A 72,089-nucleotide genomic window follows, 5' to 3' on the forward strand; every position below is an offset into this window, starting at 1 on the left:
GTTGGATTAAAGTGATAAAACATTTTTTTTTATCAATGGATAATTGCAAAATAACTATGTACTTTACTAAACTAAATCGCAGATTATTATATATTATAATTTTGAAGTTTCTGTTCTCCTCTCTACTTCACTGTTCATTCAAATTGATGCATAAGATGTGGTACGTTATGCTTCATCTGTTGTAGTTTTCCACCGCCAACACTCTCCAATAACTTTTGTCCACCGCTCTGCCACATCTCATTACCTTTCCTCCACCACGTCCCACACCTCATGACACTTCTTCATATGAGCTTATCACTTTCTCTCTCTGTATTACCTATCATCTCAGCGATTTCTCTTTATTACTTATAACTCTGATGTTCTATGATGTGTATCCGATTCGTCTATTGTCGGGTTCCATTTTGGAACCCTTGGTGAGGGCGATGATGAGGCTGTTGCCGGGTTCTATTTTGTAACCCTAGGCGACGGCGGCTGCGGCTATGGTTGTGCCTGAGGTTATCCGTTGATGTTGTCCACCGTCCCATTATGATTGTTGTCGGGTTCCAATTTGGAACCCTAGACAGCGGCGGTGGCAGTATTATTATTATTATTATTATTATTATTATTATTATTATTATTATTATTCTTGGCATACAAAGTATATAATTTTCTATACTGTCCATTTTAATGTCTACATAAGATGTTGTACGCCTTTCGGTTGTTCCAGATGTATGATGGTGTCCACCGCTTGTGCTTCAACTACGACCATTGACGGGTTCTTATACGGCAGTGGCGGAAACTGGCAGTGCCTTATGTTAACTGTGACGTTAGAGGCGGTGCACATGAGGTGTTCGATGAAATGCATGTGTTCGCGTTTCGGTTTTAGAAAGGCTATGATGGTTTTCTGAGCCTAGGTATGGTGCACATGATGTGTTTGACAGAATGCTTTGATGACTGTGCTACATCTTTTGGGTTTACATAGGGCGGCGATGATGGCAGAACTTGGCGTGGCAACCGCCTTACTTGGAAACAAGCAACCAGAATTGCAGCCATGAGTATGATCTGAGCCTAAAGTATTTGTTTAACTATTACTAAACTTATTGGTGTAAATAATATGCAACACATTAATGATGGTCACCGGAAGGTAATATGATCTATTATATATATATATATATATATATATATATATATATATATACACTTTTGAGAAACTATGATTTCTAAACTTCTGCCTTGCTTTCACATAGATAGGGAAATTGGCAGATAGAGGGTAAACGCGTTAAGCAATCCCTATGAGAACCATTGATATCGAGACCACCGACTTCGTTTGCCGTTTGCGATTTTCTCCTTTTCCCTTTCTCATACTGTGATTTAACTCTATCAGGCTCCCCTTGATTAAAGGTAACCCTCCTTACTTTGGATGCTTCTTACGATTATATATCAAGAAGATAGGCTTAATTAGGGCTCTATTACTGATTCATTTAATTTATCATATACAATATGAAAGATTGCTGCTTTTATTTTTTTGTCTATGTGATTATTATGATCAACATAACTTTCATGTTTTGGTTTCTTAGCTCAACACAGAAAGCTCCCCTTTATTGCTCATTCACTGATTTATGGCTCATTATATAAAAGATCCAGTCATCTATTCCAGGTTATTTCAGTCATCTCGCGGTTCGGTCGGTTAGTATACCATCCCAACCTTTTATATATCAAGTGAGTTATTTTATATATTTGATGCGCAAAAACACTATGTGTTGGTGCATGATGTCAGTAGTTCAGTGTCTAGTGTCTGTAATCGAGTTAGTTGGATTTGTGTTTTGTATGTAAGCGAAGTTCTCACAAGTTCGCTGATATAGGCGAACTTGTGGAACAAGCGAAGTTAGGAACAACTTCGCCTGAACATGCCAGGCGAAGTTGTCGACTGTTAAATAGTCTAGGTTACGGCTGTGTTTCATAAGTGAGTTAATCGAGTTGTAACGAGTCAGAGAGTTTACGAGTTTGGGTGTTAGAGTATCACGTGTTTCCAGTTGCAATACAACGTGTCTTTGTTTATTGTAACGTGTGTTTGATTGTGTTAGCTCGTATCGTCTTCTACGCTCGTAACGTCTTACGTAGGGATTCCGCACCTATGTAGAACGAGATATTCCGTGTAGATCCGGCTGGGAACCTTCAATTGGTATCAGAGCTTTTGCTCGTGATTGTGTGGTTCGGGATTATCACGCGGGTGTAGAAATCGTTCCGTTCGACTATTCGCGGGACGAGTTTACCGAGTTTTTGTGTCCTACTCACCTCCCACCATCAAAAACAACCCATTACACCTTCACATACCTCGCAAAATCCAGAAATCAAACCTGTAAAATCATCGTGTTCATCAGGCGAAGTTGCCGTCACTGTTAGTAGGGTTTCAGCGAAGATATAAGGTTAAGCGAAGTTATCCACAACTTCGCCTACCTCACAAGTTCGCTTATCTCAAGCGAAGTTACACACAACTTCGCCTACCTCCCAAGTTCGCTTAACTTAAGCGAAGTTATTCTCAACTTCGCCAAATCAGGCGAATTTAAAAAGGAAGCGAAGTTAAGAATTCCAGCGAAGTTAAGACTTAAGCGAAGTTATCCACAACTTCGCCAACAGTACTGTTAAGAATAAAATTTTTGTTTTTCGAGTTTCTTTGTGTTTCGTGAAAGATGACTTCAATAAACATTACGGAACTGGTGAAGATGGAAGTGGAAGCGGGTTCAGCTACTAAGGCACCGAAGATGCTGAAAGGAACCGATTTCGTGGCTTGGAAGGATCGGTTTGAGTAATATGTCAAATACCAAGATGCTAAGATGTGGGTGTGCATTCAAGACGGTTACATTCCACCAACTGCTTTGTATGAGGGTCGTGAACAGATAAAGAAATATAATAAGATGGAAGAAGAAGAAAAGAAAATGTATGAGGCTGAAAGCAAAGCTCATGCAGCGATAACAATGTCTCTTCCACAAGAGATTCTTCACACCTTCAGGAAGTATAAAACTGCTAGAGAACTTTGGGAAGCGCTTGAAAACCGATTTGAGGGTAATGTGGGGATTCGTGCATCAAAGATTAAACTACTTAAAACCCAATTCCCGGTGTTCAAGTACTTGAAGAATGAATCACTTGATGATATCATCACGAGATATTATCACCTGATGACAGAACTCAGCAATTATTCAATTGCTTACAAAGAAGATGAGATCGTGGAAAAGCTTCTTGATGCTCTCCCACCGAAATGGGAGATGTACACTGTTTTAATGAGAGAAGATAAAGAGTTTGCCGACTATGACTTGGAAACAGCAGTCAACAAACTACGAACGTTTGAACTTAACATGGTTCGAAAAGAGACACCAACTGATCAGGTTCAAGATCCGGGAATGTATGGTGCAAAAGTCAATTCAAGTTCAAGTTCGAAGTCTGAATCATCTGCTTACTACTCAAAGGGAGAGTCGGGTGCTAACTCAACACATGAAGTACATGTATCTCTCAACATGAATGGTGATGTGTGTTTTGTAGCTGGTGGAACTAATGCTTCTAAACCTCAAGCAACCAAGGGTAGTTTTTCCCCAAGTGTTTCGAACAACAACTACTCGAAGATGCCCATGAGTGTTAAATCTGCTGAACAGCAGTTTGCTCTCTATGCATCTTTCATTGCTTCGTATGAAAATTACATTAAGGGTAAGATTGTTGACCCTGCAACCCTAGACGAAGACTATGATCAGATCGATGCTGATGATCTGGAAGAGATGGATCTGCAGTGGCAGATGACGATGATTGTGAGAAGGGTTAAACGGTTTATGAAGAAGACTGGTAGGAAGTTTGTTGGTGAAAGACCAGGTTTTGACAAGTCAAAGGTTCGGTGTTACAACTGTCAACAGAATGGCCACTTTGCGAAGGAGTGTACAAATGAACGTGTAGAACGCAGTCAGACCAGGTCTACATAACAGAGTGGTGGAAGTAATGAGAATAGAGCCATGATATCCAGACAGAACGGGGAGTACAACTGGAATCTGCATGTTGAAGAAGTGTTTGAACAGGCCAATTTGGCGAACATCGAAACTGCAGGAAGTGAGAAAGTGATTGGAGAAAATGAAGCTTACATGGCAGAAGTGACAGACCAGCTCTCCGAGGTAAGTACCAAACTCTCTTGTACTAAATGTGAAAATCTGTCTGAACAATTGACAACTATAACTGATCAGTTTGTTAGTTTGGATGCTCAATTTAAAACATTAAAAGAAGATCATCATTTCACTAAAGCTAGAGAAAACAATTATAAGGTAAAAATAAAAGCTAGTGAGAAAGATATTAGAAGTCTTAAAGCCAGTCTAGCTGAGAAAATACAAGTAATTGATCTTAGCTATGAAGTGTTAGAAGAGAAAACCAAACTAATAGCTGAAAGGGATAAACAGATAGCTGATCACCAGGTGAAAGTGGTGGAACTTAACAGAAAACTTGAGCAATTCAGAAATTCCTCTGCTATACTTGATCACCTCGTTAGTGATCAAAGTTCCCCATTTAAAAGGGGAGGAATTGGATATCATGAAGTTCCACCACCTTACAATCATAATTACACTTATGATCCTAGTAATCAGAAATCTGTTGATGTTGATATTGGTCAGACAGTTCCGGTTAAGGTAACGATTAAAGATCCAGAAGTTAGTAAAGGCGAAACCAGTAAGCCTGTTTCGAGTGTTAAGATTTCTGTTCCTAGTCCTGTCTCATCAAACTCGGACAAGTCATCCGAGTCGAGTGAGACAAAAGAAGTGGCAGTGTTACCAAAAAGTGGAGAGAAAAATAAAACAACTGAAAGGAATTCTCCACTAAACCCGTATGTCCCACCATATGTGAGACAAACGGGCAGTAATGCAGCCTCAACATCTAAAACAACTATTGATAAGAAAGTTGAACACAGGAGTTGTTTCAGATGCAATTAATTAGGACACCTGATTGCTGATTGTCCTCTGAAGCAGAGATTCAGAGGTATGAGGCCTTCAAAAACTGAGAATAGAACTAACAGTAATCACTATAATGGTAAAAATGAAAACTCATCAAAGCTCAGACATTGGACTAATCCAGGTTTTCAAAGAAATTGATCTCAGTTTTTCACTGCTAACAACCAAACCATAAGTAATAATTCATTTAATTCACGAAGGTTTGGATGGCCTCATAGTCAATCTACTAGAAGGTATCCTTTTAGGACTTACAGAAATTATTCTGATACTAACTTTGGACAGCCAAAGTACGGGATGTATCGACCCAAGACCAATAGGTCTTGGGTCCCCAGATTTTAATCCTCTGCTTTAATCGTGCAGGTGCAGTTGAACATGGCTGCAAACAATCTATGGGTTGTGGATAGCGGCTGTTCCCGGCACATGACGGGTAACAAGAATTTGTTACACGAATGGAAACCTGTTCAGGGAGGAAGAGTGAGTTTTGCTGGAGAGAGCGGTGGAAGGATTACAGGAATTGGGACGGTGACTAATGGAAAAATGACTTTAGAGAAAGTGAATTTTGTTGAAGAACTGAAGCATAATCTGCTGAGTGTATCGCAGATCTGTGACAAAGAGTACACCGTGCACTTTACCATGAATGAGGCGATCGTGCTGTATCCTGGTTTCAAGATACCAGAGGATTGGATTGTAATGAAGGCTCCAAGAGAAAAGAATACGTATGTTATGGACATGAGGTCGACTGAGATGGCCACAGAAGAATTGTGTCTTCTGTCAAAAGCAACTGAATCGGAGTCCGAGTTATGGCATAGGAGAATGGGGCATATTCATCTTCGGAAAATGAACTACATTGTCAAGAATGGGCTGGTGCTGGGTGTTCCCTTGAAGAATTTCAACTTTGAAGACCAATGCTTATCGTGCAAAAAGGGAAAGCAACACAAGAAATCCCATCACACCAAGAAGGTTAATTCTATAGTCAGTACCCTAGACCTACTTCACATGGATCTCTTCGGTCCCGTGAATGTAAAAAGCCTAGGAGGAACATCATACTGCTTGGTGATAACTGATGATTTCTCTCGATATTCTTGGGTATATTTCCTGAAGTCAAATGATGAAACGGTTCAGATGGTAAAAAATTTGATTACCAAGGTTGAGAATATCATGGGGAAAAGGGTTAAATACATCAGGAGTGACAATGGGACAAAGTTCAAAAACTATGAGATGGAGATCTTCTGCTTACAGAAAGGGATAGAACACCAGTACAGTGCTCCGTATACTCCGCAACAAAATGGGGTGGCTGAGAGGAAGAACAGAACGTTAATTGAAGGAGCCAGAACCATGCTGGCTGATTCGAAACAAACTGTGGTGTTCTGGGCTGAAGCTGTTGCAACAGCCTGTTATATCCTTAATAGAGTGTTAGCTGTTAAAAGATTGAATAAAACATGTTATGAACTTATGCATGGGAGAAAGCCCAACTTGAGTGGTCTCGAACCATTCGGGTCCCCGTGTTCGATATTAAAGACTAACTCAAAATTTGGTGAAATAGCCGACGAAGGTATTTTAGTCGGATATGTTGTTGGGACTCCCAACAGACGAGTCTTTAATACATCGACCAGCAAGGTTGAGGTGGTGTGTAACACTGATATCACAAGTTACAAATCACCAAAACCAAGCACGGGACCCGCTGGGGTTTTCGACTATGATAGGCTTTTTAAATCTTTTAACATACCTTAATTGGATTGTGCAGAAGTTGATGAGAGAATTGCTACGAAGATGATTTACGATGAGGAAGACACTTTGGTGCAACGACCGCAGTATGATGAATGTCAGCCTTCCTCGTCAAATGCTGTCGATACCCCTGCTGCCTCTACTGAAGAGGAATTCTTCAATCCGTTTCACTCTCAACAACAACAATCACCCATTGATGAGATACCTTCGAACCTGGAAGACAATCTACAAGTCAGTTCGGTTCCGACTACGAGAGTTCACAAAAATCACCCTTTGGAGAACGTGATAGGTGATCTGTCCGACGGTGTACAAACAAGACAAAGCTTGAATCAGCACACCTGTGTTTACACAAGCATTAAAGATACAGGCATAATTAACGAATGCTTGTACACCTGCTTCATCAGCCAGATTGAACCAAAGAACTATCAAATGGCTCTCAAGGACAGCTCATGGGTCGAAGCCATGCAAGAAGAGTTAGCCCAGTTCAAGAAGATGGAGGTATGGAATTTGGTTGCAAAACCGAAGGATGTACATGCGATTGGCACAAAATGGGTTTTCAAATGCAAGAGATATGAGAAAGGGATTATTATTAGGAACAAGGCGAGGCTGGTTGTAAAAGGTTTTAATCAGCAAGAGGGGATTGACTACAATGAGGTGTTTGCTCCTGTGGCGAGATTAGAAGCAATCCGATTGTTTTTGGCATTTGCTGCACACAAGGAGATGAAGGTTTTTCAGTTAGACGTGAAGAGTGCGTTCCTTAACGGTAAAGTCGATGAGATTGTGTACGTTGAGCAACCTCCGGGTTTTCCTGACCCAGACTTTCCTGATCACGTGTACAAGCTAAGTAAAGCGCTATACGGGCTACATCAGGCACCTCGTGCCTGGTACTCAACACTATCCGATTACTTGCTTGAGAATGAGTTTGAAAGGGGAAAGATTGATAGCACACTGTTCTTTAAGAGAAAAGGAAGCGACTTTCTTCTGGTGCAAGTCTACGTGGACGACATCATCTTTGCTGCATCAAAAGTCGCCATGTGTCAGGAATTTGAGGCCGTCATGAAAAAGAGGTTTGAAATGAGTGCTATGGGTGAACTAACTTTCTTTTTAGGACTGCAGATAGATCAGAAGAAAGATGGGATGTTCATTCATCAGACTAAGTATGTCCATGATGTTCTCAAACACTTCAAGATGGAGGACAGCACTCCATTTGATACTCCAGTCTGCGTCAACCATAAATTGGGTGCTGATTCAGACAATGATGCAGACGTGGACCCAACCCAATATCGGGTAATAATAGGTTCTTTAATGTACTTAACTGCTTCTAGGCCTGATATTATGTTTGCAGTTTGTCTTTGTGCACGCTTTCAGGTAAACCCAAAGGAATCTCACTTGAAGGGTGTGAAGAGGATTCTGCGGTATCTCAAAGGCAAGCCTAAGCTGGGGTTGTGGTACACGAGAGGAGGAGACTTGGAGTTGGTCGCCTACACGGATTCTGATTATGGAGGGTGCAATCAGAATCGGAAGTCAACAACAGGTGGATGTCAGTTTCTTGGAGGCAGATTAGTGTCATGGCAATGCAAGAAGCAGACCTCAGTCGCCATTTCAACCTGTGAAGCAGAATACATGGCAGCATCCAACTGCTGCTCCCAGGTTCTTTGGATTCAACAGCAATTGCGCGATTATGGTCTGAATTTCACTCATACTCCTATTTGCATAGATAACACTGCTGCTATCTCAGTAACTAACAATCACGTAAAGCATAGCAAAACTAAACACATTGACATCCGTCATTATTTTATACGGGATTGTGCTGAGAAGAAACTGATTGTGCTCGAAAAGTTTGATACGTTAGATAATTTCGCTGATTTGTTCACTAAAGCGTTTGACAAAACTCGTTTTCAAAACCTTGTTGAGCTGAATGGGATGATCAATCCCGAGTAACCGTGTTTTTCGTTTTTGTTTTAAAAAAAAATGTCACTATCGCTTAGAATTATGTCGGTTGCCTCAGTTTGAAGGACATATCTTCGGATATGTTTGGTCCTTATTTCTACTTGTAGAATATGAGGATAGCCATTAACCAGATGACTGAAAGTGACCGGGGCGGTTTATGATGTGTTTTTATTCTTTCGCTGAAAATTAGTCGTTCATACTTAGTTAGAGGGACACATACTTGTATGTGGTTGGTCCAGCTGATCCATTGGATCTTCAGGATAGCCGTTAACCTGAAGACTTTGACTTGATCGGGGTGATAGAAGTTAAAATTTTTTTTGGGAGATGAATTTTTTTTTCAAGTCTACTACTTCGTAAGAAGTTCCTTTACTATGTTTAACAGAAAATTGATCCAACATTGGAAAGTGATAGATATACTGATTCTGTGTGCTTAACTAGTAAAGTTATTAGGCCTAAAAGACTTTAGAACAGTTATTGTATGTCATGGTAGCTTTTTATGGTGCGTAAAAGTAGAAGTGATACTAACTAAGAGTTGTGCATGTCTTCATATATATCTTTCCGAATGATAGGCAGAAAAGCGATTACCCAGTCATACACGAGCCCGTGAGTGTTCTGATTCCCGTGAAGATAGCGTGTCAAGAAACTGCAGTGATCCAGATTCGGGACTCGTAGTTGTTTACTACTCTGAAGTTGTGTACATACTTAAAAAAAAAAAATGTGTGTGTTATTGAGACATTCTAGAGTTCAAAATATTTATACTTCTCAATCAAGATGTAAGAAAGAGAATGGGAAGAAGAGTCTAAAGATCGAAGAGTACTTACTACTTAATCAGACACTACGGGTCGAGGTCAACTCGGGGTGACTTGGGGAAAGCCAAATACGCTTTGAGAATAGATAGGAGGCATCATAATCTCTGAGTTGTTGCCCACTTAAGTTTTGAGCTTAATTGAACCTAACCCGTATCACAGAAACGATGAAAACCATTTTAAGTTATTTACCTGCTTACAACCTGTTTCTTTATGTCATAATACAGCTGAACACGGATCTGTGTGACAGTCACATAATTAGTATGATTCCTGTTCGGATCTTTTCTAAAACATGGTAGTCCCTGTCGAGACTGAAATTTGATCCCGTGTACTTTAATTTTTAAAATTTTTCCTACTTATGTAGTTGTATTATTTTATACCTGGTTACTTGGTCTTGATCGTATCATTTAATTCTTTAAAAGATGTTTTTAAAACTTAATTGCAAATTGTTCAAATTATAGGGGTTTGTTTTGAAAAGTTTAATACCGGCGAACTTATACATAACTTCGCCTGCAATAGGCGAAGTTATCCATAACTTCGCCTGTATAACCTTGACCCCATATAAAGGATTTTTAAGGTCAGACTGTTCATTATTTTCAAACCGGCGAACTTATCTTTCGTAACCCTAAGCGAACTTAAGTATCGACTCATCTGTGTTAATTTTTCCTTCAATTCTAATCCGATTAAAGGTGTGTATGGTTGTAGTATCTTCTAATCACTGTCTTTGATGATTATCAAAGGTCGTTTCGACCCGAATCTCGACCCCGTTTATTCGAAAACTAAATACCCGATTTTCAAACCTGTTATTACGTGGTCGTAATCTACTTGAACGTCTAGATCGTCTTAAAAACATGTTTTACGAGATCCTCAATCTCCAAATTCACCAACTACACGTCGATTCGAAAACCTAACTGTTGCCGATTCATATTCAGGTGAACTTACAGGTTAGGCGAAGTTATTCTTAACTTCTCCTGATAATTAATTATGTAACAGTATTTGAGGCGATGTTGTGGTTAGGCGAAGTTATCTTTAACTTCGCCTGGACCTTTTTATTTAACATTTATTAGACGAAGTTCAAGTTGAAGCGAAGTTGTTCCCAACTTCGCCCCACCTCTAACTTCGCCTATGCAGAATAAATCATAACTTCGCTCATGGTGACAGGCGAACTTGTGATTTGCCTTGACGTTTATCTAACTTAGCCTGTTTGTTGCAGAAATGGCTGCTGTAGCTGGAGCAGGTGGTGCAGGTGGTGATAACGGTGGAGACAACTAGCGACAGTTTTTCCCGGGACACAACATGTACATCACATTGGACCCGGATGAGAGCGGTGTTGATGATTTCCGCGAGATCATCACATTTCTACTTCGCTCGCGTATATTCCACGCGATTACCACAACTCTGCCGATATCTTTGCCAAACATTGAAGATTTCTGGCAGACCGTGGAATATGACTGTCGAGTCGAGCCCCCGGTTATGCGTGCAACAGTTAATAATCAGATTGTTCAGTTCTCATCTGAACAGATCCGGGTGGCTTTGCAGTTCGGAGATGAAACAAGAGATGATCTGACAGACTTTGTAGCTCCATTCCGAGATGGTGCGTTTTTGAGAATGGGATATTCTGGTCCCTTGGGGGATACTCAGAGACGCAAAGGGTTCTTGTTAGACCAGTGGCGCTTTCTCATGCACGTCATGATCGTGTGCATGTCAGGGAGAAAGGCTGGTATTGATGGTATGGGCGCGACCATGCAGTCGGCGATGACTGCTCTGACTTACAATAAGCGTTACAGCTTTAGTCAGATGGTTTTCTACGAGATAGATCGATAGAGAAGAGCGGTGGCGCGTGAGAGATTTCTCATGTATTCAAGGTTCCTCCAAATGATCTTGAATCATGTTGCTCCCACGTTACCTCAGCGTCGCCCAATTAGATACGTGGAAAGTGTCAGTAAAAGGATCTTCGCTCAGTGCAGATCATCCAGTGCGAGGAGCAAGCCTGAGCTCCGTCCTCGACATACTCCACTATTTGGGTACTTGATCAACCCAGAGTATGTTCCAGCTCGTGGGGACGAGTTTCGGGATCCTCAACCACAACAGGCAGGAGCACCTCAAGCTATACCTGCTACTCCTGTTGTGTCACCGGAGGAGAATGTAGACCTTGATGCAGAGTTTGGTGGTCAAGGCTTCTTTGATATGGAGCGTGTGGATCCTGAAGAAAATGTATAGATCTCGGTTGCACAGGTTTCTAGTGTGAATGTTACTAGGACAGCCACGACGGTAGCTGATACTGATTCGTCAGATGATGATGTGGCTGAAGCGAGACGGATTTTGGTAACACAAGAACGGATTCATGGGAAAAGAAAGAGAACCGATGATGACAGCGAGTCAGATTATGAGGAGGAAGTACATCAGTTGGTTCGAAGATCAAGAAGGGAGAGGACAGGTGCAGGTTCAGGAGCTGGTGAGAGCTCAAGGGTGGTACGTTTCACTCCACCCGCACTGTCCGGTATGACCATGGTTCCTTCATCGTTGCAAGTTACAAGGCCAAGCGCCACGAAAATTCCCGTGGTGGCTACCTCATCTTCATTTGGCCTCCCACCCACTACATTCCAGCTATCGACTCCGGAGATTGTATCTTTGCCACCTCCAACTCTTACTCCAACGGAGGTCGTGGCAAGATTTATTAAGTCGACGGTTGTAGCGACTGCAGGGTTGTCAGTTACGATACCACCTGCGGTTACGTTTACGCCTACTTCTGAGGTCCCGGTTACATTGGAAATCCCTCCTCAGTACACTCAAGATATATCACATCTGAGGTTTGATTTCGATGCAACCTTATCCGACGCAGAACGAATAGCAGCGCTTGAACGGGTCGTGGCAGAACAATCAAGGGTGAATCTTATCCAGACCCATGCTATTCAGCGCCTCGTTGCAGAGAATCAGTTACAGTCGTCCCTGCTAATAGAACATGGTAAAATCATTGATGCTTTCAAGCAGTTCTTGGCATCTCAGGGGGAGACGAGCTGTAAGGGCGATGAGCTGAGGACTAAGAAGCGAAATGATCGAGACGATGATCCCAATGCATCGAAAGGTGCAGGTGGAGAGTTGCCAAGAACTGAACAAGCTCTTGGGACTTCTACATCTCAGGGGGAGTCAACAAGTGCAGCTGGCGGTACAGGTGATGATGTGGTGGTCGTGGATGTTGAGGAGATGGATGATGAGGTTATAGGTGATGATGATGTATTACCAGTGGAAGAGATAGAGAAGATTGGTGCAGAGATTGTTATTGATAATGATATTGAAGAGGGTGAGATTGTAGAGGAAAACGTTGAGCATGAGATTCCGAATGTTGATAAGGCAGATATGAGTAAAGATATGGGAAGCGATGAAACGGAATGGGAAAAGCAGCCAAGATGGAAAGAAGGCTATGCTCAGTGGTTCGTAAAAACGAAGAAACCGGCGGTTCCTACTATGTTTAAGAAGAGTTACAACATCAGAGGTTATGCTGAATCGAAAAGGGGGATAATATGCTGGATATATGATGAGCAGTTGAGGCTCTTTGTGATTAAGAGGTATGATGGTGTTCAGTACTTCAAAAGGATGTTGAGATCGTTGAATACATTGCCAGAATGTGAAGTGAAAGACTTAGCCAGATTGGGGTTAATAAACAGGAGTGATGATAATATGGCTAGAGTCATTGGGAAGATTGTTTGGAAGGAAAGTATAAAAGAAAAGAAGTTCGAGCTGTTGAAACCACAAAAGGGAAAACTTATTGAAGACAAAGATAGAGGATTGAGAGCAGATGGCAAGCCTTGGATGATTATGAAGTATAAGCCGATTCGGTGTCTTAAAGAAGTGCCGATGAAACTAATGCCCAAGGATGTGCTCAAAGATCTGAAGTGGTGGTATGTTGATTGTGAAACAGCTGAAGCAGTAATGGAGGATGAAGATGAACAAGAGCTGCTGAGAGTGTATGATCCGATGCATCTAGTGAACTTGTCTCAAGCTGATCTGCAGGTGCTGAATGAGAAGAATATATTTTATATTCCTGCTTGGAAAGACGAAGCGAGGAAATATCAAAGAGTTGTTTCGGTTTGTGTACGCGAATGAGTTCATACTTGAAGATGAAAGACGCAAGATTGTTGAAGATTACAAGACACGTGCTTGAAGATAGAGATATGAAGCTACTGCCAAGGGGGAGTCTGTTGGTGCATGATGTCAGTAGTTCAGTGTCTAGTGTCTGTAATCGAGTTAGTTGGATTTGTGTTTTGTATGTAAGCGAAGTTCTCACAAGTTCGTTGATATAGGCGAACTTGTGGAACAAGCGAAGTTAGGAACAACTTCGCCTGAACATGCCAGGCGAAGTTGTCGACTGTTAAATAGTCTAGGTTACGGCTGTGTTTCATAAGTGAGTTAATCGAGTTGTAACGAGTCAGAGAGTTTACGAGTTTGGGTGATTAGAGTATCACGTGTTTCCAGTTGCAATACAACGTGTCTTTGTTTATTGTAACGTGTGTTTGATTGTGTTAGCTCGTATCGTCTTCTACGCTCGTAACGTCTTACGTAGGGATTCCGCACCTACGTAGAACGAGATATTCCGTGTAGATCCGGCTGGGAACCTTCACTATGTAATAATAAGATTTAAAAAAAATAGATTTAAGGATTGAAAGACCATTAACTTTGCCCTTATAGTAAACCGGGGGTTTGTTGATAAAAGAAGTTCAATTTTAAGTCGGTTTATTGTACATGAAGCTGAATTGCCAATAACCAATTTCAATGGTGGAGTTAAATAAGAACCCCACCATTTAATCTATTGAGACTTCTAAATCAGGTAGGAACATGTTGACTTTTATAGCCATACAAACTTATTTGAACTTCAGATTTAGTATTCAGGTTTTGACTTTTAACGCGACAACTGGGTCTTACCATTTAACAAGTAGATTCATTAAATACAAGCTTTGAAAAGTCAGCAACTTAGGCCTTTACATGTTATACCTTATTTGCCTTCAGTAAGTGTTTATAATTTTTACGTTTGTTAGCATCAGTTATGTATACTTTTAATTGATTAGATTATTCCACCTGATGAACTATTATATGTCGTGTTTGTGCTTGCATTATGCTTACCTGCTTTCATCATAAGGTTGTGTCACGCTTAATTATGTTCTATAAGTGAAATTTTTAACAAAAGAAATCTAACAAAGCCCGAGAATGAAACGACTATTATCTTCTGACTACCGACTAACACGGGCTGCAAACTCTTTGGTTTTCGAATAGGAGTCAATAGTTACTTACAGTTTGTAAACTACTAAAATAGGCCGAACAAGACTAAACTTCTAGACTTTTTGACTAAATGCAGCTTACAACTGCATTATTGTGTACCCAGATGTTAGCCAAATTTAACTCGTTATGTAAGAACTAAATTACAAATTATAGTGGAATATACATATAGCTAAACATTACCTTCGTCAAAACCCAACGCAACGCGCGGGTCTAAATTCTAGCATGATGGTGATGATGTCTTCGGTGGTGACATGAGCTTTGGCCGGTTATCTGCTTAATTTTCTTCCGTACCGTTACAGGTAACGTGGGATTGATTTTGAGCCATTTTATTGGTATTTATTTCGTTTTGGGACATTACCTTTCATTTGAAAATTACATAGAGCAAATGTAGTTTGGATTTTAATAAAAATAGTTGAAAGAAATTTTTAGATTTTAATAAGCATAGGCGTTTGAATTATTAGTGGTAAAAAGTTAGAGTTGGGCTTCGGTAAGGCGCCAAATAGGGATGATGGGAAAACTCGAAACACGACATCATTAGAACGTGTAATACCCTTCCCATTAGAGGTTTGGATTTGTACTAAATCGGATTACACTACCCGATTACTAGATAATATTGACACATTTACTCCATTACATACCCGATATAACACTTTTGTGTGTGTACATATACCCAATATATTTATTTTCTAAAAATATAATTAATCAACTAAAAAACAGACTATTCATTTGCCATTTCTAGCTGAGTTACAAATTACAAATACGAGTTTTTGTTTCTACAAATTACAAATTAAAAGGTCAATACTTATTTATTTTGTGATTTAATAAGTTACAACCTGCAACTATAAAAGTGTGTATTTTATTTTCTATTACTTATTGTGTGTTTACATCATTTACACACATTTAGGTTTATGTGTATTATGAAAGTGGTTATAAATCATATTTGTAAACCTGGCTCATTTACATCCCTAGCATCAAATGAGTAAGTTATCTTGGCATGTCTAAACAGACCGGGTTGGATTGGCTAGCTGACCAACAAAACAATGTTCAATTCATTTTTTTAATATTATAAACGTATAATTGTTTAAATATGGTTATAAAACTTGATAATTATAGGGGTGTATGCTTTATTTATTTATTTCGTTATATTAGTCAACTTTTGTTTGAGTCGTTAAAGTTTTTAAATAAGTTTTCCAAGTGACTGAAAGTGGGTGTCTATTTGTGTTAAAACTTGAAAGAACATGTTATATTAGGCAAAAGCCTAATATAACATGTTAGGTTATCATGGGTGTCTAGCATGATAACCTAAGCAATCGTGTTAACAATGTTATTTCAGAATTATCAAAACTAGAGAAATTGATCATAGCTTATATCTCATCATTTCTAAGTACAATATAAGGATCCATGTTTTATCTTGAATAAGTTATCAAGGTATTTTTTTTTACCATTTCTAGTCTCCAAGAATATGAATGAATCATGAATGACTATTAATCATCAACGTTGATTTGTTGGATTAAAGTGATAAAACATTTTTTATCAAAGGATAATTGCAAAACAACTATGTGCTTTACTAAAGTAAATCACATATTTAATATAAGCATCAAGTAAAACAAAGCTTCTTCATAGAAATTAGATGGTAAATGGAGTTTAGCTCATAATGAGCATGGTTATGAACATTAAAAGAGATGAAGATAACAAACACATGATCAAACTAGAACAATCTAACCAAATGTAGATGAATCTTCCTTCTTCAATGGTGATGGATGATGGTGATGATAACCTCCAAGCCTTCAAACTCTCCACAAGACCTTCAATATGAGTGTAAAGTGAGTGTTTTTATAAGAGAAACCCGTATAGAAGTTTTCTTCAAGCACACTTGTTGAATGTAATATGCTCCACTATTTATAGGCACTCTGGGTGATCAAGCACGGCCCCGTGTCTCAGGAGGCACGCCCCTTGCGTCCATCTGTCCTCTCGCATTAAATGCTCTGTCATACATGATGACTCACGACGGGGGCGTGCTCCATGAGGCACGACCCCGTGTTTTGTGTCTTTTTATATTTTCTTTTGTCTTTTCTGAAAGGTGACCATGGCCCCATGTCTCCAGAGGTACGGCCCCGTGTCCATCTGTCCAGTATTATGTCTTTTCTTGTAGATTTTTGTCTTTTTATGCACAGGAGAGCATGGGGGCGTGTTCTATGAGGCATGGGGGGGCGTGTTTCACTGTTTTCTTGGGTTTTCTTTGATTTTTCTTTGGCTTTTCGTTCATTTCTTCATTTGAGGCTTGAGTTTACCTGAAAATACATTTTAATATGATAAGTAGCTATTTGAATTATATTATTTGACAGAAGTTGCAAGTTTTAGAGATTATTTGATGCTAATAAAATGTATAATTTATACACATCAGTGATACAATTTTATAATAAAATATATGACTGAGATCACCAATACTCGTCTCACACCTCTCATTGTCATCAATTATTACGAACCTTATGAATCCAACCTCGCCAACGGATCAAAACATAACTTAGCTTTTTAAGAGTCAACTTAACTTGTTAAGTATGGATACACCCTTTCCAGTTGGTGACAAAGGATGACTTGGGCTGAGAGCTAAACAAGATATATAGTTGTAGAGCATAATTTAAAGTGTCACAAATGTAACGAAAGTTAATTACACGTGAGGGCATTTGTTTTACTCATAGAAAACTCATAATCAAGAAGGCGATAATACAACAAACCAGATCATTAGAGAATAAAAGGAGCACTCTCATTCTATATGACCAAAAGAAAATGTGGTGTCATGGTCACAGTCACACATGGACGATTTAAGTATACTGTATATTACAAAACCTTTACTTACCATATAAAAAGCAATGTGCATGCATGTACAATGCATATGGTGAGTAAAAAACCCATATAACCCAACATGTCGATGGTCCAACCACAAGCAACTATAATTAGTCTAATTTGCCGTCTTACGTCGAATTCTCGATTGCAGTACGATCGCGTTCTAAGATTAAAACAACGTTTCATTTCAGTTAAGACTGCAGCCCATTTTTGCATGTCTACTCACGAATCACGTACTTGTGACTTAAACATACAACGCAAGACTGAAAGGGCATGAAGTACTATTGTAAATACACATGATTGTTTTAGGACACTAAAAGTAAGAACATTTAATGAAAGTATTACGTACTTACAAATGTGAAATGTTCATATGTTCACAATCTATCTTTCATATACTATAAGGCTATGCGTAATGGGGCGAGCAAATAGACAATTTTGGGCTACAAGAGGAACACCGCCCTCGGGCTACAAATGAGCGAAATGTGTGTGTGTGTGTGAGGGGGGGGGGGGGTTCTCCCACATTAGTATTTGGATTATTATTATTTATTGGTATGTGTGATATATATATATATATAGATTGGGATCATGTAAGAACTATTTTGAAATTGAGAACTTTAATGAAAGTAATACCATTGTGTGTGTAGGGCAGTGGTACATATACCGAAAGTAAAAATGCTTCCGCTGAGTTTGTCGAGAAAACTATGTTTTTATTGTAATCGTCATTCAAAATATTTTATTGAGTCATACGTGTTCACCAGCACATAGCTGACGTATTTTTCAAACCCATTGCAGGTAATTAAGCATAAGTAGCAATAACAAGGATTGGAGTCTATATTGAAGATATAAGCGCGTAGCGAGATGGCTCCATTTTGAAATATAATCCTTGTAATATGAAACATATATTTTGCAAATCGATACTTGGGTATTTAATTCCCAAGTAAATTTTAAATGTAAATTAATATTATATGCAACCTAAGTCTTCCGCTAAAATTAACCCATAAACTCTGATACATGTACAAAACAAGTACCAAGTTGTGGTCACACGCCTAGGCCCTAAGTCGGGGTGTGACACTCCCCCCCCCCCCCCCCCCCCCCGGTTTGTTTAATTAACATTGTTTATACTTCAACCAATAGCGTCCAAATAAAAAATATACATAAAAAAACAATTAAACAAACAAAGGATATTAGTCTCCAAATAAATATAAAAAATCAAATTCTCCATATATTAAAACATAACAATGAAAACATTCCTTTCTTAGTCAATAAATGTTAATCATATATTGAATTTGAGAATGAAAATAATTTGAAGAAGTCATCAATTACATCATTTGATGATAAACTGAAGAGGAAACTTGTGAATGTGTTTGACGTTGACAATGAGTCTAGCATGCCAGCAATTAAGTGTAAAATATCAAATGTGAAAGAGAAGACTAATGTGTTTAGTGGTGTTGTTAAAGATGAAGTTGATAGAAAAATGATATATAGTGTCAAACTTGTAACTCCTAAGTTGGAGAATGTGTCGAAAAGAATGTTATTTTTACTATTTATTGATTAATAAATAAATAAAATAATATGTTTTTATTGTTATATGTTAAGATTTGGAGACTATTTATTTTTGGAGAATAATTTTCCTTTGTTTGCTTATTGTATTCATGGTATCAGTTATAAAATGTTTTACTTTTCATTTATCTTTGTTAACTTTCGTATATTTTTGAATTTGAATTAAGATACGTTATAATGTCTTTTAATTCATGTAAAGTTATTATTTTATTAACATATAAATACGTCATTTACATTTCATTAAATTTATATGATTTTACATATATATATATTTCGTTTTATATATGTTCCATCACACGGGTAGTATCCTAGTTCAATATTTATGTTTTTCAAAAGAAGCCGTTACTTATCCACAAATTCCATAACTTACCCCCACCTTAACACCTTCACACTTATCCACTGATATAAAAGCCAACACACCCTCTTTCCCATAACACTCATCACATCACCTTCTAAAGTAAAACCACCACCTCGGAATCCTAGGTTCTAGACAGAGAAACCAAACCATGACAAAAGAAATGACCGACATCGGAGAAACACCAAGGAAAGACTACGTGGACCCACCGCCGGCACCGCTGTTTGACACGGCGGAGCTGAAGCTGTGGTCATATTACCGAGCACTCATAGCTGAGTTCATCGCCACCTTACTCTTCCTGTACATCACGTCGCCACCGTCATTGGCCAACAAAACCAAACCGACCCATGTGGCGGCGTTGGTGTTCTCGGCATCGCATGGGCCTTTGGTGGCATGATCTTCATCCTTGTTTACTGCACCGCCGGTATCTCCGGTAAGCAAGTTTTAAAAACCATTTTATAGTTCATGGTTAAAAAAAATACTAATATTATTATCTAAGCAGAACACAATGGTGCTGCAAAAATTTGTGAAATTATTATTAATATTTCTTTGAAGAACACAAAATTAACGGAATTAATAAGTTATTAAGTAAATAACACAAGTTATGTTTTGCAAAGTTAGCCGAATTAACCAAATTTAAAAGTTTTTTTAAATTATTAAGGAAATAACACAAAATTATTATTATGTAAAAATATTTGTTTGAACAACACAAAATTAACCAAATTAATAAGTTTATTAAATTATTAAGTAAGAAAACACAAAGTTATAATTTTTTTGTAATACTTGTTTGAACAGGTGGTCACATTTTCAAAATGAACCGAATTATGTGTTTAAATTATTTTGTAAGCAAACACAAAATTTTTGAAATATTTGTTTGAACAGGTGATGATGTTTTCATGATTAACCGAATAATAACATAAAATTATTATTTCGTTAAAAGTATTTGTTTAAACAAGTGGTCATATTTTGCAAAATTGACCAACTTAACCGAAGTAATAAGTTTATTTAAATTATTAAATGAACTACACAAAATTAATATATTCTATTTGTTTGAGCAGGTGGTCACATAAACCCTGCTGTGACATTTGGATTATTCCTGGCTAGAAAGGTGTCACTTAATAAGGGCCGTGGCATACATCATGGCTCAGTGTTTGGGTGCTATTTGTGGTGTGGGGTTAGTCAAATGGTTCATGAAAACCCCCTACAACCGACTCGGTGGTGGAGCCAACTTGGTTGCACCCGGCTACAACAAGGGTACCTCACTCGGTGCGGAGATCATCGGCACGTTCGTGCTCGTGTACACCGTTTTCTCAGCTACTGACCCTAGGAGGAGCGCACGTGACTCTCACGTGCCGGTATGTATTACTTGTACATTTTGTTTTTGGTGTTTGTGCTTTCGGTTCGGTTTGACAGGTTTGGTTATAGGTGTTGGCTCCGTTGCCGATTGGGTTCGCGGTGTTCATGGTTCACTTAGCCACGATACCGATTACTGGAACCGGGATCAACCCGGCTAGGAGCCTTGGTGCGGCTGTTATCTACAACAATGGGAAAGCTTGGGATGATCATGTAAGTTTCTCATGCTTTGACTACTTGTAACTGGTGCTTTAAAGTGTGTACACTAAATTGAATTTGATTTTTGTTAAATAATTAAATAGCTTCTTTTGAGGTTGGACGTTTTTTCGTCAACCTTGAGCTGACAAGATAAAGTGCAATTTACAACTTTTAATGTATTATATGACCTAAAAAGTTAAAAGTCATGAGTTGAGGTGTTGTTGAAGTGATGTACAATATGCATAAGGTGTTGTACATTGCTTTGATCAATGATGCTTTTATAGCTTTTTGTGGGTGCATATTTTATAAAACCAACGAACTTTTGTTTGGAGGTGGGTCTTTTCTTGAAGCTTTAGAATAGGACAAGTAGTGTGCAGTGTACTAGGTTTGATGCATTAGGCTATGTGTAGTGAGCGTGGGCTCGGACGAATTGTGGGCGCGAAGGGGCGAGAACACCGCCCCTCTGGCGATATGTGAGCGAATTGGGGCGGGGTGGGTTCTGTTGTCGCATGAAGATTATTATTATTATATTATATATTATTATTATATTTTTATTGTGTATATATATGTATATGTATATGTATATATGTTGTGTGTGTTACATATATATATATATATGTGTATATGTATATGTGTTCTGTGTGTGTGTGTATATATGTATTTGTATATGTATATATGTTGTGTGTGATATATATATATATATATATGTATGTATGTATATGTATATATGTTGTGTGTGTGATATATATATATATATGTATATATGTTGTGTGTGTGTGTGTATATATGTATATGCAAAATGAATCCTAGAAACAACCCGAACCAACCGAACCACCCATTCTCTCCTTTCGGTCAACACCATGATTCGCAAAATCAACCGAACGTGAACTTACAATGGAACCCGATGAACCTAAACCAACCGAGCTATCCGTTTCAATTTCTCGACCCAAACCTAAACATGTACGCCAACCGAGCTATATGTTTTTTTTATATTTTTAGTTATGTACTTTTTTTTTAGTTATGTATTTTTTTGTATTTCTTTTTAATTTTAATGCATTTTTATTTAATTATTTGAATAAATTGGTTTTTATTTAATTAGATTAATTATAAAAAGAAAATAATAAAAAAGACACTATGGGCCCAACTTGTAGCCCCTACACCATTACACCCCAAAAACAAATTTCCACTTCATGCTGACTGGGCGTCACGTGTCACAATTCGCCCCCAATTGTAGCCCCTCCACTACACATGGCCTTAGTTACAACCTTACAAGTTACAAGCAGACAGCGGTGGTGATAATACTTTCACATATTTGAACATGCATAACGAGTAAATATTTTATGTATTGATGTCGTATGGTGTGCAATCAATGTTGTGCATTGGGTTTGAATTTAAAAATTCTCCCTTTAAAATTTGAAGAGAAGTAACACTTCTTTTTAACGAACTCACGGATAACTTTCAATTTGAGTAACAATATACCGTACAACTTTTTATTGTCATAAGTACAACTGAATTTTTATTTTATTTTATTGTAATAATTATTTTAGACATCTTTTAGGGATACAACATTGATGCTATATAGAAACAAGATAACAAGATAACGTATCATACAAACCGTAGACCGTAGTATGAGGAAGAAAAATGGTCATACGGTCCTCATACGGTCATATGATTGGTTAGTGTAGACCATACTATAAGGGTTGTATGATACGGCGAGAAACGGTCATACTAGTCGTATGACTGTGTCAGTGACAAAATTAGTCATTTTTCGTCAGTGAAACACATCCTACGAGCTGTATGACATAGCCTTAATGCGATCCATATGACAATTTTCCACCTATCATATGGCCCCCGTTTGATCACTTTTTGTATAGGTTACTAAAATAGTCATTTAAACTTGAACAAGTAGAATTGATTCATTTTTCTTGTTTTTTTTGATGGTATGGAGTTTTCTTGGTTGTGCATTGATTAGTTGTACTTTACATTTTGCATATTGTGTTTGAATGCAGTGGATCTTCTGGGTGGGACCGTTTGTTGGAGCAATGGTTGCAGCAGCATATCACCAGTATATCTTGAGGGCTGCAGCCATCAAGTCTTTGGGTTCATTTAGGAGCAACCCTAGCAACTAAATAAAGATCAGATTAGTTGTGTGTTTTTCTATTTATTTATTTTGTATGTTTGTTTGATTTATATTTTAGTATTTCGTGTCTCTTGTTTGAGACACATGATGAATGTTTTAACTGCTAACGGTTTACTTTTACCTTTTTTTTTAATTATTCTAGTAGTGATTTGTTTGGTTTGTGATACGTTTGATTTGAGTGGTAAATGAATGAGGGTGTCAATATGCCTGTAGCCCATTGGGTAGTCATTTGTTTTAAATTTGAGTAAAGACGTATTTTAGTATGATTAGTGTAAAATAGGAATAGGTGCAACATGTCATTATAAGAAGGGAAAATTCTCAAAATAAGTGTATAAAAACATTTTTCAGGTTTTAGGTGTAATTTGCAAGAAATTCTTAAAATAGGTATTATAATCTAGTCGTGACGAGTAGTTTAAACTAACCATAACGAACTTATTTACTAATCATTTACTTGTCACGACTAAATAAGTTTTATGCCTCGTAATCAATGCCCACGAGTAATTTATATGTTCTTTAGTCGCGACGAGCAGATTGTAAGGTTAAACTAGTCGCGGCGAGTTAACTACTAATAAACTATTCGTGTAGGGAACGTAAACCAGATAAACTAGTCGTCGCGACTAAATGGCTTATGAATTACTCGTGGGCGTTGATTACGAGGCATGAAACTTATTTAGTCGTGACGAGCAAATGATTAGTAAACCTGCTTGTTGCGTTTAGTTTAAGGGCATGTGGCAAATTTTAATTGGTTCTACAAACTACTCGTGTGTAATCATAAACTATTCGTCACGACTAGTTTATAATACCTATTTTGAAAATTTTTTGCAAATGACACTTAAAACCTTAAAACATTTTCATAAACATTTATTTTGTGATTTTTCCCTTAAAAATAATATTAATGAGGGCAATAAAAAATAATTAAATTATGTAAGTAAAAAAATAAAATTAATGAGGGTAATAAAAAATAATTAAATTATGTAAGAAAATCTTTTACAATTGAAGTCAAGCTATTCACATCTATACACATGATTAATAATTAAAAATTGGATAAGTTAATTGATGTGTTAAAAGCAGTCAAATAATTATTACTTAAAATAAGATAATCTAGGCATTAAGTAATAATTATAGACTCTTAACTTGACTAAAACTACTAATCGGCAAATGAACCGGTCGACTCTAGTACAGCTAAGTAAGTCCGGATTTCCAACCTACAAGACTCTTTAAATTACATATGTTAACTAGACGCGACTAACTGACACAACTTTATTTATTTTTATTAAGGGGGGGGGGGGGTAAACTATATTATATTAAACTAATAAAATAAGCTAATTAATAAAAGACAATTAATGAAACACAAGATAAACAAGTTTGACAGATTCAGATAATAAAAACCACCTAGGCTAGAATCCCCAAAGTTTCAGTTATCAAATAGTTGGAAAATAAAAGTTATGGAACTGAGATCGTAAAATAGATACTAAAAAGAAAACCCGAACATGACCTTTGACCCTTCAAGAAGACACCTATGAGTTTCTAACAAGTTTTAAGATACACCGGTTATATTTATTAAAATTCCTTACAGTTATCTAATTAATTTATGAAATAGTACATTTAAAGTGAAATCCTACCTTACAACGCGAAAATCAAAGGTAATTTAATAAACTTAATTGACTCGCTAGGCAAGTTTAATTAATCAAACCTAGATGGACTCCTTACGAAGAACTAAATCTAGCAATCTTAATCAACAAAGATCTAACAATAACCCATCACCTTACAGCTTTCTAGGTTAGCAGCACATTTTTATTCGTTTGACTAATAATATTATTCCTATGGTTTTATTGCAAATCAACCACAAACTAGTCAAGAACACAAAGTAAATGACCTAACAAAATCTTATTATATGACAGACAATCAAGGTTAATGTGGAATAATAAAACTAAAACAACCTAAACCAAGTACACATACGCATCAGTCAAGTAAAATCAAATAGTTTACTGAATCATAAAACCATAACGAAAAGAAACAATCCAACTAAAATCAAAACATCAATGATGGTTCATCATAAGCCTAGGCAGTATATAATATTTTGCCTAGCATCTTAAAATCAACCAAAACAATAAAAGAAATCATGGTGAAAAACAGTAGAAACTAAACTTCTATCATTTCTCTTTTATTATATTAGAATGCCTCCCTTTTGACGCCACACTCGCAAGCCGAACTCCGGTCGTCGGATGGCCGCTATGGTTGCTTAAGAAATCGCTGATGTGATTCCCAGAATAATAACTCAAATTCAAGCCACCCAACCGTTACTCAAAGCACACCTAACCCCGCACCTTTCGCCTTGAAAAGTTTCACCGGTGCTAACCCATCTCAGTTTCATGGCAATAAATGTGCCACTACCTTGTTGCAATGGTTCGAAAAGATGGAAAGCATTTTTAATCTTTGTGAATGCCCCAAACCCAAGAAAACCACGTACGCCTCAAGCATGTTCGAGGGAACCACCCGTACTTGGTGGAATGGCGAAATGTTCGCCAATGGGACGGAAGTAGCTATGGCATACTCATGGACCAATCTCAAGGAAGTTATGATGAAGAAATTTTGCCCAAAACATGAACTCCAAAAACTCGAATCCGAATTTTAGGAACTTAAGCAAGAGAGTGGTGACAACTCTGCCTACTCCAACCGCTTTCATGAGCTTAGTCTTTTGGTTCCTCACTTGGTCACTCCAATCGAACGAGTGATTGACAAGTATGTCGGTGGTTTGCCTATGCAAATTCGAGACTCGGTGATGAGTAGTAAATCGCAAACACTCCATGATGCAATTACCTTAGCCGGTGTTTTTTTTCCGAAAACTATGTTAAAGCCGGTACCCTCACTATCAAAAGCTCCAAGAAACCCAATGAGAAAAGTACACCCGAACCATCAACCCTCACCAAACTTGACCCGCAACCTCAATCCATAAACTACTCCAACTCATCCCACCACTCCAAGAAGAAAAGAAAATCGAACCACCGAAACTATGCCTTCACTCACCCATCTCAACCTCAATCACAATCCCAAGCACCCCAAAACCGAAAACCGTATTCCGGCTCTCATCGCTTGTGTAGCACTTGCCAACGCCATCATCCCGCTTACTCCACTTGCCGCCATTGCACTAAGTGTAACCGCTATGGTCACCTTAGCATCGTGTGTCGGGAAGCCTCTCGTGGGCAACCCGCTCCACCAAGATTCGCTCCATCTAACAAAAATCGTCCCTAGATATTGTTTCAATTGTGGAGATCCGAATCATTTCCGCAATGCCTATTCTCGACTTACGTTTGTTTACCAAGCTCAAGTCATGCCTACACCATACTACCAAACCCAAGCCTAACAAGTTCAAAGCTATCAACCTCAAATCCCGCAACTCTTGGCTCCTCCTGCTCAATCACTCCAAGCCATGCAAGCACATCCTCCTCCGCCAATCCCGCAAGCAATGCAAGCTCTCCCTCCTCCTCCAACTCAACAAGTCAACCACAACAACCAAGGCCGTGCTTTTATGATGAACACCAACCAAGCTCAACTTGCCAACGACGTGGTGAACGGTACATTTTTAGTAAATGAGCATTTAGCTTCAAATTTATTTGATACCGGAGCTGATAGGAGTTTTGTTTCCTGTAAATTTGAATCTATCCTTGCCGTACCTCGTACTAAACTTTCTCGCCCTTTTTCTGTCGAAGTTGCCAATGGTAACTCTATCACCATTGATTCGGTCAATTAAAATTGTATTCTCACTCTTTGCAAGCGCGAATTCTCAATCGACCTCATCCCGATGCAAATGAGAAGTTTCGACATCATAGTAGGCATGGATTGGTTAGCTTTACACCGTGCCGAAGTTGTTTGTTATGACAAATTTATTCGACATCCGCTCGTCAATGACAAAACCCTCAAAGTCTTTGGTAAAACGACTTCTAAGAAACTCAACCTCATGTCGTGCTCTCGATCTCGAAAGGACTTGCGCCAAAAGTACGTTCTATTCCTAGCCCAAGCGGTGGTGAAAGACCTTGAAGAAAAGAAAATTCATGACATCCCCGTTGTTTGTGAATTTCCCGACGTTTTTCCCGAAGACATCTCTGGTCACCCGCCCATTCGTCCGGTTGAATTTCGAATCGACCTCGTGCCCAGCGCGACTCCCGTAGCCAAGGCTCCCACTCGTTTAGCTCCTTCGGAATTGCAAGAGTTATCGAACCAACTTCAAGAACTCTTCGATAAGGGCTTTATTCATCCAAGCTCTTCCTCTTGGGGCGCTCCCGTTCTCTTCGTGAAAAAGAAAGATGGCTCGTTTCGCATGTGTATCGATTACCGTGAACTCAATAAACTCACCATTAAAAATCGTTACCCTTTGCCTCGAATTGACGACCTATTCGATCAAATCCAAGGCGCAACTTGTTTTTCTAAAATCGATCGAAGATCGAGTTATCATTCAGTTGCGTGTTCATGAAGACGACATTCCTAAAACCGCTTTTAAGATGCGAGACAAACCAACTCCCTAATACCTCTTGGTCGCAAGGAAGGTGAACCTATTTATTTTAATAATTAATAGCACTCAAGATTCCTATGGTAGTTTAACCATGACAAGATCAAAAACACCAAGTCTCTGACCTAAACGTAGTACCCTAATCGAACGACACACAATCAATCAATAAAAGTAATACACGGAATCACAAGCAATAATTATATAAAAACAATATTTTAACACATCAAAGATCGAATTATATAAAGTTGTTCAATAATAATACGTCACGTGATAAATCAAAACCAAATAAGCTGTCAAACAAAATCAATATTCATCTCAACCTAGGTACTATAAGTAGTTTAGCTACTCATATCCAAAGCAAAAGAATCAAAATAAATTGTAGCAAAACTCATCTCTAGCAATTCTTGAATGAAGAAAATAATGTCTAAAACTCAAAACCGAACAAATAAAGAACTGAATAGTGTACCAAAACTCTTTGACCAATGCTTCCTGATGACTCCACTTTAAAAAAATAATATTCTTCTCAAAATTTTCTTCGGCTCCTCTTTTGTTGTGCGAGCTACTTTCACAGCCAACTCCCCAAGAATAATAATATTCTTTCTTTTTTTTTTTGTCTCTTGTCTGCCGTCCACCTCCAACATAAAACCTCAAAAGAAAACTTTATTTTTATCCTTTTTTCCCTCTCTCGTTGTAGGGTTTAATAATAACAGCCCACTCCCATTTAATTGTTGTCCAAGCAATACTTCGTGGCCTATAGCCCACCAACAGGCCTTCAAAACTCAAGATTGTTCCTTGTAGCCTATTATAATATATATCTTTTGAAATCCACGTTTCCAGTAGTCCCTAATTTTGTCTCCTGTTACACGAATAAAAATAATTATAATATTTAATATGATTATTAAGAATTCCATTAGTTACATCTATGACAGTCTTTTCCTTGGAATTTTGAAATCATACGACACTTACAATTTATTCAATTAATGACAATTAACTATTTTTAAACAATTAACTTTTTCCATGAACTTTTAGTAAGTGCAATTCACATAACATTTAATAGTTGTTGTGCCAATTTATTCTTTCATATGAAGTTTAAGATAAATACTTATTTATATTATCTTGTAGCCTATTGAAATCTTTAACCATCATATGCCGATCACTTGAGAATAATATTTAACAAAAACTAGCTCATAAGTACTTAATGTGTAGGAAATATTTAAATAATTTATATATAATTTAGACCACATCAGTAAATGCTGAAAATAAGCGGGTCTTAATTGTATAAACCACTGAGTAATATTAATGTTGGATCTTATTTGTCCCGGTAAAGATTAAGGCATGGGTTTAAGTGAACTACAATCTCCGTGATCGTTGTTTTTGTGTTTTTCTGAACTTTGAAGTAATCTATATGTTTTTAAGACTATATTTTTCGATTCTGATTCCACAGCATTAGACTTTTTCAGAGACGGAAAAAGAGTAAGTGTGGGGATATTTGATATAATGCTAAATATATATATGCTTCCTTGTATATTTTATTTAATATTTAATTAGTTTTTGTTCGTTTTTAGTCAAGATTTGTATACTACTAACATTATTATGTTTTGTAGGTTCTAGGAGTTGATTGTGATTGAAAAGGGCGAAAAATGAGAAACCGGTCGAACCCCCCCCCCCTCTATATAGCGTCACGCCGCGCAGCCATGGGGGTCATTCATGGTCGCGCGGCGCCTAGACTTAGTTGTTCCAGAAAGTTTGCCGTTTTTGTCAGGTTTTGGGCATTGTTTCAGTATAAATACACCCTTAACCTTAACCTAAAAAATACCCTACGAACCAGAGCCGAATTTGGAGTTTCTTGGAGCATATTTTGGATTTATTTGGCGGCTTTGAAGGCATTGAATCACCCGGTGAAGTGCTACTTGTTCAAAATCGAAGACTACGAGTTTTATCGCCTTTAATATATAATTATGAGGATGAGGATGTTAGAGAAAACATTTTCTTTTTCTTAGTAATTCAAGTAATAAATAAAATGTTAAATAATTTAAATAGTTGAAGTTTGAAAACAATGTGTTAGGCTTTAATAATTTAAACTTGTATGAACCACCATGACTTGTTGTCTCAATATTAAATCTAATTTTTTTTGTGGTAAAGTGGGGAATTGAACATGTGCACGAAATCACCGTGTTTTATACATTTTGTCCCAAATAGCGTAATAACAACAATAAAAAGTAAACGATGAGGTAATCGGGTTGTTGAAAACATTAGTCCATGTATCACCGTGGCTCTTATGCTTCCAACAAAAATATTATGAGGCAACCGAAACGCTTGCATTCGACAACTTAAAGTATTGACATGTATAAAACGGTTTGTTGGCCTAGAGGAAGAACACTACAATTCAATCATCCCAAGTAAGTAAATCACCTTCGATTATTGAAATCTTTTTGTCAAATGATCGTTTCATAGTGGTTCGCCCTCTATGGTGGCTACAAACCTGTTATATATTCAATCTTTAAAGGATCTTAAATAACGGGATCCAAATTAAGTTTGTGATCCATAAAAACAACATTACAAACCTACTTTTTGCGGTAAGGTATGGATACCCTAGAATACAATGAGAGTGTGTGCATGTGTATATGTTTTGGAGATTAGATGAGATAAATAAGCAAATAAATATATAAGTGTAATGAACAATCAAGTAGGGTAACACGTATAAGGACCCAAAAGCAAAACTACACTAGGCCGTTACGTCTAACCGCCTATCCTATCTTGGCTCTAATACCAATCTGTCACACTCCGACCAAAAGCAGCGGAACATGCCGGGGTGCAACGGATTGCCTGTGAACACAATACACTACTAAAGTGACAATATTTAAACAACTCATTAATTCCATTCAATCACCAGAATTACACATCTTGTTTACACAAATAACACCAAATACAAGAATTTAATTGTTCATTCTTCTAATAACCTAAACGGTCTCAAATAAGATAGCATCTTCAAACTCCAATTAACCAATAATTAAACCTGTAACAATGCATAAAATAATATTTGTCAACATAAATGTTGGTGAGTAATTTCATAGTTTTGAGTATATATAATATGAGGCGAAATCCACAAACGTATATGAGACTATAAATATAAGCAACAATTACGGTATATAAATCATAAGTAAATGAGGATCATTTCTAATCGGTAACAAATGACATACTCGGATAATGAGGCCCTATTCTACTAGCACAAGGCAAAAGTCGTTAGGGGGTGCGTATGGCCATACTTATTCAGGCTCCACAACAACATAAAAATAAACACACAGGCACGCAAAGCATGTGAAACATATAACACAATAGAGCAAGTATTCTAAGTATCATACACCCTAGAGTTTGGGGTTTGAGGATAGAGTGTTATAAATCATTCTTGTTTTGAATAAGTACGCATGTTACCCCAAAATTATAAAACGGAAATGGGGGATGAAATGTATTCATGTGAAATAAGTAACTTGAAGGATAGTTTGTGATAAAACGGAGAAATGTAAGTTCAACAGGCAAGACCTAGATTAAAAAGGGTCTTGAGTTAGTAGATGGTTTTAAAAGCTTTAAAGTAAAATAACTTGACAAGTAAATTAAATAATTAAAGTTTGAGAGTTAACGTGTAAATACATAAGAATTAAAGTAATGGTTTTAAAAAGTAAGTTTACTTGAAATCGGGTCTCGGTATTCTATTCATTAGTTTTACTTAACCTTTGTTAGGTAAATATTTGGGTAAGGTTGCAATATTGCAAGGTCCTTTGTTAGATAGATACCAAAACAAGATTTTACGAGTGTTCGGATTTGTCGGTTCAAGTCTTGATAGTTGGTCAAGTCGAAGCCAAGATTCCAAAGTAATAAATGTTATGAGATAACTTAATGAAATCAAAAGAAACTTAACCAAGTGTGTAGTTCTCTCGATGTCCGTTAAGCGAGTGTTTGGTTTTGTAACGATTCCGACGAAACCAGGCATACCCTAACCGGTAGACAATAGTTACGTTATATTTAATGTCGGGTACATGAATTACCATAGTAATTATACGAGAATACATGGTTCACTGTATTGATTGTACGTGAATATATAATTCATCGTATTGAATATGCGATTAATCGATCGATAGTTATTGAAACCCGAACGAATCGAGGGTTCAATTATAGACGAGATATATGATATTTAGTGATGTTTACGAAGTATTAAAGCTTCGGGATAAGTGAATTAAAGCACAGAAAAAGAATTTTCGATTTAATGATACGTCGGTACATTAAACGAAACCTTCAATACCAAACCGAGCAAGAGACGATCGATCAAGCCGAAAAAGATGCGCAATTATTAATAATATGATGTTTTAAGTTAATAAATGTCATGGTTTAAGTTTTTAAAGTTTTTAAATCGGTTTTATATAAATTTCATTTTTAAGCCGAAAACGACCGTTTTAGCCTCGTTTTAAGCCGAATTAGACATTTAACCGAAAAACGAACTGAACCAGATTATCCAAAACATTATCCGGATTTCGAGAATCCAAACATGTGGCTAGAAATGGAGAGGTGGGTCCCACCCACCCCTCTACTTGGTCCGATCGGAAATGGGGTAAAATCCCCTTATCCCTCATTTCTTTTATAACAACCTTAGCATGATCTTCAATCCTCTCCACATTTTGATCCAAAAATCCAGAATTCTAGCAAGAAAACCGAGGTAAAAACCGAGTTATTTACGTTTCCATCTTTGTTTCTTGAGTTTATTTGCAAGAAAATGAGGTTTCAAAGATGAAAACCGATTCTTGCATGATCAAGTGATGTATACGGGTTATACAAGGGATCTTGGTCCAAGAAAGGAGTTAAACGAACCAAAAACGAATTTTTACGGTTTAAACTTTAATTTTGAAACAATAACCGAAACTATAGTGTAAGAGGCTTGATTGTGAGTGTAACTTGCTTGGTATTGTGGTATGTTGGTTGTAGGTTCTGTATTTAGTGGTAGATAAGGCGGAAAGACGAGTGTGTAGCTTGGCGGAAAACAAAAGGTATATTCGGTTTATGTTCGGTTGTGAGTGTTTTGGACAGATTGTGGTAAGTTTAGAGTTAGGCTACGAAATTTCACAGATATGATCTACACATGAAAATAAGAGTTCTATGAAAATTTGGTAATTTTTGGATAAAGGATGAATATTTGGTGAATTTAATGCTCGGTTTTGGCTAAAAATGGTGAAAAATACTTAAATATCATGATAAATTCTGGAAAATTCCAGATAATCTTTTCATAACATGTATAAGTCACACATAAAATTTTAGGTCAGTTGGAGAAGTCTAAGTAGGCTTTTCGGTTAAACGAGTTCAAGGGTTTTCTAGCTCGGTTTTAGTGAAAATGGCATGTAAAGAGAGATTTTGGTTTTGGAAAGATTACAGGGGACTATGGAGATGTCAAGGGTCATCCAGGAAAGATTTGGGATTTTTCTAAGGTCGTTTGGTATTTACGACATATTTAGTGTTTAAATGGTGTTTAAAAATAGATAAATAAATTTTAAATGTAAAAATTAATTCTGGAAATATTTTTATAAATTTCCCCACTGTCAAAATGTTATTTTTGCAAAATCTTAAGATCCGAGGATGAACGGATATTTATTTGAAATAAAAGTGAACTTTTATAATATAAAACGCGTAAACCAGCAAAGTTCGGGTAGACGAGCTGACTGGTGTATAAAAACCCTAAAAATGAACTATTTTTATATAACTGAGTTAAACAAGTAAAAATAAATCATCCGAAAATAATTCGGATGATTTGGGTAATTTTAAACGATTTAACAGTTTCCGGTGCACTAAAGACGGAAACGGGTCCCGCGGCCAATCGGGGCGTCTAAACCGAGCTCTAATTTCACAACATTAATTAAATTATCAGTCAACAACTATTTTCGGGTCGTGTGTGACCAAACTCATTTTTGAAACGTAAAAACGGATAACCGTGCTAGGCACGCAAAACGGGGAAACGAACTAATATTAATTTTGACTAGTGAACTCTAAACGAAATCACAATCTGAGTCCGGAGAAGTGTTTCTGGGTTAACATTGCCCCGGAATGGGTACAGTACTGGGTTAACAGTGTCCCCAGATGTCCCTAGAAGTGTTTCTGGGTTAACATTGTCCCCGGAACGGGTACAGTACTGGGTTAACAGTGTCCCTAGATGTACCGGTTAACACGGTTAAGACTATAAACAATAATTGTATAATAACGATCGTAGGGATCATATTACAGATTGGACGTGTTAACTGATAATGATTATTGTTACCTGCTTGCATGTGCTAAGGTGAGTTTCACGAGCCCCTTTTTCTGAATTGTTTTTAAATACTTTCTCGGGGCGGAAGCATGTTACTACTGAAATGTTTATGTACATACTGAACGCATGGATTTGCGTGTATTTATATATATTTTATTGTACGGGAATCGTACGGAAATGTACTAAGATGGTAATTGTCTGAGTTGCTAACATTCTAAGGCCCCGGAACACGAGTGATTAACTGAAAGCCGGTAGAGTGTGGATAGTACTATTGGTCTGACAAACCCAACTGGTCCGGCATGGATTTGCTGATGTTTCCCAGCCAGTTGCACATGTCTATTTTGTTGTTATTTATTTTGCTATGTAATGTTAGACATAGCGGTTTGGGGCAGGTCCGTGGGCGGGGGATATGCCACGGGGGTTGTGTGTGATAGTCAGAGGTTTCACTTGTAGGCTCAGCATAATTACATCGATAATAATATTATTTTATGATAATGATTTATCATGGTTTACTCGAATTGTGAAACTCACAAACTATTCGTAGTTGACCCGTTTTCTCATATGTTTTTCAGGTACGATTAAGATGAAGTGATTGCTTACGTGCTAAGTGCTAGATGTGTGTAAGATTTGCGTGCGGGATGTTATGATACATTATATTAAATAGAATTATGTATCGTATTGTATGATGTGTGTATCACCTAGACGGTAATGAAATGTGAGATATTGTAATTTGAAGTATATTAATGTATTCAGTTTTCTTTATAAACAATGTGGTTGATATCAGAGGTGTCTGTGGCGCCTCGGTTACGTTTCCGCTGCGTTTACGGGGTGTTACAGGTTTTGTCGGTCCAAACTTGTTTTCAGATCAAGTTGGATCCGACATGCCAAGTTTTTTGAGAAAACAATTAAAATTAGTTTATAATATAGACTTAGAGAAAGTATGAGTTTCAGTGGCCCAAAACACAACTAATGTGTCTTAAGCGAGTAAACTCAGTTTATTTCGGTCCTAGACTCGGAATAAGACCGAGTATGGTTACCACATATCCAATACCATAGAACTTATTAAAATGAACTTAAAATTTAAAATATACAAATCATACATGTAACATATTATTAAATCATTTTAAATATAAAGCATCTAAACAAGAGTTCGGTCATGGTTCGGTCCTTGACTCGGAATAAGACCGAGGATGGTTACCACATACCCAATACCATAGAACTCATTAGAACAACCTTAGAAATGATAATACTCAAGTCTTACATACAATATGTTAACAATAAAGTATTTAAACAAAAGTTCGGTTTTGGTTCGGCTCTTGACTCGGTATGAAACCGAGAATGGTGGCCACATACCCAATACCATAAAACTCATTAAAATGATTTGAAAAAAAAAAAGTAATTAGACACTAAACAATATTAGTAAGCTTGCATAAATTAAAGCATATATTAAAGTGTTTAACAAGGACAATAATAATCCTCCGTGAAGCCTTGCCTAGTATACTCCTAAACAAACATGGCCGGAGAAGGCAAAGCCAAGGAAACAAGGGGAGTATGTTTTAGACAAGTTATAATAACAAGGTTTAATTAACAAGAATTAGTTAGAAACAAAGATTAGTATAAGTTTGACCTTGAAGAGTCAAACTATCAAGAACTTGAAAAATAGAATACTTGGATCTAAGATTGGGAGAGTTTGGAGAAGAAAGAGCAAATCAAAACGGGTGCATGGGACTTGTTTTGATAGTGAAAAAAGTATAGTTTACTCATAAGGGGTATAATTGCATTTCAATGGTTAAAAATGGTCAAACAATGCACAAAACAACAAGAGGTGTTTGACACAATTAGTCCTTTGAGTTTGTTTTAAGTCATTATTAGCCATAAAGAGGTGTTTTAGCGTACCGAAAAGGATGTTTTCTTGATCCGACATTTGTGTAACATAAACGAACATAAAACCCAACATTTTATTAATAAATAAGGATCCGAAAGACCACTACGGGTCGGGTTTCCTATACAAAAACAATTACAAGTTAAGGCGAAAATGATGAATGCCACACCCGTTATCAAGCAATACCCCGAACCTTTCACCATAGGTGAGTATGCACGAATTCATCTGTAGGGTTTACATGTAATAACCCGGTTTTTCTCGTTTTTGATTTACGAACTAGAATCCGACCCGTTTTGTTATTCGAATTATTTTAAGAAATAAAGTTAGTGCACGTTTATTAGTTAATCGTTATTTATTAAATAAATGTATATTATATTATACCTACTGTTGTTTATATCCAAAACATACCTAAACTTCAAGTTCTAGCTAGACATGATTCCAACCTCAAGTATATGGACCATATATGAAAATTAGTTATATTATTATCCATTTTATTCATCTAACCCGTTTATACTTGGATCCAAACCCAACCCGGACCCGAATTGATTAATTATAAAACCTAACTTGTTCTTGAGCCTAAATCCATCAACCAAAGTTTAATTAGGTGTTCCTAAACCCTAATTCGCATCTAGCTGACCCTAATCCCTCATTCAATTACGTTTAGAAGGATCCAGAATGTGGGCCTTAACTTATTATTCATGTAATGAACCCTAATTTGCAAACCTATATAATCGTTGATCATAGTTCAATTAAGCGTACACACAATCCTAAGGCAGTCGCCAATCTTTCCCCTAAGTCTAATTATATAAACGAAGTCGCGAGGTGGTGTTTTTGGATCAAAGTTTAGCCGTCAGCCTTGGTTCGTCTTCTGCCCCTTTCCGATCATCAATAGAGGTATTTGAATATATGGTTGTAGTCGCGTCTCTGTGTTGATCAAAAGCTCCATCATTGATTTGATTATCAGTGACGGGATTGATCAATTGTAATTCTTAGGGTTTGTTCATTAATCTGGTTTTGTATATAATTAATGTAAACTGAGTTCTGTTGGTGCAATGTGCCAATAGTTCATTGTTCTTTAGTTTAATCGTGTCTGTAATCGTTACATTGTTTGTGGCGTTTTGGTGAACTTAATGTTTTGGTCATGTTAGTGGCGAACTTAGTATATAGGCGAAGTTAGGGACAACTTCGCCAAGGGTGTTTGGCGAAGTTGTCGCAGGTCTATATAACCTAACTTCGGCCTTTTTGTTTAGTAGCCTTCTGGTCATTTTGTTACGTGAAGGCTAGGGTTTATCGGTTGTTTTTGTCTTACATCTAATAACAATTAAGCCTTTGCTCTTATGTGTTATATTCATTACGTCTCTCTCGTGTAAACACTCGTATCGTATACGTAGGGTTCGTGTTACGAAATATTCCTGTGTAGATCCGGCTGGGAACCTACAAGTTCTAAACGTACGTCGTTGTAGCCCAGCTGGTTATTATGTCTGAGTTATGGGGCGGAGGTCGCGAGTTCGACCCCCTGCACCCGATTTTTTTTGTTGTTATTATTATTACCTTTTTAAAACATTAAATGATTATATTAATACTAATAATAATTAATTAAAACTATTTTGATGAAAAACGACTTTACAATACTCGTTAAACTCCCGTTTTCATTAGTGTATATACTTATAAGAATATATATATATATATATATATAACTTGAAAAAATTAATATTTTGATAAACCAAGTAAATTATATATACATAAATATACTTATAAAACTAAAAATAATATTTTCTAAGATATGTTTTATTAATTTAACTAATTTATAAATCTATATATAATATTATATTATTATAATATTAACTTAATATTGGTTATCTAGTTGTCGTAATAAATCCTTACTTAGCGTATTCGTTTGCTCTCATTAGGCTTTAACGTTCGCGTGTGACTTTCCCGCACTCTCATTATAGTAATCGTCTTTTGTTTGTCTTTGAGGTGAGTACCACATTCCCCTTTTTTTACTCGTTTTTTCACATTTTGGGGACATATGCGTAAATTGTATTTCTCATATATACTTATACTCAAAACTGCAACTATTGTCTTATGTGTTAACAATTTATACCTTACTTGTTTATGTGCTTATATGCTTTACGTGAACCGCATTAGGAGAGGTCCAACATAATCTCAGAATAGTATGATCATACGCCAGTCGTTATAGCTTTGTGCTTCTCGACATATCAGTTATACTTGCTCATTTGGTATTTTTGTTATCCTCATATGACTTGTTGCAATTACTTATTTCTATATATACTATATGTACATTTAAACTGGTGTGTTGCTCACTCAACCTTGTGTTGACAAAACTATTTTATTTTCAACGCATATGCAGGTTATCGTAGGATGTGAAGTAATTGAAGTTAGAAGATCACTTAAGGATTATGCTACAAGAAATTCAATGAGACAATATTAATTATGATTTTATATTTGTTTGATGTTTTATTTGTTTTTGGGATATTGTGATGAATATTTGTTTTATTTGAAATTATTAAATAGATATTGAAACTTATAATTTTGCATGATAGTAACCTTGAGAGATGTGACAATCAATTCACGCCCAGACATTTCCATCGTACGTTGGGGTGTGACATTATATGTGGCGTGTCCCTTGTGGTCCGTTTCTTAATGGTAATTCGCGAGCAAGGGGACCCCACATGGCTAACAGCGTGGATGATCAAATCTGTAGTGTATTTTTACTTTAAGTACGTAGTGATCATGTTTAATGACTTATGTGGCAGATAACTACGGGTTTGCTCTTTTTTAGCTTTATTTAAATATTCACAACCCCACTTAGGAGTTGTGTATACCCAGATGATAAACCGCATACGGACCCATAGTCTCCGGACCCGAGACATCCCATCAATATAAGATTTAAGGTTATAAAACCATACGCCAATGAAATGTAAAACACTAAAGCTAGACAGTTTAAGATTTATATCACTAGTTACTTGGCATACTCTAACTTTCAGGCATCATATGATAACGTATTCAAATTTTAAAATTCATAATATTTTCACATTTCATACTATAAACTGAGGCTTGAGTATGGCCCGACCTTTCATTACTTATCTTCCACGGCCAAAACGCTTTACCCACAAAATATCTCCGTTTACCCATTTTATCAAATTGCCCTTTCATTCTCAAGGCTGAGCCTACCGACACATCCCAAGTTAAGTGTGTTTTCTTTTTATATTATCTCATATTATTAGTAGTTTGAAAAACCAATCTCCGATAAGCATCATCATCTCCCACTTTCACGCAGAAAACTATATTCAATGGACATTTTTCAAAAATTTCTTCAATTTTTTTATTTTTTAATTTTTATTTAAATCAAACTAAATGTAAACTACGACTCAAATATCCTATCCCCACACTTAAATTTTACACTGTCCTCAATGCAAGGATAATGTCGACTTAAAATAAAAATAAAATAAAGTCGGACTACAAAAATTTAAAAACCTAACAATTAAAAAACAAAAATAAAATAAAAAAAATTAATAAGCTAAATAATGGAAAAGACTTAGCTGGTAATATGCACATGAAACATGATGCCAAAATCTTCTTTCCATGAATGCCTTCCGACTTCGAACGTGCTCAGCAAACAGTGCCTCCTTCTCTCACACACGAACATAAGAGACAAAAAATTTAACAATATCTAATAATATATCTTATCAAGCTAATAGATATTATGCAATTAAAGTACTTCACCAACCCACAAATATATAAAAATTGAATAATCAGGAGCAAATAAATAAATATAAAGTATACGGCTCAGCTGCTCCATCCCCACAGTTGTCTGTTTCAATATACTCTTCCTCGGGGATCGTCTCTCTAGCTCACTCAGTCTTTACTTTACCTAGCTATACTTTAAAACACACACAAAAAAACCAAAGAAGAACTACAAAAAACTACGTTAGTGACTCAAAGAAATTTAAAAGAAAATAGAAATAAAAATAAAATAAAGTATACAAACTCCACACTTGAGTTTTCACTCAAGAACCCATGCTATGCGAATCACGTGGCGGTCCGAGTGGAGCTTCCTCCACCTCGGTAAAACTCCAGTGCCCTCAAAGATGTCGAATCACAATCCGACCATTCATCAATCTTGTTCTTATTCTTTCAAACTCCACGAACCTTTTTAAACTTTCGCTTTCCACCACCTCCTTCTTTAACACACTTCACCATTACTCGAGAACTCGAAACCTCTCGCTCCTTCCCCACAGTCCACGCTAAATTTGACCAAACGGGAATCCTAAAGACGTGGATTCATGCCCAAGATAAATGATTCTATCGAGTAAACTGGATGACATAGATCAATAAGACCATCTTGACCACTCTAGTGTCTCATGGATATAGCCATATAAATAGCACTATTATCTCCAGTTCTAAGAGTGATCTTGCCTTCAAAAACATCATTGATTTCCCTAGCAGTACGTAAAAACGGATGCCCCAATATGATAGGAACTCTCTCGTCGGCCTCCATATCTAAAACAACAAAATATGCGGGGAAAAACCAAATTATCGACCTTAACAAGCAAGTTCTCCACGACACCTCTTAGATACTTAACGGAACAATCGACTAAAGACAACGTCATACATGTAGTGGTGAGCTCTCCTAGGCCCAACTTTTCATATAAATAATATGGCATGAGGTTTATGTGAGCTCCTAGATCGGCCAATGCTTGACACGTCGTGTCTCTTCCGAAAAGACATGGAATGGTAAAACGCCTGGGTCAGGTAACTTTTCCGGTAACTTATTAAGAACCACCGCATAACACTTTCCATTTAGTGGAACAATCTAAAGCTCCTCCAACTTATCCTTTCTTTTAAGAAGATCTTTCAAAAAATTGGCATATTCAGGCAGAGCTGGAGGGCTTCAATGAACGGGGATTGATATTCAACTGTCGGAACATATCTAGAAAATTCTCGTACTCCGTCGTGTACTTTTGATGCTTTAGGCGAACGGGATACGGGACATAGGCAAGATCAATGATGAGTGGTGGTGGCCGGACTTCAACCCGGTTTTTCTCGATGCTTCTCTCTACTTGCGGCTCTATAATTGGTGTGTTACCTTGTATTTTTCTCGGAACCTCCATCTCTATCTCCTCATCCACCAACTCATCTTCCCCATATTTCTCAACTTCTCTACTAACTCCCTCCAGACCAAACCCTACCGCTACGAGTGGAGATGGCTTTCAATTGAGCAGCCAGATTAGTTTGAGAAATACCCAAAAAATGACCCAGAAGCCTCTCTTCTAAACGAAGAGCAATATCACCAACGGACCTTTGAAGGTCAAGTAACGATGATCGTTGATTCTTTAAAAGTAGGTCGTGCTCAGCGAACTTTTTCTGTGTAGCCTGATCTCTTTCCAGGATTTGCTTCATCATATCTTCCAAACGTCGTATTCCACTACTTGAATCCCGCACATTACTTTGAACATTAGCACCATTGTTATTATTATTATTAAAATACTGACCATGTCCTTGATTATAAGTATTTTGAAAGCCGGGTGGTGCACCGAACAGACGCCAGTTAGAATTACTCTGATTCGGGTTCTTATAGGTATTCCAACTCGAATTATTGTTACTGTTAAAAGCATTTGGAAACCTGTTTTGATGAGCAATAAAATTGACCTCTTGAATCATCAATGGGCATTCCAAGGTACCATGTCCACCCGTGAAAAACTCACATTTTTCAACCTTGGCCTTCAACTCCTTCACCTCTCTAGTCAAAGATTCCAAACTAGCAGCTACACTAGTGTCCAGATTAACCTGATGCACACCTCGAGCAAATGAGGATGTACTAGTTGCGGGAATGGAATTTCCGCGATCTTGCCCTTTGGCATATTCCGATTGAGAAAAACTTTCAAACATCTCGTTACATTCGATAACATTTTTCTTAGCCATTAGATTCCCTCCCGCATCCGTGTCGAAACGGACTTGGATTTCGTAGTTCAACCCATTGTAAAATTTCTCAACGAGAGCCCATGGTGTGAGACCATTCTGTGAACAACGAGATAACAGATTCTGAAAGCGCTCCCAAGCATTACAATGTGGTTCTTCTGGCTCCATGTGAAAGGAGTGGATCTGATCATGAAGATAAGCTGCTTTAGCAGGTGGGAAGTATTTCTTGATAAAAGCTAAACGATGTGCTTCCAATGTGGCGAACGTGCCAAGTGGCTGAGTGTCCAGCCAAAGAGCTGCCTTTCGTGCATGTGTAAAAGGGAAAAGATGTAAGAAAATAGCATCTTCAGTAGCACCTTGCAAATTAAAAGGTTTCAAAATGCGGTAGAGCCGGTTAATGTGCGCAGGTGCATCCTCGTCATCACGCACATGAAATTGGTTAGTTTGAACGAGAGATTTCATGACTTATGACAGAATCTGCCATGAGTTTGGATTCTCGATCTCGGGAATGATGATGCACGACTGGTTTCCGGTTAAGCCATCGAAGGCTTGTGCAGCAACTGTTCTATCATCGGCCATTTGGACTTCTGGTTGACTTTTTGGACTTTCTGGTGGTGAACTACGTGGTGATGAATTTGGTGTAGAACCAACTTCTGATGGTTGTTTCTCTGCTAACGAACTAGCCTCGGTCTTCAACGAAGAAAATCCAAGATTATCCAGTGGTGGTCCTTGCGAACGAAGATGTGGCATAAACCTGAAAAACGCAAAAGAGAACCAACTGAGTAGACTCAAAAAATAAAAATAAAAGAAAAATAAACTCAAACTTAAATTAGACTCCGACTCAAACGAAAATAAAACAAATATCGTGTATGTAGCAAGTTAGTCCAATCAAAGCTAATAACATGATGTGCTAAAAGTAGTCAAATAATTATTAACTAAAAATAAGCTAATATAGACACTAATTAATAATTCTAGACTCTTAACTTAAGTAAAACTACTAACCGGCAGGTGACCCGGTCGACTTTAGTACAACTAAGTAAGTCTGAATATCGAACTCATGGGACTATTTAAATTACGTATATTAACTAATTAATTAAACTCGTCTAACTGACACAACTATATATTTATTATTATTAAGGGGTGTTTAAACTATATTATATCAAACTAATAAAATAAACTAATTAATTAACGACAATTAATGAAACACAAGACAAACAAGTTTGACTGATTCATATGATAATGAAAAACCACCTAGGCTAGAATCCCCAAAGTTTCAGTTATCAAATAGTTGGAAAATAATAGTTATGGAACTAGGATCGTAAATAAACGCTTAAAAGAAAAACCCGAACAGGACTCTTGACCCTTCAAGAAGACACCTATGAGTTTCTAACAAGTTTTAAGACACACCAGTTATATGTATTAAACTTCCTTACGGTTATCTAATTCATTTATGAAATAGTACATTTAAAGTGAAATCCTACCTTACAGCGCAGAAATCAAAGGTAATTTAACAAACTCAATTGACTCGCTAGACAAGGTTAATTAATCAAACCTAGATAGACTCCTTACGAAGAACTAAATCTAGCAATATTAATCAACAAAGATCTAACAATAACCTATCACCTTACAGCTTTCTAGGTTAGCAGCACACTTTTATTCGTTTGACTAATAATATTATTCCTATGGATTTATTGCAAATCAACCACAAACTAGTCAAGAACACACAGTAAATGACCTAACAAAATCATATTATATGACAGACAATCACCAAGGATAATGTGGAATGATAAAACTAAAACAACCAAAACCAAGTACACATATGCATCAATCAAGTAGAATCAAATAGTTTACTGAATCATAAAACCATAACAAAAATAAGCAGTCCAACGAAAATCAAAACATCAACGATGGTTCATCATAAACCTAGGCAGTCTATAATGTTTAGCCTAGCATCTTAAAATCAAACAAAATAATAATAATAAAAGTAGAATCAACTAGTTCAGAAGTTGGTAAGTAAATAGTAGTGGTTTTGCCACTCTTTAAGGTAACAACATTAGTTGCTGAATTTGCGTTTGTGAGTGTGTTGTTTGGAAGGGTACCAGGTGGTCTTGTGGACAATTATTGGAAATTTCTCCAATTTGAGTTTCTAGAATTCGCAGAGATGTTTGTTGGATTTTGAGGTCATCCTCAGGCTTCATTAATACTCCATTGATTTCAAGGGCCTTTAATTCGGCTCTTTTCTCAGCTTTAGTGGGTTTGTCCATAATCTGAGTTAGCATTTCTTTAATTCTTGAAGTGTTCTGGAATTGATTGCTACTAGAAATTTGTTCTTGAAATTAAGGCTTAGGTTGGTATGTTTTATTCAGTGGCCTTTTGTCGAATCCCGATTGGTTTTTACCATTACCACCGTCCATTCAACTGAAATTCGGATGGTTTCCCTAACCTGGATTGTAGTTGTTGCTGAAGGCGTTGTTCTTGTGGTCTACGTAAATCAACTTCTTCCATGGCAATAAGGACTTGCTTGCCACAACTGGTCTTGTGTGATCCTCCATAGGTGTCACAACTAACCTTCATTTTTGCTAGCTCATCTTGAAGTGGTTCGATTTTTTTAGAAAGTGCTTCAAGCTGTGCGGTAACGAGGGTGTTGGACTTCATGTGGTGCATTCCTTTATGGAATGGAGTAGATCGAGGCAGTTTATAAGCGAAACTCTTTTTTGTTGCCTTCTCCAGGATTTTGAACGCTTCATACGGAGATTTAGATCCCAGATCGCTACCGGCGATTTTGTCAAGTGCCAGCTTGTTCTAGATGGATTGTGCGTCAAAGAAAGTTTGAAATTGTAGCCATATATTCAGTCCATGATGTGGGAATCTTCTTAGAATACTAACGTATCTCTCCAAGTTACCTGTAGTGATTCATCATCATCAGTCTTGAATCCGGTGATGTCAGCTCGATATTTTGTAGTTTTGTTAGCCGTAAACTATTTTAGAAGAAACTGTTCTACCATCTGGTCCTAGTTGGTGATGGATCTATATGTAAGGGATTCTAGCCAACCCAAGGCTTGTCCTCCCAGAGAGAAAGGAAAGAGTTTGAGTTTGGCTAGATCTTCAATACAGTTTTGAATTTTAAAGGTTCCACAGATTCGTAGGAATTGGGATATATGAGAAAGAGGGTCTTCGTCAAGAAGCCCATGATATTGACCTGAATTTTCCAACATATGAATGGTGCTGGATTTGATTTCGAAGTTTTCGATGATTTCGGGTGGGGCCACACCATTGTCCATAGCCTTCGAGTGTTGGCCTGGCATATTGACTCATGTTTGGTTCATCATTTTAGTGCTGCCACTATTTGTTCCGTTTAACCTTCTTCCAATGTCGTGTCATCTAGTGACTCGTTCTTGATTGTTTTAGCTATTTTTCTCGCTTGGTTGCGTATTCTATGATGAAAAAGTAGTTCGGAAGTCAGAAACTGGTGAAACAAGCTCAGGTGAGAGTATAGAGGACATTCATGACATAGGGATAATAGATGAACAAAATCTATAACTAAACTAAAATTAAATTAAAAACAACGAGAAATATTAAACTCTTTACAATTATAGATAACAGTTAAAATATAACTTGGATCATTCTTAAAAACAATTTTACCGTGTCCTCGGCAACGACGCCAAAAACTTGATGTGTTGTGCTATGGTGTATAAAAATGTTGATCGGTTTTCTCACAAGATCGTGTTTTAAATGTATAAAAATGATTTCTACTAAGACTAAACCACAAACAAATTGGTAAGTGTACCTATCTTATATGTAGAATAGTATTGGTAAGAACCAAGTATCGTTCCACGCGCACGGACCGATTCTAATAATAAATCTTTGTTTCTAAATTAACCAGAAGACATAATCATTTAAGGTTTTTTTAACTAACTCTTTGTTTAATTTTTAAGTAAAGTAAATAAGCGAACAAGTAGATGATTTTTAGACAAGAAAATCAATATGTAAAGGTCACCATCTAAATCAAGAATTCACTAAACTCTTCTTTGATGATTAAAATGATGAATATGTTATTAATTTGCTTTAATAATATAAGATAGAATAACCCCTCATTTCTAAGTGAATTACCCTATGATATAAAAGAAAATAGAATGCATAACTTCATGTTTACCACGAAAATATCAATTTAAGTAAGCAGGTTGTTTTAGTGAAGTATAAAGATTAGGATCGACTTTGATTTCTCAAATACCGATTCTAACAACATTGAATGGTTATACGTTAGTCATACAGCCTCCCCTTGGTTGATTTATGTAGACTACAATTACACACCTTTAACATATGCTTTCTGTAACTAGCATGGCAACCTAATCAATCGTACTTAACAATGTTGTTTTAGAATTACCAAGACTAGAGAAATTAGTCGTAACATGTATCTCATCTTTTCAAAGTCCTACACAAGGAAATATGTTTTAGATAAACTATCAAGATTTTCTTTTTACTATTCCTAGTTTCCAAGAACATGATTGAATCATGAATGATTATAAATGTTTATTTTAAATATATTAATCATCAATCTTGAATTAATAGATTATGATGACAAAACATACTTAATCAAAGAATAATTGTAATATAATCATGTACTTCACAAAAACAAAATCACATATTCGTTATAATCATCAAATGGAATTAAGTTTCATCATAGATTTAGATGGTAAATGGAGCTTTAGCTCTTGATGAGCATGACAATGAACATTAAGGAAGATGAAGATAACAAACACATGAATAAACTAGAAAATCTAACCAATATTATTGATGAATCATCCTTCTTCAATGGTGATGGATGATGATGATAATGGATGCTAATGTGATAGCTGCCTCCAAACCCTAAAACTCTTCAATGGATCTTCAATTCAAGTGTAAAACGGGTGTTTATAAGTGAGAAACACGTACAAACCCTCTCCATGCACACTTTTTTCTATGAAACATGCAATTTATATTGGGCACGACCCCGTGTCTAGTTGTCCAGGTGCATCAATTGCTTGTCAGATCGTACATATGATTCTTTAACTTGTGGGCATGGTGGGTGAGACACAGGGGTGTGTTTTGGATGTAAGAATCTTATATTTTTGTCTTTTCTTGAAAGGGTGACCATGGGAGTGTGCTAAGGGCAACACAACCTCGTGTTAGCTTCATCAGATTTTGTCTTTTCTTGAGAAATATGACCACATGGGTGTGCTAGGTGAGACACGGCCTCGTGTTTGGTCCATCAGATTTTGTCTGACCAGGATTTATTTGGAGATATTATCGCATTGCTACGACGATCCAGAATCCATTATGCCATTACTGCAGATGTACCTGTCTATTTCAGTGTCATTCATTCTTTCTAGAATTCGGCACGATATTTAGAATCCGAGAATCACATAGTTGTTGAGATCAACAGCAAGCCGATTGTTATCTCTCCTAGTGTTATCCAATGTGTGCTTCGATTTGATGAGAACATGGATTGTCCATGTGAGTTCTACAAGACATGATACGAGGCTTATTTCAGATATTATTTTATTCAGGAGACCTTGATCGTTCCCAATACAACAAGGCGTACTTTTGTGCTCCATACAAGTACTTACTACATGTTCTTATTCATTGCGTTGGGGGGACGCAAGGGTGGATATGACGAGTGTCGGATTATGCTACAATCCGCATTCATAGCTCTTGTGTTGAACAAGCCATTAAAATTTTTCAGAGCTGATCTTTTATCATCTCAATGAGAACTGTTTGATAAAGAATCGTCACACCAAATTTCTGATGTGTCCACGATTCATACAGTTATTTATTCAGGATTTGATTCCTGATTTGGTGATAGATCAGACATTGGAGAACGATGTGTTGAAGTTGGAACACATGAACTTTGATACGATGAAGAGGATGAAGACCTACCGTAACAAGGAACCAGAGGATTTTCCAAGAACCAAACATTTGATTGGTCACTTGGCGAATCCAGCATATGAATGTCCTTATGATGATTTTTGGATTCACGATGACTCGGATTCTGAATGTGAAGAAGGACCGGGTGGGAATGATGGTGGTAATGACGATGGTGGTGATGGTGGCCATGGGGGTGATATACGACGTGTTGGAGTTAAAGCAGCAAGTTCACATGCTGCTCAACAAAAACGAAAGGGCAAGGCGATAGCTCAAGATCAACCGCCCAAATGTCGTGTGAGGCACGGTTCTGGAGTGGAAATTGGTTCACAAGTGCCGAGGTCATCTGCACTACAAAGGCCGGCGGTGCCACTTATTACTAGCACCCCAGCATTTACATTGACAACAACAATTACATCAGATCCAAGGCTTGGCGAAATTCCTCATTCTGTACTATCTCCGATGCCAAGGCCTTCTATTACTTCAACGTTGGTTTCTCCGACCCCGACCATGATGCTGACACAACCTATGGACGTCTCATTTATGAGACTCAACCGTCCACAGGGCTTGGTGCAACCTGTTCCAACATCTTTTCATGCTTTGCCCACTATGCATCAGATGGATATGCTCTTAAGCTTGATTAACTTATACGAGAATCAAATGGCGGCTGATCATCAAGCTCAAGAATAGATGATGCTTAATCAACGTCGTCTGATGGGGTATATATCTTATTTTCAGAAGGAAACCAAAGAGCTGCGTGAGATTGTTACGGCTCAGGGGGTGAAGATAAAGGACCAGGAAGATCTCATTCTTCAGTTAACATGCAAGGATGATGCTTTAAAAAAACTGAAGAATAATGACGATGACAAAGATTCTGATGCTCCTGTTGCCAGTGGAAGTGAGCCGAAACAAGCTCACGGCCCATCTGCTGCTGGTACAAGTGGTGGTGGTGAAGGCAATGATCGACAGTTAGTCGTCTATCAGGATTCGACAAATGTTCAACCTATCGAGTCGATCAAAGCCAACACCGTGTTATTTATGGATTCCAAGGGTGTGGTGATGAGCACCGCCAACGCAGATGAGATTGAAGAAAGAGAATTTGTTGACCATGCCCTGACTCGCGATCATATTTCTTTATTATTAAGGCTGAATGATGAAGAATTAGATGAGTTGGAGGCCGGGGAGGATGTGGAGGTGGTTAATGATGATGAGGTGTTGCTTGATACGAGTATTCCACATCGGAATACGTCGTTTATTTATGAAGATGAGGAGATCGAGATGGAAGATGTCACAGCAGAGGAATACCCTGATCTTTATCATCGATCAAATGTTGATCAGGGTGTTCGGACTTTCACTGAAGACTATGTCAAAGCTGCTAAAGATTATCTTAAGAGAACAACAAAGAAGAAACAGAAGATATCAGACAAAGAGTCTAGCACATCTGAACTTGATAGCTAATGGAAAACCCAACTCACAAGTTATTTTAGTATGCTAACAAGTTGGGAAAATAAAATGTCATGAAAGGCTCATGGGAAGCCCAACTTACCGAAGAAAAGTCGTTTTTTCATTTATTTATTTATTCTATTTTAGTTAAAACAAAATTTTATGATTTGATTTATTCACTTACTCCAAAATATTTTGATTTAAATGACCCGACACAAATCCTTCATTTATAAAGACAGGGTTATCATAAGTTATTCAAACAGTTGACATTTTATTATTCAAATGGTTTTCTCATATTCATTTTATCATGTTTTCACACTATCAAACACATTTCAAATTTTCACCCTCAAATTTTATTTTTAACATTTTAGTACTTCATATTTCGGTTAATCTCGTGATACTTCTTATTTTTCTCAACTTACCCTTCATCTTATAAATCTTTATTTTTGGTCCTCGCTGAATGTCTTCCCTATAAACAATAGCCTCCCCCAACATCAATCATCTAGTTCTCATGATCGCCGCATGGCCACTTGTATAGCCAAGGAGATAGCCACTGCGATCCCTAGAATAGTAACCCAAATTCAAAAAATTAATGCAACCAGTCCAACCATTTTCACTAACCTCTATGATGGTAACTACAAACAATTTACCTCCACTCACCCTCACAGCAAGAAACGTAAGAGCTGTCACAGCACCCAATCTCTATACCCCAGGAGGGGTGCCGTGAACATTGAGTGGTGGTATAGTTGTTTATTAAAATAAATTTACAGCGGAATATTTCATCAGAACCGTAGTTAGGAAAATAATCAGAGTTATAAAAAACACCATGATTCTTATTTCATAAACTGGAAATAAAACTCATTTTTATACAAACATAAGTTTTATAGGGATAAACCCTAATTTACAAAACAAGTTTCTTTATTCTGGTGACAAGCCACTTACCTAAGCCGGAAGCCCGCAGACATCATTCCTTTGTCTCTAACTAGTCACCTGAAACAAGTTTAAAAATATTTGATCAGCAAGAAATACTGGTGAGTAAATTCATTTATAAATGATACATTTTACAGTTACACCATTAGGATGTTTTTACATCTGCCTGTTTACAAATTACCGAAAGGTACTTGTCACTCGACTGTATCTATGACTGTGGTCATATTACTTATTGGCTAAAATTTATCCAATAAGTAACGTGTAATAGCCCTGTAGTCAAGCATTGTATACAAAACCCCAAAATACTATAGTAATCATCCCGTAAGTCTACAGAGACTTAATCACTGTAATGTACTTTAAAACATTAAGAAATACTTTAAAAGCATTATCCATCATGAGTCTAATAGGTTTAAAAATCATGATGACAGTATATGGAAAACCAGTTGTCTCACGTAAATGTGAGTTACAAAGACTCAAATGTCTCACCTAGTAAATTCATAATAAACAAGTGATTCCTGGTATTAAACACCTAGGTTAAACACAATGTAGTATATTTAAATTAGTATAAACCCAATAATTATAACGATAATCACGAGATTAGAAACTTTACACTATGGCACAATGTCTTTCCTTGTACAGGCAGAGCTTTCGGATTCGTGTATAAAAGTTTCTATCGATCGTAGAGGGTATCGTTACGACAACTCGATGGTATTATACCAATATATATGAAAAGTGAGAGAGAAAGAAATTTTTGGACGAAGAGTGAAGGCTGATTTTCCCTCTTATTTATACTTGAAATTTGGCCAGTTCGCTTAGCGCGAACCAACACAATCTAGCGCTTCGCGTAGTGCGAACGGTAGATAGGGTCTCCAAGTCATCCCTACCTAGGCCACGTGGCAGGCTACGTGTCACTGTTGCGTGACTACCAAATCGCGTAGCGCGAAGGAGTACTTCACGTAGCACGAAGGACAAAAGAAAGTGTGGATAATTATAAGACTTCGCGTAGCGCGAAGGGACCTGAGTTCATTTCTTTACTTAGCGCGAAGGAAAAAGTTTTCGAAAACATTAAGGCGGCTCTCAAGTGGCTCACGTCGATGTAAGCGTGCGAAATGCAAAGTGCGTCACATTGCGCCCATCGCCCGTGCCAGTGCGCGTCGGGTGATTTGCACCCTCCGCTAGGACCACTGGGTGCATGCTAGGCATAAAAGAATATTATTATGGAAACTCATCTTCTTATAAAGAGCTTCCATATTTTTCTTACTTTCCATATGGGACAAGAACTCACTTTTATATTTATACCAAGGTGGAAAGGTTCCAGTTTCTTTCCTCCACCAATGTGGGATGGAATGCACTTCTTTCATTTTCTTCACTTTTCCTTTGTGTTTGTATTATGAGTTGTTACAGTCTCCCATCCTTATTTTGAATCTCGTCCTCGAGATCTACTGGAATAAGTGTGGATACTTTCATTTCAATTCTAATTCCAATTCCCAAGTATATTCTAGTCCACGCCTTGAATCGCATTTCACTTTGAACAGAACAATTCTTTTATGTTTGAGATTATTGATTTTTCTATCTTCAATTTGTAAATGCTTCTCAACAAATTTCAACTTTTCACTTACCTTTATATCTTAAAAGGGTACTTTCAATGATTCATCAGCTAAGTATTTCCTTAAGTTGCTTACATGGAATACATCATGTATACTTGTCAGTTCTTCTGGTAATTCTAGCTGATAGGCTATTGGTCCAATTCGTTTGATAATTTGGAATGATCCATCAAACCTTTGATTCAACTTTCCTCTTTTGCCGAATCGAATTACTCCCTTCCATGGAGATACTTTTAGTAGCACTTTATCTCCAACCTGAAATTCTAATGGTTTACGTCGATGAACAGCATAACTCTTCTGACGATCTCGTGCCGTCTTTAATCTATCCCTGACTTGATTTATCTTATCATTAGTTTCTTGTATGATTTCGGGACCTGATAATTGTTTTCCTCTTATTTCTGTCCAAAATTGGGGTTCTGCACTTTCGTATATAAAGTGATTTAAATGGGGCAGGATTAATACTTGTATGATTTCTATTATTATAGGAGAATTCCGTTAGTGCTTTAAATGGGGCAGGATTAATACTTCATTTTGACCGTCGGTCTATGGATGGTATGTTGTGCTCAAGTTTAACCTTGTTTCCATAGCTACTTGGAAACTTTTCCAAAAATGAGAAGTTAAACGGCTATCCCGATCAGACACGATGGATAATGGGACTCCATGTAGTGAGACAACTTTGTCTACATACAGTTTAGCAAACTGTTCCATTTTATAAGTTTTATTAATTAGTATAAAATGAGCTGACTTAGCACCAACTTTCCCATAACGATTTGTGACGCCCGTTTCTCGAACTTGTATGATGTTGTCTTCTCAACCCGGTGTTGCAACTATGCGTGTCTGCTACCATAGTAGAAACCCAAACCATCTTCGCAACATGTGTCCTCATCATGTTTATCTTCATCAAATCTAAGCCATGTCAAATCTAACTTCCTCGTTTACCCAAGCTACTATGGATCAAATTATTCAAGATCCTCAAGTTCCAAGGTTTTAAGTCATGCGCAATTAAGGATTCAAGCTACTAGAAGACCTTCGTCATTCGTCGTATTCTATCTTATTTTAAATTAATTTTTGCATTGTATCGACTCTTTAAAAATTTGTGGATTGATATTTTATGAATCATTGAGGTACTAGCTATTTATTCTCATTTCATTCCTATTTCTACCTTCTATGTCTTTCGGGTAGAATTTATCTTACCTCCTAAACTAAATGTTTGTCCTCTTATTTTTATCTGCCCTGATAAATTTGTCTTGTAATCTTATTCAAAAATTTTAACTCAAATAATTTTTTATTATCAAATTAAAAGAAACAAAAATCAAAAAATATTATGTTTATCGAAGTGTTATTTTACAAAATTCACCATTTTAAATAACCAAGCTATAAATTTAGTTTATTTAAAAGATGTCTCACTTATAATTCATTCACGTAAAAGATTTCTATTTCACCATTTAAATAATATTTTCAAATATCTTTGTAAACCCACACGATGGGCCGAAGCATGTGGACCATCCGACGATAAGTAATTATGGTCCGGAACATAATTATCAAAATTCTTCGCACAGAAATCATGGTATGTGCAATTGTGTGTCATAATATAGAACTGGAAGTAGTTTTGTGTAACGGTACAAATGTTAAGATGATAAGGACGTGTTGGATACCCCGCTGGTACAATCTATATATAAGTGCCCTTATCAGATTTTTTGTTTGGAGCATTGCTTCGACTACTCAAAGTTCCATGTTACTGAAAATTTTATCTAAATGTATTTCCTAAAAATTTAATTATTTTAAACACTGTTTGTTTTAGTTTTCTCTAATTTCGAGATATAATTCCCAAAAGTAGGGGAGACTATAACATCTCGGATTTTTCGTATTTGAATTCGTATTCATTTACCCGACTCAGAGTTATATTTCGAATCTTTTGTATTAATAAAAACTTGTATTTATTGGTATTAAATTTAACTAATTTTATGTTTTAATAACTTTTAAACTTGTCAAACAATGCCTAAAAACCTTTAAAATTGCTTAAAATGGCTTAAAATGCATTTTTGGAACTACAAGGACTAAAAATGACAAGTTGAAAAAATTCCGGACGTCCCCACACGCCACGCGGCCAAGTACCTGCACAGTTTCAGTTTGCTATTTGGTTCGTTAATTCGTTTTAAGTGCTATATCTTTCTAAATCGAGCCTAAATCAACAATTTTGAGTCACAAGAAAAGTAATTTAGTTTGGTATAATGTCTAAGTTCATTCCTCAGTAATTACCTGGGATTATATTGATCAAAAGACCCGATTTTGGTCACTAATGCATAAATCGGTTTCCATAGTCGATTAAATGCTTAACTAAACCTTTAACCTCTGTATTATTCATCATAATACTTTCCCTAAACCTTAAAACACTTGTATCAGTCATCATCAAGCTCTCTACCATGAATTCATTCCTTCAACCATCCTAATCTTCATTAATATAACAAGCTTGTTCAAGGTTTGTTGACTTTCAAGTTCAAGACGTCATTGACCTCGATTTCCTCATAGTTTTTCTTCTCGTTTGGGTAAGTTGTCTTCTGTATTTTTATATTTTTCCATTCAATAAGAAAAAACCCTAAATCAATTTCATTGATTAAGGGAGTTTTGGTGGTCAATTTGATTCGGACCCGTTAAGGGTGTTTTAGTCAAACTTATTTGACTTTTCAATATCTCTATCTTCTTGTCAGAACTAGCTTTCGGTCAAGAAGAAATTTTTTTTCAAAATCAAATTTTCAGTGTACTGACCAAACCCTAACTCCCCACCTGCTGTTCAGATTCTGAGCAGTACCAGCTCGCCTATTTATTAAAAATCTCATAACCGAAGTTCTATACATCCGTTTGGATTGATTCCAATGGATATGTTCTTGGTTTTTATTTTGTAGAAGTCTCAGGTGTGTTTGGATCAAAATACTTGACGCGATAACCTTGCTCGTTTATTTTATCTCTCGGTTTACTTGCTTAATCATCAAGGTGAGTAATCACTCCCCTATTTTACTGTTTTCAAATGCTTTTGAGGACTTTGTGCGTATAATCTTATTTATCATACGACATATATTCCATACTAGCAAATCGTGAATATTGGGATGATGATCAATTAAATGTTTATTTGTTATTTGCTTACCTGCTTATCTGTTTAATTCTAACAAGTCCTTATTCTAGCAAGTCGTGATTCTAGAAAGTCGTCATAGTAGCCATAGCCCATTTGTGAGGCATGGTCAACTGACACCAGTTATTTGTTTTCATTTAATTGTTAATACTCATGATATTGATTTGCATATTTTATATATATTATTTTTATTATCAAAACTTGGTGATTACTTACTCAACATGTGTTGTTAACAATATATATATATATATATATATACTAGTTTAGAACCCGTGTAATACATGGGACAGTAAAAATGAAAACTAATAAAAAAAATAAGTTTATTCAACAATATAAATATTTGCATACCATCTAAATTCAAACTACATACACTAAACTACATACACTAACAATATAAATATTTGCATACCATCTGGATTCAAAGTGCATACACAATTATACAATAATACATAAAAGTAAAAATTACTTCTACATTGAATTCTATTTCTGCTTGACCACTACAAACATATTAAATCATTGGAATAAGTAAATAATAAACTAATAAGAGCAAATGATTAGAACTAATAATAACAACTCATTCACTTCTAAAATCTGAAACTAAACTTTTTTCTTCAAGAAATTCTCAAAACGCCCCTGTAAGAAATATGCAAATCACAATTTGCTGTCAATTTTATTTGGAGCAGTAACCTTTGTTCTCAATTTATGTAGACACACTTTTGAATGTTGTTTGAGTTGTACTATAAACATAAGCAATGAGGTAACTCAAGTGTGAAACCGATTATCTAAGCCCACCACGGCAAGTTACCCGAAACAATCATCTATAACAACAAATTAATACCAAATCTGATTTTCACTTTCTAATTTCTACAGCAATAAAATTGTTTTTTTCATAATTCCAAATTTATCCTTCACTGTCAATGTAAATTTAAATGTAATTCAAACTTGAGGAAACTAACATAGGCGTAGTGGCAAACAAATTTGGATATCAGTTGTAAGATCAAGTAACCAAGAGGTACTACCAGTTTTAGAAGATGGAACATTGTCTACTATGTTTTGAATCAACAAATAAAATGTGTAAATTGATTGGGACTTTTGTTAAAAATATGGGTATGATACTTATAACTTACAGCAGGATAAAAGCGACAAAAAGAGGGCCTTGAATGAAGAGAACCTTTAAAAGAGTAAAAGTGCTCAAACCATGCATGTACAAATACTAATTCCGTATAACATTAAAAATTTATTATACAGGTTTACATAATCATGTTAAAGCAACATGGAAATGTGCTTACTTTGTGAATACCACTTAGTAAACAAATATATGAATTGGATAATACCATGTTATTCCCAATACTTATATTAATTCTATTTACTTTGTTTGTTGGATTCTTACTTTCTTAGTAATTCTAATCAAAATGTGGATATTTGTGTGCACCAAATATTTAATTAGCAAGTAGAAACTCAGGCTGACTTATAAAAAAATACAATTGGGTAGAACTTATTTCAAAATATAAACCATTTTAGTCCTACGCATTAACATTTCTATAAGAAAATGTATCCACTAAACAGTGAATAGAGCAAATGTTCAAGATGTGAATTATACTTAATACATATGGTATCATATATCCAACAGTTTAAGCAATGTAAAATAAACCTTAACATATATAACAAAAAACACTATAGAAACAAAACAATCACATAATTATGCAATATAAGGTCAGATTGGATCTCTAACCTATTGTTGATCCGTTGGTCACTCTTTCTTCAATATCCTCGAAAACTTGTTTATCATACATGATGGTGGACAAATTTTTGGATTAGATTGACAGCGGTGATTAATGGATCAATCTAAGCTCTTGAAATCCATAGTTCTGAAACATGAACATAAAAATTTAAGATTCTTGTTGGGTTATGCTTAATGGTTTACGCTTAATGTATTTGGGCTTGGATTTGGGTTATATTGTAACACTGAAATCTATTGATTTTTGTGGGCTTAGTGTACGGCTTGGGCTAGGGTTATTGTGTGCTATATATATATGATGTAACTAGGTTGTTTGGGGTTGGTCATTCCGTAGACAATGAGAGACGAGAGAGTACATTATCATTATCATTGTAATCACTGTTAGCTATTGAGTTCTCTGTTGGACTGTCTATTATTGGGATTTCAGGCTTTTGCGTTCTTTGTTGGGTTTTTTGTTATTGGCCTGGTTGCTTTGGGCCTAGCTATTGGACTAGTATATCTTTGGACTGTTTACTTGGACTATAGATTAGGATGGACCGATTAACGAACACATCATCAAATGCTGCTTTGCATCAAGAGTTGGATTCCATCATGGGAACTGCTACTCGTGTACCTTGTCTACTGTCTCATGAGGGGTTTGCAGAGTGAAAGTTCAGGTTCAAGAAATACGTGAAGATGAAAGATGCAAAGGTTTGGAGAAGCATTGTCCGGGGTACTCAACCTATCATTTATCAAAGAGAGAATACTGATGAGGTGGTTGTTAAGCCCGTTGAAATGTACTACGACGTGGATTTTGAGAAGATTGAAGAGGATGAGAAGGCTCTTGCTACTCTAACAATGGCACTTTCACATGAAATTGCTTTAGGATTCAAAGAGCTACAGTTTCCAAAGGCGTTAGCTACTTTAGCGCCCTGGCCTATTACTCGGGATTCTCTATTATTCCATTTCTTGATGTTAGCAATGTACAATGGTCAAATAGGATCATTTTCTTCTCGGGACCTTTTACTTTTTTCATCATGTGGGAATTAGAACTAATTCTATTTTATCTACTTCTATCCATGTGGGGAGGAAAGAAACGTCTCTACTCAGCCACAAAATTTATTTTGTACACGGAGGGGGGTTCTATTTTTCTCTTAATAGGAGTTTTGGGAAAGCCCTTATTGAGGTGTATGAGGAAAATGAGGATATGAGAAGAAGTCGACAGGATCTGTTATGACAAAAGTATAGCATGTTCAATCATGTTCTGGGAGAGTCTTTGGAGACACAACTTCAAAGATTTATCACTTTGGTCACTGAAATGCGATTTGCTAACATCATTCTGACCTCTGTGAAACAAATAACAAGCTTGTCAACTCTCTGCCACAAAGCTGGGACATGAATGTTGCAGTGATCAAGAAGACAAAGGATCTTGCCTGATTAACTTTGTCAGAGGTGATGGCTATCATTAAATCCTATGACATGGATGATAAGCAATGTGCCACAAATCATGCTAACTTCTACAATACGGCTGGCTACAGTATTGCTTCTAATAATGCTCTAATATCCCAAGAAAATTTTTCTATGCTCAAATCCTTTCAGGGTCAATATACTCATCCACAGCAAGCTCAGAACAACTTTTTAATGTTTAAGTCCGCTCAAGGTCAAATCACACAGCCACCACCACAGCCTACTTATGTGTTCTTTCAACAACCTGCTCCTGCAACTAAGTCCCAATCAACTATTGGGTCCTCTAGTCAGTCTCCCACTCAAGTTCCTGCTATTTCAAAGGAGACTCAAGAAAACATTGCCTTAATGGCAGGTTTCATGAACTGCTACAATGCTTTTCTTGCTGGAGATTTGGTTCAACCATTTGTAGTTGCAGAGCTGGATCAAATCCATCCTAATGATGTGGAGGAAATGGATATCTCTTGGCAAATAGCCATGGAAGTGTTTAGAGCAAAGAAATTTACCAAAAAAAATGGTAGAAACAACTGGTATGTGCCAGCTAACCTGAAGGTGGGATTTAACAAAGACACTCTGATGTGCTATAACTGTCATGAATCGGATCACTTCGCTCGTGAATGCATTAATCGATCCAAGGAGGGAAACAAGGAAAGGGCATTAGTTCCGGTGAGTAGTGCTAGAAAAGAGAATGCAGCTGGTACAAATGAGAATGAGTGGGGATTGGTGGCTCAGCAATTCGCTTGGAATGACCAGATGGCAACACTCAACATCAGCAATCAGACTGCTAACTTTGCCCGGATTGATGTCACTGAAGAAGAAAACGTGCAGAGGAGCAGGTTAAGGATCTTCAGTTTTTTCATGGCCTCCACTTCTTCCAACTCATCTGAGGTAAGTTCTGAATTGTGTTCTCAATCTTGCATTAATAAGGTAAATTTATATAAAGCTCACAATAGTAATCTGATTAGACAAATTGAGGGTATAAAACATGAAAAATTTACCCTTAAGAAACTCGAAAAGGCTTTAAAAGATAAACTAGAGGCACAACAAAACTATTTCTCAAAACTTCAAACATATTTTAGCATAAAATGTTGTCACCACTTAGATGCTAAGCGGAAAATTTCCGAGCTAACCACAGAGGAAAGAAACGTCTCTACTCAGCCACAAAATTTATTCTAGTTTATCTACTCAGCCATAAACTAGAACTAATTCTAGTTTATCTACTTCTATCCATGTGGGGAGGAAAGAAACGTCTTTACTCAGCCACAAAATTTATTTTGTACACGGAGGGGGGTTCTATTTTTCTCTTAATAGGAGTTTTGGGAAAGCCCTTATTGAGGTGTATGAGGAAAATGAGGATATGAGAAGAAGTCGACAGGATCTGTTATGACAAAAGTATAGCATGTTCAATCATGTTCTGGGAGAGTCTTTGGAGACACAACTTCAAAGATTTATCACTTTGGTCACTGAAATGCGATTTGCTAACATCATTCTGACCTCTGTGAAACAAATAACAAGCTTGTCAACTCTCTGCCACAAAGCTGGGACATGAATGTTGCATTGATCAAGAATACAAAGGATCTTGCCTGATTAACTTTGTCAGAGGTGATGGCTATCATTAAATCCTATGACATGGATGATAAGCAATGTGCCACAAATCATGCTAACTTCTACAATACGGCTGGCTACAGTATTGCTTCTAATAATGCTCTAATATCCCAAGAAAATTTTTCTATGCTCAAATCCTTTCAGGGTCAATATACTCATCCACAGCAAGCTCAGAACAACTTTTTAATGTTTAAGTCCGCTCAAGGTCAAATCACACAGCCACCACCACAGCCTACTTATGTGTTCTTTCAACAACCTGCTCCTGCAACTAAGTCCCAATCAACTATTGGGTCCTCTAGTCAGTCTCCCACTCAAGTTCCTGCTATTTCAAAGGAGACTCAAGAAAACATTGCCTTAATGGCAGGTTTCATGAACTGCTACAATGCTTTTCTTGCTGGAGATTTGGTTCAACCATTTGTAGTTGCAGAGCTGGATCAAATCCATCCTAATGATGTGGAGGAAATGGATATCTCTTGGCAAATAGCCATGGAAGTGTTTAGAGCAAAGAAATTTACCAAAAAAAAACTGGTAGAAACAACTGGTATGTGCCAGCTAACCTGAAGGTAGGATTTAACAAAGACACTCTGATGTGCTATAACTGTCATGAATCGGATCACTTCGCTGGTGAATGCATTAATCCATCCAAGGAGGGAAACAAGGAAAGGGCATTAGTTCCGGTGAGTAGTGCTAGAAAAGAGAATGCAGCTGGTACAAATGAGAATGAGTGGGGATTGGTGGCTCAGCAATTCGCTTGGAATGACCAGATGGCAACACTCAACATCAGCAATCAGACTGCTAACTTTGCCCGGATTGATGTCACTGAAGAAGAAAACGTGCAGAGGAGCAGGTTAAGGATCTTTAGTTTTTTTCATGGCCTCCACTTCTTCCAACTCATCTGAGGTAAGTTCTGAATTATGTTCTCAATCTTGCATTAATAAGGTAAATTTATATAAAGCTCACAATAGTAATCTGATTAGACAAATGGAGGGTATAAAACATGAAAAATTTACCCTTAAGAAACTCGAAAAGGCTTTAAAAGATAAACTAGAGGCACAACAAAACTATTACTCAAAACTTCAAACATATTTTAGCATAAAATGTTGTCACCACTTAGATGCTAAGCGGAAAATTTCCGAGCTAACCACAGAGTTAGACGCTTCTAAGTTGGAGATTGCTAAGTTAACTAATAAATTTGATAATGTTGAATTCAATTTTAAGAAATTCGATATCTCTAGTGATGTTGTTGAGTCCATGATTGAAAAACAATTAAAATGGAAAGAGAACAAGGGTGAGGGTATTGGGTACAGTGTGGTTCCTCCTACTTATAATGACAATTACACTGGGCTTCCTTTTACTAAATAAGAGGAAGCAATGGAACCATTCATGCATTACGGTAAGCCGACTGCTAATGGCAAAATTGGTCATGGTTTAGTCAAATCTGCTGAATCAACCTTGAGATTGAACGATACCAATGTGTTTGCTTCACATGTAGATGAAGTAATAATAGAGGATTGGACTGATGAGAAGGATGATTTACCTGTTTTGAATAATAAAGACATTAATTCTAATGTTTCTTTGAATTTGCCTGTCTTGAATTATCTTGCTGCTAATGTTTGTGTGGGCTCTATTTTTAAGAGCAAAGAACAATTGTGTGGTTGATTCTTCTAAAACCTTTAAAACTTGTATTGTGGTTTCAAATAAAGTTGATAAAAATAAACGTTTACATAAACATTTATCACCTAAGTTTGTTATAGAAGGAAACACATGTGATCGTAATTATAATAAATCAAATGTTCAGCCCTCGCACAACAGGTCAAGACCAGAGGTTTACCACAATGATTTTTATATTAAAAGGCAAACATGTTTTAGTTGTGGCATTCCTGGTCACATTGCTAGAAATTGCCAACATCGTCCTTATGTCCCATACTACGGACATAATCAGAGGAATATGCCTCGAGATACCTTCCATAAATTTAATTCTAATTAATAAAGGTTTTACAAGGCAAATCCCTCTGACAGTGATTGGAAAAGAACAAGGCTAACAGGTTGAACTCCCATCAGACTAAGCCTGCCATGTTTCAAAAGCGTGATGGAAACTCGGTTTTGGTCTCGAGACCAAATTCGGCCTCTAGATCGAAATCGATCTGGAAGTCAAAGTCCAGCGTGTCTTCCATCCGCAAACCAGAAACTAAGTCAACCGTTTATGTTAGTCACTAAATTTTAAAACCCGACTATAAATGGTTTCCCAAATCTCAGGTGTCCAAGTCATCAAAATCTTCATGCTCGATCTTAGATAATCAAGAAGACATGTCATGGCAACCCGTAACACGCATAGATGAATTAGGCTTACCCATCACTACTATGGACCGGGTACCAAAAACTAACTAATCTCGCACATCATGTAGGAACAGCTATGGAGGAATATCATCAGACCTTGGTATGTTGATAGTGGTTGTTCCAGGCACATGACAGGGGACATCTCTCAGCTGCACGACATTAAGATATTTAATGGAGGGTATGTTTCCTTTGTGGGAGGAGAAAAGGGAAAGATCACACAGAAGGGTATTGTAAGTACTTGTGTTCTTAAATTTGAGAATGTAAATTTTGTTACGGAGTTGAAACACAGTCTGCTCAGTGTCTCGCAGATCTGTGATAAAGGTTTTTCAACTCATTTCACAAACAAATAGTGTCTTATTTTAAAACCTGGTATCACCATACCAGAAGATTTGGTTCTTGTATGATCACAAAGAAAAGATAATGCTTACGTGATCGACATGAATAAAAATGTTCCAGATGAAATCACCTATTTATTTTCAAAAGTGTCGGAACATAATGTCATGCTCTGGCATCGTCGTCTTGGTCATGAAAATGCTAAAACTTTAAACCATCTTGCTAAAAATTACATCGTCCGTGGTTTTTCTGTCAAAGATTTTTTAACAATTGAGAAATGTGTAGCTTGTGCTTTAGGCAAACATCATCGTAAATCTCACAAACCAAAATTGGTCATTACTATTTCCTCGGTTTTTCAATTGCTTCATATGGACTTGTTTGGTCCGGTTCACGTATTGAGTATTTCTCATGGCTCTTATTGTTTGGTTATTACTAATGATTAGGCACCTTTCACTTGGGTGTTTTTCTTGTCAAATAAGAGTGAAACTGCAGAATTGATAAAGCGTTTTGTGGTGCTAATGGAGAATCAACTCAATATGAAGCTAAAAGGAATTCAATATGACAACGGCACGGAGTTCAGGAACTCAACGTTGAATTATTTTTGTGTCGAGAAGGGAGTACTAAGACAATACAGCTCAGCTCGTACACCGCAACAAAATGGTGTAGCTGAGAGAAGGAACAGAATCCTAATCGAGGCTGCAAGGACTATGTTGTGTGACTCAAACTACCTCTGTTCTTCCGGGCTGAAGCGGTCAACACAACATGTTACGTTCAAAATCGGGTGTTGATCAACAAATCACAGATGAAGACTCCTTATGATGTTGTTTATGGTCGCAAGCCTATTGTAGCACACTTTAGAGCTCTTGGATGTCCATGCACTCTACTAAATCTCGAGTCGACTCCAAAGTTTGGAACTAAAGCTGATGATTGCTACTTTGTTGGATATGTTGGTCGCACTCCATACAGAGTTCACAACAAGGCAACTAAGCAGATTATGGAATCTTATGATGTGTAATAGGCTATAGGAGAATGAAATCGTTGCTCATGTCGGTCCTGACTGGTTATTCGATTATAATGAATTGTTTAAGACATTTAATGCATTTCCATTTGTTGATGCATAAAACTCAGGTGCAGGGATTTTGAATGCTGTTGATGAAGATGAAGAAGACATCTCTGCTGATTTTCAAAAGTCTCCAGTGCTGGGTATAGATCCGTCGGAATCATCTGATACTACTCAACCATTGTCTTCTAGTCAACTAGAAAATGTTACTTAGGCTGTCTCTTCCCAAAAGTCTCCTGAAGAATGTGAATTGCACACAACTGAGACACATGTGGCTGATGTCTCATCAGCTAAGGGGGTGAGTACCATTCGTCAAATATTTGGTAGCACTCTATTTGCAGATGTCATACCAAATGAATACATTTCCAGTACCTCGTACTTGCATCGTACCACGGCATCTGGATGGAGGAACCATCTCTATGAACTCCTTGAAGATCCAACAAATCTACAGACTACCAGTTCCGTTCCTGATCATTCTATTCCAACAAGCATTCAACGGGACCATCCAATCGAGAATGTCATAGGTCACCTTGAAACAGGCGTCTCAACCAGAAGTCAGACAGGACACATCAACGGTCGTTTATATTCCTATTTTATCTCTCAGATTGAACCTAAGTCAGTTGAAATGGCTTTGCAAGAACCAAGTTGGGTGGAAGCCAAGCATGAAGAATTGAATCAGTTTGAGAAACTCAAGGTTTGGAGATTTGTTGAGTTGCCCGTTAGAAATAAGGCTTTAGATACAAGATGGGTCGTAACAAGCAATATGACACTGGGATAATTGTTTGAAACAAAGCACGGCTTGTGGTTTGTGGCTTTCCTCAGGTTGAAGATTTAGATTACACTGAAGTGTATGCTCTAGTGGCTCGTCTTGAGGCCATTCAGATTTTTTTGGCATATGCTTCTTACATGGGGTTCACGGTTTACCAAATGGATGTCAAGACGGCATTTCTGTATGGAGAAGTAAAAGAGGATATATATGTGGACCAGCCATCGGGTTTTATCGATTCGAGGCATCCAAGTCACGTCTACAAGTTAGATAAAGCTCAATGGTCTTCATCAAGCTCCTCGGGCATGGTATGCGACGTTAACGACTCATTTGTTGGGACATGGGTACAAGCGAGGGACCACAATCAGACCTTGTTCCTTAAAACGGCTGGAAAAGATCTAATCTTGGTTCAGATTTATGTTGATGATATCATTTTCGGTTCCACCAATAATGCTCTATGTTCTGAATTTGAAGAAGTAATGAAGAAGATATTGAGATGAGTTTGTGGGGGAAGATGACCACATTTTTGGGGTTACAGGTTCGTCAGAGTTCGACAGAAATTTTGCTAAATCAAGGGAAATATGTCGAGGACATGTTGGCGAAATTCGTGTTCCAAGATTCTAAGAGTGTGGCGACTCCTATGGCGGAAATACCAATTCTTTCATCTGATCCTGAAAGGAAATCCATAGATCAAACTTACTATCGATCAATGATTGGATCCCTGATGTATCTCACCGCCAATCGCCCCGACATCATGTTTGTAGTCTGTCAATGCGTGCGCTTCTAGGCTAATCCTAAATTTTCTCAGTTAATCATTGTTAAACGTATTTTAGATATCTGATAAGGCAACCGAAGCTAGGTCTTTGGTATCCCAACAACTCATACTTTGATTTATATGCTTTTGCTGACAGCAATTATGGAGGTGATGATATTGACAGGAAATCTACGTCTGCTGGATGTCAATTCTTGGGTGATCGACTCATTTCATGGCAATGTAAGAAACAACAAACGTTGTCCATATCCACTACTAAGGCTGAGCATGTTGTTGCTTCTGCCTGCTGTTCACAGGTTATTTGGATGCAACACCAATTGCTGAATTACGGTTTGAAATTTCTTGACACTCCATTTTTTTGTGATAATGATGTTGTTATTGCTATTGTTAAAAATCTTGTTCAACATTCTAAAACCAAGCACATTGACATAAAAATTCATTTCATTCGTGACTATTACGACCGGAAATTGATTCATCTTGAACAAGTTCACACTGATAATAATGTAGCGGACTTATTTACAAAACCGTTCGGAACAGCTAGATTTATTGTGCTTGTAGGGTTTCTTAAAATGCTACGTTTCGACGATTGAGTCTCTTTGAGGTTAAATTTGTACATAAAAGTTTTTCTTTCTGTTAAAATTTTTGCACAAATTTGGAGGGTGAAAATACAAAAAGAGTGTGCGTGTGTTTTATATTAAAAAAAAATATAAAAAGAGTGTACATGTGCTTTATAAAATTAAAAAAAAAATTAAAAATAATTTTGGCTTTTGGTACTTTTTCTACATGGGAGTTGCCCGTGAGAACTTCACCAGAAACTTCTTGACTCGAATCTTCCACACGTTGAGTATCTTCACGTTCGTCTTAGTTTTTTCTTGGTGTGGCTACAGATTCTTATTCTTGACTCAACTCCATTAGCTGCAACAAAACATGAACATAATAATATATATTGAGCGTTGGTTGAGGCACATATTAATATGCTTCGCTTAAAACAGTTTTGGGTCTCTACTAAAGAGTCTGTCTGTCTCCCAGGGTACAACAACCTAAGCAGTATGTACTACCGGGAAAGGCTACACGCCCCGAGGTTTCATCGGGTATATCAGTGTTCTTGAAAATGAATAAGTTAGAATAATGTGGTGAAGAAATCAAGTAGAGAGTACTCCTCTCTAACCATATGGATTTTTGAGTGAACACCCTTCTTCTTCTCTCAAAAGAGGCACAAAGCCTAATAATATATACAATAGTTGAAAGAAAACAAGTGTCTCACTTAATTAGTGACTTAATGTTATAATAAAAACTCATTAAGTGTCATAAAGCCACTTTACTCAAGAGTTTCACCAAACCAAGAGTTTTATATTATTATTATTATAATAATTAATTTCCATTCACCTTTTCTAAATTTTCCAACAGAATCAAGGTGTGTTTATTTTATGGCTTAATTTAACTGTTAATTATAAAGCCCCAATTTCTAGGGTTTACTCTGTTCATCGATCAACCTCTTGTGTATTTGTCGGTGTGTTATTGGTAATCATGTGTTTGGTTTTTGTTGTTGTAAAACACAATGTAGGAGACTTGATGTTGGATTTTTTATGTTGTAAAACAAAGTGTTTTTAATAATGAATCTGGTATTGAGTTTTATATTTGATAGTGAATCTATTATTGGTAATCCTGGTTGTGTGTTATGGGTGTTAACTTCTGTTGTGATGGTAGTTTTAATGGAATCCGTCAGTGTGTTTTAGATTTTGGTTGTTTAGGTTGTAACAGAAACACACTTATTGGGTGACAGGTGTGTTGTTTTTATGAGTTTAAAGTTATTAGTTGTAGGTTATATGGACAAATGGGAATTAATTTGATGGTGGTAGTGTGTTTGTGGATTGTGATCATAGTTTAAGTGTATTTTTTTAGTTTTAGGTTTGTATAAAACTTGTTAACATATTTTTTGGTTTAGTGTTATTGTTGTGTGTCTTATAATATAAACACACTTTTCTGTTATATGGGTGTGTTGATTTTCACCATAGTTACAGGTTGTTTTTTTTACTGGTTTACTAAAAGATTTGGTTATGCCCTTATGTGTTTGGGTGAGTCTTTCTTTAAAGGGTTATTGTCCTCAAATGTGTTGTAACTTAGAGTGTTTGGGGTTTTCAACACAATGTGATGTTCTGTGTAATCAGATGAAGCTCGCTACTAGCCTATGATACAAGTTTGAGAAATAAGTGAGTGTGGGTTATCTCAAGAAGCAGGAAAATGTGTGCAGATACACGAGAAACAAAAAGGCTGAGCTCCACGATCTTAAAAGGAAATACGCTGCAAAGTTTATACTTAGCGATGAGAAATTGTCATAAATAATATGGTTTTCAAGCATATGTTAGACTACGAGGGAATGCCTTCTAAAAAAAAGATGCGAAAGACGGCGACATCCAGAAAACAAGAATGTTTGAAGCTAACTTGATAGTAATTAACAGTGTGGTTTATGGTATGCATGTGGGAATAGGCATTTTGTGGTAAACTTGTTATTATCTATGTGTTTGCTAATTTGAAAGTTTATTAACTTTTATTGATATTTTGGCTTGGGTTTTAGTTTTGTTGAACTAAACTTGGAATATGGTAAATGTTTTAATGTTTTTGTGTTGGTTATTATATTTTATAGACTTTTGATTGATATAACATAGAACCAAAAATAGATATATAGTACAACATATGATGGATCTAAGGTTTCGTGCACAATAACACACCGTAAAACCAGTTTAACAAATAAATAACGTACAACACATATATACAACTATTACGGCTAACAATTGATCTAATTGTTTAATAATATATTGTTGCATATGTATAACGATTAAAAACAAATTATGAGATCAGAACACAATTTGTTATTATATTATTATAAGACAAACTTAAAAATAGGAATCCACAATAAAGATTTGAATTCCAAACAGAAAGAATTTGCATGTTTACCTTTATGTTAAATCCAATAGCTAATATTATTTCTTACACTTCTAGAAATTGTTGTCTTTTTATTTTAACTTTGTTATATATATATATATATACTATTTAATAAATAAAAGTTTTACTCTGCCACGTGTCCCTTTCTTACACATCCTTACTCTCAAAATCCCGCCTTCCATCCGTCTCCTTTTTCACCCAAGAATAGCCCTAACCATCTCATCATCCATCCTCACCATGTTTCAGTTTCAGAAACCCTAAACCATTATGGCCCATTTCCTAATGTTTCAGATCCCTCAACCATCTCATTACCCTCCATCGTTGATCCGTTGTCACCGCAGTTTATCATCATCCACATCTCGTCGTTCGAAAAAACTGCCTGAATCTTCCATTCCGAACAAGAAACGGCGATCCTTATCACCGCGTGTCGTCATCATCATCCACATCTCAACGATCTGGTTTCTGAACACTATCCTGCTTCAGCCACTTAGGTATACAATTCCTTCTTAATTGTTGTGTTTACATACGGTTTTGTATATGTTTGCTTTTATGTTAGGGTTCCAATTCCAGTATTGCTTGTATGTTTATTTTTACCTTAACTGTTATCGTTGATGAATTCGTTGTCTATCTTCAATTTAATTTAAACCTGTATAACTAACTGTATGTACAAAATCCTTTAGCTAATCCACATAATCACAAATCTACAAGTTATACAGTCATAAACATTATAATCTGCAAAAACTTCCTGATGCATCACAGACTACCAATTAACCTGCCTTTGTTTTTCTTTTACTTTACTAAATTCTGCAATAGTTAAAAACTATAATTAACCTGTCATGGTAACTTAAACTTAAAATGTTTTTCTTTTTTTTCTTAAAGACCAATCAAGATGATGTTTGGCTTACAAGCTCCTCCAGCAAGAGTTTGGACTTTTCTAGGTAATTTATTTATATTTCAATCTTTTGTACACAATTGTAACATACTAATTTGGTAAACCTTGCTATGCACATAATGTTGAGTTTTAATTATCATTTGATAAAGCAGGCATAGACAATTAGTTTTAATTTATTGTGTGTCACTTATATGTGTAACAGCCTATCAGCGACCTTGAGCAATATCAAAGTGTGATTAGAATTGAGGATCCTGTAGATTATCCTGTATAACTTCCAAACTTTGACCTCGTATTCTTTTTTTTTAACAGATATTGCAAGTTCACTCAGAATGTGAAAGTGAGACAAAGATTGGTTTCTAACCAATTCAATCATCTTAAAAATAGGAATACAGTTGTCAACAAACTGCTGGTGTTATGTAGAATCTTGCTCATGTGAATCAATGAAATAAAATAATTAACAAAAGGAGTGGAAACGGGCCAGTTTGACTCGAATACCCAATCCATTTAATATACGTGAACAAAAGGAGTGCAAACGGGTCAGTTAGACCCTGTATTCGATACGTTTCACTAGCTTTTACTTCATTTAGTTGCAGCAATGAGTTGTGTTCATGTTCTAAGAATTGGGTTTTTCGTTTGAGTCGAGTATGTTGTTGTAATAAAGAAATTGTGATACATAATTGATCATTTAACCCACATCTGAAGCATTCCCTCATAATGAACTGGGTTGTTACAATTTTATATTTGAATATGATTTTTTTTTTCAATTTATTATTTAGTTATGTCCTGATGGACTAAACATTTTCTTTGTTCTTTTAATTAATGTTTTCAATTCTAACAACTCAAACTACCTTTTCAACATTCCTTCATTAACATTCGGTTTTCAGCCATAGACAATTGTATATGACCAACTAGGGAGTAAAAAGCAGAGATGGAGTAAAATATAGGTATTTATATTAGGTACAGATTGTAAGCTTACAAATAGGACATCTAATGTTGTGTATAAAGAAATATTTGGAGATTTGTGATTTCTTTATGAGTTTGTAAAATATGAGTGTAACTTAATTTTGTCCTTATTTAACGTAATTCGTCATTTTTATTCTTTTTTTTACTCATGACATGAATAATTTGTATCATTTATAATTTTGTTATATAACAAACACATTAGTTATTCTTTTGATTATATTATAATCATTTATGAGTTTGTAAAATATGAGTGTAACTTAATTTTGTCCTTATTTAACGTAATTCCTCATTTTTATTCTTTTTTTGTTTAACTCATGACATGAATAATTTGTATCATTTATAATTTTGTAATATAACAAACACATCAGATATTCTTTTGATTATAGTATAATCATTTATGATACAATTATCATTTATGATACAATTATGTTCTCTGGTAAATGAGTAAATTATTATAAAAAGATTTTTCGTTACCGCTATATTAAGCTTAGTTTTTTTTTTCTAAATTGTAGTTAATTCAAAACTTTACTATTGTACAACATATGATATATCATATAATATTAAGCATATTTTTAGACATATATGCTTGATTAAGCATATATTTTTTTTTTCTAAATTGTAGTTAATTCAAAACCTTACTATTGTACAACATATGATATCTATCATATAATATTTGTCGATTTATGATAAATGTATTAGTACAAAAAATGTTTAATTTAACTGTAATGTATGTTCGTATATTTATATATTTTAACCAAATGTATTTATCATGACTTTTTATTATTGATATTAACTTTTAAATTAAATTTGTTAAACCCGTGTTGTATACGGGTACATAACCTAGTATATATATATATTTACGCATATTGTATGTTATTCTTTGGTTTGAAGTGAAGACTGAAGATCACATAGATTGACTTTATGTTATATATAAAATGACAACTAGTTTGATTTATTTATTTTTTTTATTTATTCGTAACAAGTTTAGACGATGTGTATTTGATTGAATTTAAATTTAAATAAATTAGATTTTGTCATATTTAAATTGTATGATAGCACCTAGTGAGTTATGAGCAATCAATTCGCGCCCCAACATTTCCGCCTTAGGTTGACAGGTAAGGACTAACGATTAATCTTGTTTCAGGATCAAGTCTCACTTGAGATAAAAATATACGACTTTTGTTGGGCCAGTGGATTTTCTCATTTATGAGTGGGTTTCCTCCGAATGATAAAATAGAGATGATCAGATGTGTTAGTAGCCCGCCTTTAAACTAAATAAATAAAGTTGGTCTTTAATATAAAATTTATTTTATCCATCCCCATTAATAATAAGTCAATGAGAAGTTATAATAAGGATTTGTATCGTCCTCCCCTTGTCCTCCTCTTTCACTCCGTTGCCCTAATTTTCATTTGTTATTGATACTTTAGGTATCTCCATAAATTTATGGTAATTCAAAAAAATTCGTTTCATATCCGAATTAAAATTAATGATAATATATTTTAATTATATTTCTATATTTAAATAATTAGTATATATAGGGATGGCAATGGGTCGTGTGTGGGAAGGGTCTAAGTATTCCCAAACTTGTTGGGTATTTATCGGGTAATTATCCATCGGGTATCGGGTATTCCTGTTAGCAATATTATCTTAATTTGGTTATCAAGATGACATTGAAATATGTGATCCATATATTGTATAAAAGAAGCTACAAATGTTTTCAATACCAAGACAGTGTGTCGTCTTGTCAGTTGATTAGTGAGAAGACGAGCAATTCAGAAGTTACGACACCTCTCATGGATTAGAATTTGAATATGAAAATTTGGAAACCAAAAAGTTATGGTCTGATGGATTTTTTTTAACAAAACTGATATGGCTAAATGGAAAATGGGAAACTTATAATGAAATACATTTAAAATATGCTAGTTTTCATTGTATACCATATATAAAAAAAGTTATATCGGGTAATTCGGGTACATAATCTAGATAAATAGGTCAATGTTATCGGGTAATCGGATATATTAGAAATCTTAAACCCGTCCCAAACACGTGTAAAATTTCAAAATTATTCTCAAACCCGTCACAGTTATGTCGGGTTTCGGTAATCCCAATCATGTTCGGTTACATTGTGATATAACTTTGGGAAAATTCCCAAAATAAGCGTTTATGATACGTTTTTCAGGTTTTATGTGTCATTTCCAACAAATTCCCAAAATAGGTATTATAAACTAGTCATGACGAATAGATAATGATTACCCACGAGTAGTTTGTATAACCAATTAAAATTTTTCGCGTGTCTATAAACTAACCGTAACGACCAGTTTCACTAATCATCTACTCGTAAAGATTAAATAAGTTTAAAGCCTCGTAATCAACACCCACGAGTAAATAACAAATCCTTTAGTCGCGACGAGTATATTCTAAAACTTTACGGGTCACGAGTAAATTTTAAAACCCACGAA

At 36.3% G+C, this 72,089-nt stretch overlaps 2 pseudogenes across 2 annotated transcripts in view; both read left to right on the plus strand.

The window, feature by feature from the left end:
- Positions 1-19,466: 19,466 nt before the first annotated feature.
- On the plus strand, positions 19,467-23,309 carry LOC143614690 (putative aquaporin PIP2-8; annotated as a pseudogene). The gene is made up of 4 exons (XR_013150334.1): positions 19,467-19,899; positions 20,525-20,821; positions 20,892-21,032; positions 23,027-23,309. The product of XR_013150334.1 is annotated as a putative aquaporin PIP2-8 (transcript).
- A 39,726-nt stretch (positions 23,310-63,035) lies between these two features.
- LOC143614688 (uncharacterized) overlaps positions 63,036-72,089 on the plus strand; it is a 12,509-nt pseudogene continuing 3,455 nt past the window's right edge. Inside the window, exons 1-2 of the transcript XR_013150332.1 lie at positions 63,036-63,183; positions 63,362-63,436. The product of XR_013150332.1 is annotated as an uncharacterized LOC143614688 (transcript). The remainder of the gene's footprint in view (positions 63,184-63,361; positions 63,437-72,089) is intronic.

This window comes from Bidens hawaiensis, unplaced genomic scaffold (assembly GCF_021521415.1).
Source record: "Bidens hawaiensis isolate Kalapana, Puna unplaced genomic scaffold, B.hawaiensis_p1.1 tig00040741_1, whole genome shotgun sequence".
In the NCBI taxonomy this organism is placed as follows: domain Eukaryota; kingdom Viridiplantae; phylum Streptophyta; class Magnoliopsida; order Asterales; family Asteraceae; genus Bidens; species Bidens hawaiensis.